Source organism: Nuphar pumila, chromosome 3 (assembly GCF_984573655.1).
Source record: "Nuphar pumila chromosome 3, dmNupPumi1.hap1.1, whole genome shotgun sequence".
NCBI lineage: Eukaryota > Viridiplantae > Streptophyta > Magnoliopsida > Nymphaeales > Nymphaeaceae > Nuphar > Nuphar pumila.
In genome coordinates, this window is record NC_143251.1 from 15,203,886 (window position 1) to 15,275,974 (window position 72,089).

At 36.2% G+C, this 72,089-nt stretch overlaps 2 protein-coding genes across 2 annotated transcripts; both read left to right on the top strand.

The window, feature by feature from the left end:
• The first annotated feature begins 7,603 nt into the window (after window positions 1-7,603).
• SUT4 (sucrose transporter 4) lies at window positions 7,604-29,221 on the top strand. The gene is made up of 5 exons (XM_090000588.1): window positions 7,604-8,099; window positions 27,301-28,058; window positions 28,162-28,225; window positions 28,325-28,368; window positions 28,962-29,221. The coding sequence occupies exons 1-5, from the start codon at window positions 7,604-7,606 to the stop codon at window positions 29,121-29,123; spliced, it is 1,524 nt and encodes a 507-aa protein (XP_089856714.1). The 3' UTR covers window positions 29,124-29,221.
• A 7,940-nt stretch (window positions 29,222-37,161) lies between these two features.
• Window positions 37,162-39,220, top strand: LOC149842098 (protein DETOXIFICATION 48-like). Its single transcript, XM_090001282.1, has 2 exons — window positions 37,162-37,352; window positions 37,646-39,220. The coding sequence occupies exons 1-2, from the start codon at window positions 37,209-37,211 to the stop codon at window positions 39,173-39,175; spliced, it is 1,674 nt and encodes a 557-aa protein (XP_089857408.1). The 5' UTR covers window positions 37,162-37,208; the 3' UTR covers window positions 39,176-39,220.
• Window positions 39,221-72,089: the final 32,869 nt, after the last annotated feature.

The window sequence follows — 72,089 nt, forward strand, 5'->3', positions numbered from 1 at the left end:
TTCAACAATCTGTGGTAAATGAGATGGACAATAAAACCTGTATCCTTTTGATCTCTCTAGATAACCAATGAAATATCCAGTGGTTGTTCTTGGATCAAAGGCTTTAATGTGGAGTTTATATAACTTAGCCTCTGCAAAACATTCCCATATGTGTATATAAGACAGTGATGGTTTTTTACCTATCCACAACTCATAGAAAGTTTTAGGCACAGATTTCGTAGGGACCTTATTCAAAATATGCACAACAGTCCTTAAGGCTTCACCCTACAACTTCATGGGAAGTGTTGAATAATTCAACATGGCACTGACCATTTCTTTAAGCGTATGATTTCTCCTTTCAACTACATCATTCTGGTAGACACCACCAGACATGGTATATTGAGGCACAATGCCTCTATTTGAGAAATCGTGTTAATGGTTCTTCCCTTTACTCCATCTCAGTAAACCTACTATAATATTCGTCACCTCTATCAGACCTGACTATCTTAATAACTTTATCAGTTTGTTTCTCTATTTCTTTCTTAAATTCCTTAAACATTTAAAAAACATCAAATTTTTCGTAAATCAAGTAGAGATACATATATCATGAATAGTCATCAATAAAAGTGACAAGATATTTTTCGCCTGTGTAATAGGGGATAAAAGGTCCACATATATCCGTATGGACTATCTCTAATATCTCTCTATTACGTTTGACATTCTTTTTATATGTGTTTATATGCTTAACCTTTATAAAATCAACACACGGGTCATTGTCGGTAAAATCTAGAGATTTCAAGATCCCTTTATTTACAAGTCTCTCTATTCTCTTTTCAAAGATATGACCCAACCTTCGATGCCAAAGCATGCAAGATTTATCATTAATCATGCTACGTTTATTCTAAACCAATGCGTATTAAGAAGTCAAAGACTCTTGAGTTTGGATCTTCATATTTAATTTGTACAAACCATCATAAACTAATGCAGAACGAATTTCAATAGAATTCCTGTAAATGAATAACTTAGAATTTTTAAATTTAAAGCAATATCTAAATTTATCCAATCTTGAAATTGAAATTAACTTTCTATTATATGATGAAACATTAAAGTCATCATGAAGATCCAAATCTGCGCCTGTATCTAAAGTGATCATGCAGGTCCCAACACCCTAGACATGCGAACACTTCTTGTTCCCCAAATAGATGCTCTTCTCATGCATTATTGGTTTCCTTCTGTTCAGGAATAACTGTAGACAGTTGAAAATATGAATAGTAGCACCAGAGTCAATCCGCCAACTATTTTCAGGAATTTGTAATAAATTACATTAATGAGAAATAAATGATAAATTACCTTTTTTTTCTAACCATTTCTTGTACTTTATGCAATCTACCTTCCCGTGTCCCTTCTTTTTGCAAAAAAAAACACTTTTTTGGGAGCAGAATCGGGTTGCCTGCTCTGAGATGACTTATCGCCTGCTGACTTCTTCCTAACAAGTTTCTTAAATGCATTCTTCTTTGGTCCTACCTTGAAGCCATGAGAAGCCATATATGTATTTTGCACCTTCTCTCCTTTCAATCTCTCTTCCTCTTTAACACACTTGGACATGAGTTCATTGAATGTCTATTCATCATTATGTGTATTGTAAGAGATTTTGAAAGGTCCATACTCTAAACGTAAGGACGTCAGAATCAAATGCACTAAAAATGAGTAAAAAATGGTTAGCATTATGTCATTTAGCTGAGACACTATGTTCCTCATTTCCAAAATGTGTTGGCGAATACTACCCTCTTCAGGATATTTCATAGTTATAAGCTTTGACATTAGGGTACTGGCTCTGGCCTTTTTTGAACTCACAAATTGTGCTTCAATAACACTCCAAAATTCTCTCATTGTCCTGCATTGTGTGATAGCACTACGAATATTCTTAGCCACCTTAGATTGTAAAAGCAACAGGCTAAGTCTATTCGAGCGCTCACACTTCTCAAAAGCACTCTTTTGTTCAGCAGTGCTTTGATCTGTCAGGGCAGCAGACTCATCCATTCTTAAGGCTAAATCCATATCCATATACCCTAATGTGAAAATGACAGTTTCTTTTCAATCACTAAAATTAGATCCATCAAAAAAAGGTATAGAACTTGAGTCATTTAAAATCACAAAACTAAAAACTGCATGACAAAAAACATGTATATAAAAAAAGTATATACGAGACAAACTTGATGAAAACAATAATAAATAAAAGGCCCTAAATATGCTTATTTTCAGGCGAGTGTAGGGGGTCATCGAAGTCCTACTTTGGTAAGAGCTCCGACATACGTAATCACTACGCCTACCGACCACAGTTAGTAAAACTAAGGCTCATGTGAAGCTAGACCATCAACACATGGTACCTTTGGATACACATGTGTGATTATCTCAATACATTTTCCTTATTCTACCATACCTAAATTCTAAACATGATAAAACTACCTTTGAGTTGTTTATCGTTTCATAAATCTAAGTACAACAGTAATATTGGCTAAAACTATATGATAGAACAAATTTTTTGACAATATACGTGTATTTAGTCACTTTGGTGATATGAATTCACTAAGTCATCCAACTATCCTCGATTCTAATATTACACATTCATTTATGCATGCATAATTACAAATAAAATGCATGAACAATAACAAAAGCCGAGCTTAAATGGGTAAAACTTGGGGTTTACAAGCAGGAACCGATCTGAAAATACTTTGAACCGGTTTGAAACAATCCCGAACCGGATATCCAAGGGTTCGAACCGGTTTTAAACCTTATGAACTGGTGTCAAGTATGAACAAAAGTTCATAAAACCTTATAACCGTATACTAAAATCCCCGTATCTTCTTATATTTACGAAAATAAGATCTTAGCATCTCAGAACCGGTGAAAAACTGGAAGGAACCGGTCAAAAATGGTTTTGAATTGGTCTCAGAAAATGACCGAATCAGTCACAGATCCGGTTCAGTTCAAATAGTGCCTGGACCCTTACTGGATCCGGGTCTGACCCGATACTAACTAGATCTGGGTCTGACCGGGCATGATCTGGATCTGGGTCTAACCCTGTATAATCTGGATCCAGGTCTAACCTGGTACTAACCGGATCCGGGTTTGACCCGGTACAAGCCGGATCCGAGTATGACCTGATACAAAATCAGATCCGGGTTATTCCTGATCCAATCATAACTCGGGTCAGACCCAGTTATTCTGGATTAGACCCATACCCATAACCATTATGGGTCCGGGTCTGATCCAAGGAAAATGACCGACTCGATCCACTCTGAATGGGTTTGGATCGGGACTGTCATCGGGTCAAAAATATCGGACTCGATCCAGTTCCACTGATAAAAACAAAAACAGAAACCCGAGTGTTTCTGTTTACAAAAATGGTGAAACCAAAAGAGGGTTTACCCACCAGGCCTGCCGGCGACCCTCAAGGAGCCCGACCGGTGACACTTCTCCGACAAGATCCCGACGACGATATCTCCCACCTCTCTCGACGGTAGAGGGGAACAGAAAAAAATGTGTGATTGGTAGCGACCCACATCGCCGGTCTGCTCATGGTGGAAATAGCATCGACCCCGACGGCCTCCGACGATGACTTCTCCCACCTCGCCCGACGGTAGAGGGGAAGCCAAGAAAAAAAAAGAGGGCTCGCCGCCCTAGATGCCGCATGACGCTAGACGAACCATGGTGCCGGTGAAACGGCTGACGAAGGCTGCCTCTTCTTAATGACGCACCCATGATGTCCTGCAGACGTCAACGAGAAAGCCCCACTGCCTAACGACAGATAGAACAAAGAATGGGAAAAGGGGGGTTTTAAAACCCTTGTTGTTGCACGTCACCGGACGGATGTTGGCGATCCGACAAAAACAACTCCCCCACCCTTCGACAGTTCGAGGCAACCTCGACGTCGGTCGTCCTCCCTGCAACCCAACGGCGCAAGTAAAATCCCAACTCTATTTTTTTGTGCCCGATTGTCGCTGCCTGCTGCCAACGTCGCCCCACGATGACTCTGCTCCATCGATGACTGAGAACCGATGAACTGTATCGCCTTGCGGTGATGGGCTGCCAGAAAACACTGTTGCCCCATGGTGACAGTCACTAAAAAAATGCCAACGGGCCCACGCAGCGAAAAAGTATGGTGTGGGCCCATAACCCAATGTTGGGATCCAAGCTGCGCAGGCTACTTCAGCAGTCGGTGAGCAGGATCCCTCTTTTTCTCTTTAGTCAAAAAATTCAGAAATAGGTAATTTCTTTCTTAACCTTTTTCTGTGTTTTTCTTTAAATACGGGTTTTTTTATTTATACCCATTTTTATAGTGTAAATCTTTATTAGGGAACAATTACTATTGTTCCCTTCTAAAACCGTGAAGGTTATTCGATAGGGACACTTTCATGGGAGTCCTTTAATTGGGGTAACGCATGTGGGTGACTCCAACAAAAGTTTGATCAAAGTAACGTTGATCTAACAAAGTAAAGTTGGTTAGTCTTTAACTAGCTCGAGTAAGTAGGGTTAACACTTGCAACAGTCACCGTAACCCAAGAGTTTGAATGATAGCAAAATTTGTATAAATCGACTCTTTCATAACAAATAATTGTATTGATCAAGCTTCGCATAAACAAAATTGTTAATACTGACTGTGGGAAAGGAAGATATACCAACATTACTATAACCTCTGGTGAGCAAGCTGCAGAGGTCGTGGTTATTTCATGCTATTAGTAATGATAGGGTGTACCAACGTGGGCTCTGCTTGTCCGGCAGGAACAGTAGTGCACGTCACCTTGTGTTGGGACGTTGTAAGTTAGAATCTCAATGGTATGGTTGTCATGTAGGGGTCTACCTAACCCCAACTTGCCTATACAAAAAAAAAGTAATGATAAGGTGCTTCGGGAGCACCTACATTCACCTTGTAAACACAATAAATTTTCAAATTCTTGTGCTTTTGGTTGATCAAAACCTTATGGATAATGATCAACATGTTTTTTTAGTGGAAGTCAAGTTTTAGATTATGTGATTGTGATATACATAAGATCTTAAAAAATCAACAGTCCACAATATGCCAAAACTTCATGCCCTAGAAAATCTTATTTTTACATGCTATGTTGCATGCATTTAATTATGAGGTATGCTTCAGAGGATGCAACCTCTAAATATGATTATGTTTTTTAGTGGAAATCAAGTTTTAGATTATGTGATTGTGATATACATATATGTTTCTTAAGATCTTCAAAAATCAATAGTCCACAATGTGCCCAAACTTCATGACCTAGAAAATCTTATTTTTACATGCTATGTTGCATGCATCTATGAGGTATGTTTGACAGGATGCAACCTCCACATCCACATGGTTTCTCTTACATGGGTGTTGGTGCTCGGGGAGCGCCCTATCATTAGTAATATACATATAAAGCAATCAACGGGGCCTCTGCCGGTTGTCTGGTAGGAGCAGTGAATGCATGTCACTTTGTGTTGGGAAGTTGTACGTTCAAATCCCAATGGTATGGTTGTATAACCGGTGGGGGTATGCCCAACCCAGCTTGCTTATAAAAAGAATATACATATAAAGTAAAAAAAAAACAATTAATTTTTTAAATAAGTGTACCCTTTATTGATTTTTTTTTAAATTCAAGAGAAATATGTGAGAAATATAAGAAAAACATGTTTATCTAAGGGGATGTTTGGAAGAGAGAAAAACTATCATAGGAAAATAAAGTTTTTGATACAAGTTTTTATAAAAAAAAGTTTTCCACTTGTTTGTGTAGCATGAAAAAAAAACATAGTGGAAATATATGAAAAAATGAGAGAGAGGAGGAGGGTGATAGGTGGTTGTGAGATGGGTGGTGGGGAGAGTAAAACTAAATTTTCTCTTGGTAGGAAACATTCCTCCACCTCCACCCCCAATATCAAAAAGTGTATTTTTTATAAAAACTCTCTCAGCGAAAAACTCTCTTGTTTGGAACCGTCCTTTCCAAACAAGAGAAACTTTTTCGTTGAGAGAGTTTTTCTAAAAGGCACATTTGAAAGCGAGAAAGATGTAGGAAAAGTGATGCAAAATAATATGAATTTTCTGATCATTCCAAATCAGAGAGACTTTTTCGCTAAGAGAGTTTTTCTAAAAAATACAATTTTTTATAAGAAACATTCATCCACGAAGGAGGTGGAAGAATGTTTCCTACTAAAATAATCTATTTTTACACTCTCCACCACCCATCTCACCATCACCACCACCATCCATCTCACCACACCCTCCTCCTCTTTTCTCTCATTTTTTTTTCATATTTTCCCAATCTATTTTTCTCATGTTACACAAACAAGGAAAAACTTTTTTTTGAAAACTTCTCATATAAAAACTCTCATAGGCAAAAAATTATTTTCCTATAAGAGTTTTTCTCTCTTTCAAACGTGCTCAAAAAATATACTTTTTTTATAGAAAATATTTTCCTAGAAGGGTGAAAGAATGTTTCATACCAAGAGAAAATTTATTTTTAAACTCCCCACCACTCATCTCACCATCATCCATCTCACCTCCGGCAAACACAGACTATTGTCCCACTCTGTTTTTCTTATATTACACAAACCAGCAAAAATTTTTCTTTTGAAAAACTTCAATTATAAAAAACTCTGCAAAACTTTCTTTTCCTATAAAATTTTTTCTCACTTCCAAAAGTGCCCTAAAGAAAAGAAAAGTGAGTTTCTTATATAAAACAAGTTTCTCATCTGACATAAAAAAGATTTTTCACTCCATAAAAAAGAGTGTCCCATGCATTTTTCATGAGTTTTTTTTTAAGATATTGGAAAAGTTAGATTTTTAGCTTCACAAAAAAGTTTTCCAAGAAACAAGTTGGTCACATGTAAGTAAAGTTTATGATAATTTGCTCCGAAGGAGTCAGTGTAGTGGGTTGGGCCATGTCTGTTAGAAGAACGGTTAAGGTTTGATTCCGTGGGCGACACCTCCTTGCGCAAGTGGACACCCAATATAAGCTTTGGGGGCATTCTAACTTTAGAGTTTTAGGCTTTTGGGACGACGTCTATAAGTATGATAGGATGAGCCAGCACGACTATATCTTCATTCTCATCTAGTTTTCAAGTCTTCCAAGAAAAAAATCTTAACTAAGTTTGGTATATATGATACCTGCCAACTTTGGATGAACATCTTGATATAGATCAGATGAGTGGTAGATTCCCAATCCGCACCGTCACCCACCAACAGGAAAGAAAACCCGCCCCATGACCCAAACCGACCGCCCAGTCTCAGACGATAGCAGCAGAGCCAGACAAACGCCAATCGCCAATCGCCAATCGCCAATCGCCATGCAAACGACGAAACTGCCCTCCATTAATTGAAACATTGATGAGTTCCCAGGCACGCTTTCCGATAGCTACCGTTCGTCAGCTGAAAGAAAAGGCAGAGAATAAAGCAAAAGCAAAAGAAAAAACCAGGTGCCGTGCAACAGAATCCTCCTGGCACTCTCACGCGCTCGAAATAAACAGCCCCTCCCTCGCTCTATCATCGCCCAGCCCTTCCCTTCCCTTCCTCCCTCCCTTCCGCAGGACGACTACACCATCGGAGAAGTTGAACCAGTGAAGGAAAGAAGACGACGAGATGACGATATCCTCGTCATCTTTCAAAGGAGGAGGGATAGAGGAAGGGAGGACCAGGAGGGATCGGGTGCCGCTGAGGCGGCTCTTCCGGGTGGGTTCGGTGGCCTGCGGGGTCCAGTTCGGGTGGGCGCTGCAGCTGTCGCTGCTGACCCCTTACGTCCAGGAGCTCGGCATCCCCCATGCCTGGGTCAGCCTCGTCTGGCTCTGCGGCCCCATCTCCGGCGTGGTGGTCCAGCCCCTCGCCGGCTACCTCAGCGATCGCTGCGCGAGCCCCTGGGGCCGCCGCCGCCCCTTCATCGTCGCCGGCGCCCTCGCCATTGCCCTCGCCGTCCTCATCATCGGCTTCTCCTCCGATATCGGCTCCCTGCTCGGCGATCCCCCGAGCCCCGGGCCCCGGCCGCGCGCTGTCGCCGTCTTCGTGCTGGGGTTTTGGCTCCTCGACCTCGCCAACAACTTGATCCAGAGTCCCTGCAGAGCTCTCCTTGCGGACTTCACCGGCAAGTTTTCTCCTCACCGGAAAAATTTTTACTCGTATATTTGCACCTTTTGATTTCTTCACTGATTTTCTTTGAACTGTGAATTCTGTTACTGTTAGTGGGGGGTTTGTGATGCGGACCCTTTCTCTGTTGTTGCCCTCATGGACAGTGACCATTCTTTATTCGTTTTGTTTTTCTAATTACGATAATATTCTTATCTCTTCGGACACCTGCACGCGTTCTGCACTTGTAAGAGGGGTAAAATGGGAAATACAATGGAGAAAGGGATGGTTTTGGTATTTTTTTTTGTTCTTCTTCTCTATACTGGTTTTCTTCTCTTGCAGCTTCGTTGATAGGACCAGAGACCAATTTTGGCGTATTGGACTTCGACCCGGATCCAAAGGTTCCAGCCATATCCTAGATCCGGATCCATCTCCTGCAGTAACGAACCAATATGACCCTGGTCGGGTTGTTTTATGCTCCACTTGCTGTTGTGGCTGCTACTAGTACTACTAAATAATAATAATAATAATAATAATAATAATAATAATAGTAATAGTCATAATCTTACTACTTTTTAAAGATATTAGGGGCAGCGTTGCACAAAATTGTACTGCTGTTTTAAAATCTTTTTAAAATTGACGCTGCATCTTTTTAAACTTTGTGGCTTAGATGTCTTTTCTCCATTATACCAAAATTTATGCTCTCTCTCTCATGAGGTGTCCTTTTTTTTGTAATTTCTTTTATTTGCTTTCTAATTCGGATACCAATTTTTAAGGTCTTCTTATTATAGATCTTCACGTATCTATTCTTCTTATACATAGCGCATTCGACTTGCCATCTTAAATTTTTTCTCTCTCTCAATGTGTCGTCTATTTCTTTTATTATGTATATAGGGAAATGAAAACCTACATAATGGGCACGTTGCTAAATGAAACATGCTATTGGATTTTGGTGTTTTTTCGAAATTCTGACTGTACAGATGTTATCTATATGTTTGTTTTTAGAGGAATCACTTCTTGGATCTTTTGATTACTATGCATGGATAGGTTTTTATAAGGTTTCAAAAATCAACTGCCTACAATTTTCATAAATGTTTGAGGCTCCAAATACCAATTTTTTCATCCAAAATGCATGATCCAAGTATCGGTTTCTTGTAAATCAATTATGCTGAACACATCTATGGGGTCAGAATTTTGAAAAAAACATCAGAAATCCATTAGCATGTTTCATTTAGCACAGTGCCCATTTTATAGGTTTCCAGTTCCATTATATATATATATATATATATATATATATAAGAGAGAGAGAGAGAGAGAGAGCTGCTCACATGTTACATGCTAAATGATACAGGCTAAATGGGTTTTTCTGCCCTTTCAGTGTTTTTTTTTGCAGTTCCAACCCCATAAATGTGTTGGGCATGATCGATTTACTAGGAATCCACACCTGGATCATGTGTTTTCGATGAAAAAAATAATATTTGGAGCCTTGAAAATTTACAAAGGTTTTGGACAGTTGATTTTTTGAACCTTATAAAACCCCATCCATGTGTTGGAAACGAACACTTCAAGATCTGATCCTTATAAAATCAAGTACATAGATCACATCTGTATGGTCAGAATTTATAAATAAAATGAAAAAAGACTGAAAACCCCATTTAGCACGCTCATTTAGCACCTAATGTGTGAGCAACTACCTATATATATATATATAAGAGAGAGAGAGAGAGAGAGAGAGAGAGAGAGAGAGAGAGAGAGAGAGAGAGAGAGAACTGAACATATTAGGCCCCATTTTCGTTCTGCCCCATAGTTTTGAATTATTTATGATAAATCTGAACTGTTAGATGTGTTTAGCATGCTCAATTTAGTGGGAATCGACTCTTGGATCATGTTTTTTCAACGAAAAAACATGATTTTATGAGCCGGGAAAAACTGGTACCTTCATAGCCATTGATTTTGGATCATTGGAAAAACCTGTGTACGGGTCAGATTCCGGTGATCCATAAGCCCGTTCCCACTAAACAAAACCTATAGATCACATCTATGGTGTTAGATGTGAGGAAAAAACCCCAAAATGACATTTTTTAAGAGGGCAGAACGGGGCAAAACGAGAAGTTGGGCAGTTATATATATATATATATATATATATATATATATATATATATATATATATATATATATATATATATATATATATATATATATATATATATATAGTGAAGGAAGGCTTGTGGATTGAGTAGCTTGCTGGAGCCTTTGCGGAACTGCTATGTTCCCATGTGAATTGCAAATTTTATGATTTATCTACTTGAATAACTTTACATCTCAATATTGTTTTATAGTTTTAGGTTGTTTCTTTAAAATTTGTTATATGATGTACATGGTTGTGAATTAAAAAAATTTAAAAAATTGATGTACTCACACTAATGTTTTGGATGAAAGCTAAGAACAAGTCAAGTATTGGACATGCTAGCTGTTTTTTTTTTACTTATTGCTGTCCGCATATCTCTTGTTTTTCAACCCGTTCATAAGAACGGGCCGTTTTCTAGTGTATATGGTTAGGCCTCTCGTGGGACTTTTGACTCGGATCTAAATTCCAGTTGGAACATCCATCAGCAGGTTGATAAATGATATGGACCATAGTCACAATGATTGCAATATTTTGAAATATCACAATTTTATCAGGTATAACCGTATAGTAGGGTGTAGCTGATTGCAGCTGATTGCACTAATCCATGCCTGCAGCCATCATACGGGGCTTTTGAGGAGTTTTTTTTCATGTTTTTTCTTAAATCTGATCATACAAATGTGTTCTACATTGTTATTTTATAGGAATTGATTCTTGGATCATCTGATTCCATCACATGGGTAGGTTTTCATAAGGTTTGAAAATCAATGGTTTAAAATTTTCATAAGTATTCAAGGCTTAAAAACTCAATTTTTTTAATAAAAAACATGATCCAAGTATCATTTCCTAACAAATCAACCATGTTGAACATATCTGCAGGGTCAGATATGCGGAAAACACCCAGAAAATATCAGTTTGCTTGCCATAGGCACCTGCTCCCAGTCCTTATCAGGTAATCTTGAAAACCAATAAAATTTCATATATTCAAAATATTGCTATTATTCTGATACTATCCTGATATTTAACACATTTTAATTTTTTATTGAGAACTCCTACATTTTTATATATTTTCTTATCTTTTTAAATCATATATAGGTCATTATTTTCTTGATATTTTTTGAAAAAATGACATTTTAATTTATTGTGAGAATTTCTCTTGCAAAAAAAATCCCAATAATTGCATAGTGTCATTGATCTGGATGGCCCTGTAACTAATTAATGTTCTTAATAATGAAACAAAAATCTCATAGTAGCCTGCCAACATTGGTTCCGGTATCCAGCCAACCTAAGGTGTTATTTATCCTTGGATTTGGTGTAGTAAATCTCAGTGCGCTTAGTAAGGGAACTAAAATCCCTGCTATATCTTAATGGTGTAGGCTGATATAAGTGTCCATTAATAGATTCTTAAGTGCTATATGACTGTATTTGCTTATCCACTGAATTGAGCCATCTGAACCACACTAGAGGAAGCAAATAGAACAATTAATATCATCTTAGGAAGCCAAAATAAGGCAAATAGACCAATTAGAATCTTAATGCATGATTATGGAAGTTACATAAGGTGTAAATTGCATGTAATGCAATGGAGACCTTCAACAAAAGCACAAATGCTCACAACAAGTGTCTATTAAAGACACATTAACCACAACCCACAAAAGGGCACAAATGAGAAGGCTCAAGAGTAAAATAATAATCTTTATTTAATTCACATAAAATGCTTAAAAAGCATTGATACAATGAGAGGGGAATCACCCCTATTTATACACATGAGAGGGAGGAAGAAATGGGCCTTGAAGAGGCTCAAATAGAGTCGTTGGAGCTAGTTCAATGACTCTATTTTGTAGCCATTGGACTAGCTCCAACGGCTCTTAAACTAGTCAACAACAAAGTGTTGACTAGTTTGAGTATAGTTCAAAATGAATTAGACAAATTAAAAGAGAAAAATAAAATAAAATAAAAATAAATAAATATACATATTATTTATATATGTATATAATACGTGTATATACATTGGTATATACACGTAGTGTATATATATATATACACTTTTTAACACTCTCCCTCAAACTTACGGTACAATGATCAAAAGTTTGTCTAAGAGGAAATGAAATCTAAGAGCGACGAGAGGTTTGGTGAAGAAATCTGCTAATTGGTATCTGATGTAACGTAAGGCAGATTAATAATCCCATGTAGATACTCCTCTCTGACGTAGTGACAATCCATTTCGATATGTTTGGTGTGTTCATGAAATGTTCGGTTGCTAGCTATGTAGATCACACTCTTGTTGTCACAGCACATGCATAATGCATTTGTCACTTCAACTCATGTCATCCAACAATCTTTTAAGTCAGACTACCTCCATCGTTGTGATGGCCATGACTCAATATTCAGCTTCGATTGACGAAAGAGAAACTTTCTGCTGCTTCTTGCACCACCACGAAATCAAGGACTCACCTAAGAAAACACAAAAACCAGTGGTTGAGTGCCTGTTATTGGGATCACCTCCCAAGTCAACATTAGTATAAGCAATTCAATCTAATGAAGATGAAGGAGATAAGAAGAGGCATCGTAAAAGAAAAGACTTAATGTCAGTGTTTTAAAACTCGTCGAGTCAACTCGTTGACTCGGCTCGGCCCTCCAGCGAGTCAACCCGGCAAGGCAAACTCGGGTTGCCAAAACCCGGGCTTGACTCGGCCTAACTCGGGTGAGTTCTGGGATGTTTGAAATTTGATTTTTTGGGTATTTCAAAATAAAAAAAATTGTTTCTTGCATCAATAGGAAATAATTAATTGGCATGTATAATTTGATCAGTTGTCTTGAGAATTTCTTCTTTGATGGATTTTCTCACACATAGTATGTAACCCATACTTTCTCTCAAATATCTTTCTATTTTTCAAATTACTGAAATGGCTATAATGTTAATTTATTTTTTATGACTGAATAGGATCATGACTTTGAAAATAACTTGTCTATGTGTAGTTTGCAGTGTACACTACATGAGCAAGTTTTATGTGCTTGTTATGACTGTGATTCTTGAGCTTATAGTATGGCTGAATTTCTCTTACAAAGCACATTGGATATCCTTCATAGTTTCATCTAAAAAACTATAAGCCTCGGCCCCTCATTCTGCTGTTTAATATTGTCTTTTATTAGATGATTTCCTTGTGAGTCTATTCTGCATAATCAGATACTGTGGCCAATTTTTTCTGGCAGTCATCCTAGTGCAGCTTAAAAGTATAATTCTATATTGTACATGGTTACTTTTGATATGTGGGCATGTTTCATAAAGCACAAGTCCAATATTTTCTGAGCCAGGATCAAACTCTGATTTTGAAGTGGATTGGGCCTACAAAAGGTAGAACCTGGTGAACTAGCCATTACAACATTTATGAGTTGGTCAGGTCTCATCAACTTCAGTACAGACCAAGCATTGACAATTTTAAAAAGTCCCAACTACAGACATATTTTGCTTAACATGAGCCCCTGTATATGAGTTTATCATCTCTTGTTTACTGAAAAACATGGTTTGAGACAAATTATATATTATTTTCTTTTAAAATCAAAAGTTAACAAAACCCAGTCCGAGTTACCGAGTTGACCCGTCGAGTCACGAGTCAATAAAGAACGAGTCGAGTCTCGAGTCACGGGTTTTTAAACCTTGCTTAATGTATCTAATAATACGTAAAACTGCTCTAATGTGAAAAGAAGTGGGAGCGTGCTGAAATTGACTAGCTGTGTGTACAACGTGTGTTATGTCAGGTCTAATAATTGAAAGGTAGGAAAGTGCTCTAATAAGCCGTCTGTAATGAGTGAGATCTTCAAGAGGTTCTTCATCATCAATTCGCATTTTGGTGTTGACTGTTAAAATATATGTATATATATACTTATATATATAGTATATTTTTTACTTTTATTTTCTGTTATTGTTAAGGTTATTTTGGCATTTTCTCCTTGTAATAGAATTTGTCCTCTAGGGATAGTCATTTATTTTTTATTTTATTCTTGGCCCTTTTCCAAAAGACCAAGGGATCTTTGGGCATTCTCCCAAATAGTCGTTGGTGCTCCCCAACAGTCATTTTTATGACCGTTGTGAGCTCCCAACGACTCCTTGGGAGCTCCTAATAGCCTCTCTTAGTGGTTGTTTTGTGTATAAATGAGGGTTGAACCTAGAGTTACCGGAACCACCCTTATAGTAGGGGAAGCACACTTCCCCGATACGCACTTTGAAAGCGCGAAACGTCGCGCTTCCGGAATGTGTGGGGAAGCACCTTCTTTTTTTGGGAAGCACACTTCCCTTTTATGGGAAGCACGCTTCCCCCTCGCTTCCCTCTTTTTTCCATTTTATTTTTTATTTTTATTTTTCTTCTTTTTTCGCTTCCCCCTCGCTTTCTAGGTCGCTTCCGATTAGCTTCCGAGACGGTTCGTGACTCGCTTCTGAGTAGTCCCACACTTCCCGCTTGCTAAATTTTTGAAAGTGCCTCGCTTCTGCTTCCTGCTTCCCGTATCGCTTCCTCCTCCCGCTTCCTCGACTGGCAACCATGGTTGAACCCCTCTTGTATAAATAATGCTTCTCTTAAACATTTATGCTTAATAAAGATGAATATTTTTTTACATTTTATGTTTTTCTATTTAGTTTCTTAATATTTTATATAACTTAGTGTTTGTGTTGTTTCCCTTTGATGGCTATTGTTTTGTCCTATAGTGGTCTTGTACTTGTGCACATTGTGTTGCGATCTTGTAAGCTCATGGCATTGGTTTGTGCTTATTCCCTTTTGTGATCATAATCTTGTAAAGCCCTTAGTGACATTGTTTTTGTATTTTTTGCTATTTCATTTCATGGTATAAGGGCCAAGAAATTCTTCTTGGCATTTTGCCTCTTTTAGGTCTTTAGATTCTTTGGTTCGAGTTTGTGCTTCGTGAAGGATTCATGATTGTTGTGTGACTTGGATTCAAGGGAAATATAGATCCGGTATGTATGTTGTATGTATGTTATATCTTTAAGTATTTCTTGTGTTATCTATTCCATATATTATGCATTCTTTATTATTAAATATATATATATATATATAAATTTGTTATTATTATTAAAACAAAAAAAATCTCTTTAAATGATTTTTTTTAATCATCGTTGGACTTGTTTTTTATTAAATATCCTATAAGACTTATTTGTTTATTTTTTAGAAATTAGATATATGTATATTTTGAAATCATGTTTGAATCTTAATTTTTCAAAACTTGCTTTATTTGATATATATGTATGCAATCGTGTATGCTTGAACATGTATTGTTAGCATTTAGATGCTTTATTTGAACAATTCATGATTATAAATGTCAAATCATGTTCATATTGTTGAACTTGGTTTTATTCTTTTTTAAATTGTTATATATTTCAAAATAATGATGTGTATATTTTACAAGTATAATTTTATGAAATTTTGCGTGAACTTGTGTTTAATATTTCTCTTTACTCTTGGTATATTAAAAGTAGTATATGAAGTGTTAAAAATTATGATCTAGCTTATAAAATAAATTTTATTGATATTTAATCCTTATACACTTATGATTGCCTTACATGATAAATAAGATTGTTTGATCGTGCACAAGGTATTGAGCATAATTTCTTATGGGAAGTCATTCACTTTAATAAATTGTTGATCATTTTATGGGTCTTTTGTGAGACAATAGTTATGATATTAGGTGTTTATATTGTTGATCATTTTTGTGATACTTATGATTATGTTATTAGTCTCATGGCATTATTTTGCATGCTTTGCATGTGATTTAAATATTGTGTCGCATACTTTGTTTTAAATAAAATATTAAGGTGAGAATCATGAGAAAATTATGTGTTTTTATAGGAGTTACATGTGTTTCTCTCGTGGTTCACTTTAGTACTTGTCCATTATTGATTGACGTGTTTGTCCACTTAGATCTTTGGTGGACATGTGTCTTCTTAATTAAAGACTCTTGGTGATTGCATACTTGTTATTTATAAAATATAAATTTTTATATTGAGCCCTTAGTGCCTTAAATCTATCACTTGCATATATGCTTAAATTTGTTCCTATGCATGTCTTTTGTATAAGATATGTGGCTTTAAGTTATTTAGATTATTGCATATACATAAGTTCTTTTGATCTCTTTGTAAGAATCTATGATTAATTGTACTTGTGTATGCACTTGGTTTTTTTTATGGTTAATTGAGAATCTCTATATATGTTTTGGTCCTCTTTAATGGTATTGATTGTCTAATATTAGACTTGTAATCTAGATTGAGCTATCTCTATATAACTTGCTTATATTAACAATGCTTATGATTGCATGTGCATATAATTGCACTACATTTAGTCCAAGTTTTTCATCTACCGTTATTGAATTTGATTTAAAACTTTGTTTTTTTAAATCGGTTCTTATATTTGAACTCACTTTTTGGAAAATGATTTCTGTGAGTATTTATTGTCTTCTTATGGCATTTGTTATGTCTTTCACAAAATTTTATATGATGCATCATTTCTCTTGGCCTTGTTAATTTTTATTAAGAGATGTTGGGATGAGTTGTGTGCACCTCGTTTTATGCCAGTTTAGATTGTCAACTTATGATTTGACTCTAATTGACAATTGTTTGATCTTTGGATCTGAGTGTGTTGTATCACTCATTTGTTATATGACCATTGTTATTATGAATGATTATAGCTCCATTTATTTGTGATGGGTATCTATTTTTGAAACCATGGTATTTCGAAAGATGGTTAAAATTGATAATTTTATTAATAACATTAGTTTGTTTTCATTACAAGCTCTCTTACCTTTTATGTTTCCTCCTATTATACCTCTTATCTAGGTGTCATTATATGTAGACAAAAGATGTTTGTTCACACCTTCGTGTGTGTTTTTAGCCCATTGTTGGCATTGTGATTATACTATTGATCTAGTCGCTAATACACTTGATTTTTTAGTGTCATTATATGTAGATAAAAGATGTTTATTCACACCTTCATGTGTGAATTTTAGCCCATTGTTGACATTATACTCTTGATCTAGTCGCTGATACACTTGATTTTTTAGTGTCATTATATGTAAACAAGAGATGTTTATTTACACCTTCGTATGTGATTTTAGCCCGTCGTTGGCATTATACTCTTGATCTAATCATTGATACACTTGGTTTTTTAGTATCATTATATGTAGACAAGAGTTGTTTATTCACACCTTCATGTATGATTTTAACCCATTGTGGACATTATGCTCTTGTTCTAGTCGTCGATACACTTTTATTTAAGTGTCATTATATGTAGGCAAGAGATGTTTATACACATCTTCGTGTGTTTCTTTGACCCTTTAGTGGCATGATGATTTTGCTCTTGTTCTAGCTGTTGATATGCTTGATGTTTGAGGTTTGGAGGCCTAGTGAGGTGATTGCTTTTGGTGGTCAAACTATTGTTGATATTTACAAAATATCTCTTCTTGATATTTATGATAATTTAAATCTCTTCATATTTTTCGCAAATTAGTATTGATTTGCAATTATCGTTTTCTTTGTTATGTGGGTTTTTTAAATCTCTCTTTGAAATTGTTAATCTTTTACAACTCATTTTTCCTTGTACGAAAGATGTTTATGGATAAAAATTTTAAGCATTTTTTGCATACTTATGATGTTTAACAAAATCTTATTCTTTATATTGTGACCCTTCTTGCGTGTGCCCCTTTGTGGGTGTTGAGAGTGTGTTTCTTACTAAAACACTTGTGAGTTGTCCACTTGATATTGGTAGACACTTTTGTTCGTAATTGAAGGATATTTGATTCTTTAAATTAGAATCATGCATTTTATGTGCATTTTATTGATAAAAATAGTTGTTTTTATTGTTGTCTTATGTGCATTAAATATGCTTTAATTGCATGTTGGATATATGTGTTTCATATTGATTATCTTGTTCATATTGTTGCATGCATAAATTTAATTAACTCCTCTTTTATTGAGGGGCTTTTTTTAGCGTTATACTTTATATGCATGTTGTTTTAGTATAAATTGTTGATTTGGTTTAGTTAAAGAGTTTTTCTAAAAAGTTGAAATATTATTAATACATCATTGTTTATCTCTTCTTGATAATTGATATGTTTTTTAGTGATAAGTTCCCTTATGATCAATCCTTATGTGTTCTTGAAAAATATGTTGATTTTGAGTCTATGATTGTCTAAATTCGATTTCATAAAAAAAATTCTTTTGAGGAATGCTCCTCCTATCTTTCTTAATGGTTATCTAATATCTCTAAAAATTATCAGTACTTTGCTTAAATTTTTTTTCCTTGAGTGTTATTCTTGTTCAAAATATATATATTTGTTTTGAAACTTCATAACTATTTGGTTAGAATACCTTCTTTTTATTGTTGGGACCTTTGTTTTATTTTATCTATGGGTTCTTAAATATGCGATGGATTGAGAAATGAATATCTTTGTTCCATCATAAAGATGGAGATAGCTGATGAAGGCGATTGGGGATTATCACAAATAAAAGACATTTGAAGCTTTGTATTTGCAAAACACTAATATGTCATAAAGATGGAGATTTCTGTTGGAGACATTTGAAGACTTAGACCCTTTCCATTGAATCTTTGTTGTATTTCCAAACTTTCGGTATATCACACCATAAGTTTGAGGAGGGGTGTTAAAATATATGTATATGTACTTATATATATAGTGTATTTTTTACTCTTTTTTATTTTTTGTTATTGTTAGGAGTAATTTGGTCTTTTTTTCTTGTAATAGAATCTGTCCTCTAGGGACAATCTTTTATTTTTTATTTATTTTATTTTATTTTATTCTTGGTCATTTTCCCAAAAGACCAAGGGCTCTTTGGGCATTCTCCCAAATAGTCATTGGTGCTCCCCAACAATCATTTTTATGACCGTTGGGAGCTAAATGACCGTTGAAAGCTCCCAACGACTCCTTGGGAGCTCCTAATAGCCTCTCTTAGTGGTTGTTTTGTATATAAATAGGGATTAAATCTCTCTTGTATGGATAAAGCTTCTCTTAAACATTTATGCTCAATAAAGATGAATATTTTTTACATTTTGTGTTTTTCTATTTAGTTAATTTTTTATTGCACTTAGTGCTTGTGTTGTTGCCCCTTGACGGCTATTGTTTTGTCCTATAGTGGACTTGTGCTTGTGCAGATTGTGTTGTGCTCTTGTAGGCCTTTAATGGCATTGGTTTGTGCTTATTTACTTTTGTGATCGTAATCTTGTAAAGCCCTTAGTGACATTGTTTTTTTATTTTCCACCTACTCTTTTATCATTTGTGATTTCGGACTTGCAAACAATATCAAAAGCAAATTTAGATTGAGATTATTTGTCTTTTAAGTGGCTTGTGTATTGTCCCTTGGTGGACTAGTGTTTGTGCACATTTGTTTGGATCTTATAAGCCCTTAGTGGCCTTGTTTTTGTGTTTCTCTTTGTTTCATTACATGGTATAAGAACCATAGGCTCTTGAGATTGTGTGATACTTCTCTAAAGTTCGTGGTTGTGGCAAAGAAGGGATCCTCCTCAAGCATTTGAAGATGGGCAATAAAGAACCCATGATGGTGATCATTAATTGATTCAAACTTCCTAGTATGGGCTGCCGCTATGGAAAACCATCTTAAGGGCAAAAAGCTTTGGAGGTACATGAGCGCTACGTGTGAGCCACAACTCATACTCATAAAGAGAGACGAAGATCAATCAAAGCCCTTGATGATGAAGAAAGAGAGAGAGCTCTCAGATAATATCATATCAAGATAGAGGATTGGGAAGCCGAGAACACTCAAATCCTAATCTTACTAAATAGCATGAAACTAAATATAACCGCCAATATTTTGAAGTTCAATTAGGTTTGTGATACATGAATCTTTTTCAAGAATATGTTTGTGCAAAAAGACTTAGTATGATAATACTTCCTTAAACAGAAGATCCGAACCACAAAACAAGAAGATAAGAGTGCGAGATATTACTATGAAACTCTTTCTCCTCCTTGGAATGAGTTGACCTTGCTTGAACCTAAATGGGAAGGCCCGACAATCAAAACGAGGCAAAACCAATTAAAGGAACAACTTTTTACATTTCTATTTGGGTTGAGACCCGAGATTGAGCAAGTTAGGTCCTCTATCTTGCATAAGACCATTACGTCTCTTAGTGAGGTCCTTGCCGAGGTGTACCAAGTTGAGACTCGACTTAGCATGACCAAGGTTGCCAGACTAGGAAGCAGAAGCGAGAAACGATACGGAAAGCGAAAGTGAAAAGCAATGCATTTAAAGATATATAGGAAGCGGGAAGCGAGAAGCGAGAAATAAAAATAAGAAATATAACAACTGAATGAGAATCAAAATGAAACACTAATAAAAACTAAAATAAAAGTGACTTCTTAAATTTCATGATTTTTTAGTGTAAGAATTAAACGTTTAACAAAATCTAAAAATGTTGACTACTATCAATTAGAGAAAACACATGGAAGTGAGTGAGAAGCGTGAGGAAACACATAAAAAACATGAAAAGTAGAGTAAGAATATATAAGAATTAAGAAGAATAGATGAAGCATGTGGAGAATATAGTAGAAGCATGGGAGAAGTGAGATTCTCATCAAGTTTCAGAAGCTAGGAGTATCGCGCTTACAAAACGAGTTTCCAGGAAGCGGGCTTCCCACCTATCTAAGAAGCTTTCGGTAACTTTGGGCATGACCAAAGGGAGTGAGTAAGTTCTTGCCGTGTCAAGACCCGACAACAACATCAAAATATATAAGCTTCCTCACTTTAGAATAAACAACAATGGTGAAGGGAGAAGAGTGATATGTCACTTTTGTAATGAATCGAGACATATTAAACCAAAATATTCCAAGCTTAAGAAGGTGGCTACCATTGAAGAGTCATCCAAAAAAGGTGATGAGGCAAATAAGAAAGGAGGAGACCTTAAGGATAATATCAACCAATTAACAAATGTACTTCATGTTAAAGTGTATATATATATATATATTCTTAAATATAAAATAATATATATAATGCCCAATAGGGGCATTTTGGTCATTTCACATGTAACTAGGTTAGTTTAATAGGAATAGGTTAGTTAGTTAGTTTTTTTATATTTTTAATAAATATAATTTTATTAGCCATTAGGGGCTCTATGGGAATTACCCATAGAGCCGTTGGGATTGCTCCCAACAACTATAAATATAGTCGTTGGGGCTCCCAACGTCTCTATGGGAGCTCTCAAGGCTCTCTCTTCTTTGAGTTGTTGTGTATAAATAGGGACATATTGTCCCCATTTATTTTATACTTCGAGGTAGGCATTTCATTAATAAAATCCTCTATTTTTTTACATTTGTTACAAGCCCTAGTTGGCTTCTTATGTTGTCCGCACATAGCATTGTGCTTTTGTATGCCCTTAGTTGGCTTATATTTATCTTCCACTCATTTCATTATACTTCAACAATTTCTTAAGTCATCCTCCACTCATACTTCCCCCGCCGTCATCTCCACATCCTCTCCTCTCAGTACATGTTCTTGGATACTTTATTTCAGTGCCTCCTTTCACATGATTCCTTTAGAATTCCTCTTATCTGGATACACTAAACCCTTTTATAATTTATGTGTTTCTATCGCCGATGGAACTAATTTAGAAATCAAAAGCATTGGTACTTTCAAAATATTTCAAAAGATTTTCAAGTTCCTAAGGTTAGAGTTGTTCCAAAACTCAATTAATTTTTTTTTTGTAGCTCAAATTTTGGATTGTAAGTATGAGGTCTGCTTCTCATCTAAGAAGTGTTGGGTGCATGATCGCTAGTCAGGAAAGCTGATTGAAGAAGGCCATAAGACGGGATATCTCTGCTAAATAGATTTTCTTCATATTCTCAAAGAATCATTTTGTAATTTTGTTAAGGAAAAAGATATTGATTTTATGACACAAAAGATTAAGCCATCAAAATGTATCTAAATTTTCTCTTTTTTTATTTTTGAAAGACTTGTATTAAAAAATAATTCATATGTAATTATTCTATTCTTGGGAAAATAAAATCCATTCCATTTGGCTCTAAAACCTTTGTCTTATAAAAAATCATTTGAACTTGTGCATTCGGATGTACGAGGACCGGCTCTCATCGTATCGAAAGGACTTTTATATTATGTTGTTTTTATTGATGATTATACTAGATATACTTAGATTTATTTTTTTAGGCTAAAATCCGAAGTGTTTTCATGTTTTAAAGAATTTCACAAGCTTGTGAAAAATTATTTTCAAACTAATATTAATACTTTTCGACCTCACTCAAGGGGAAAATATTTATCTAATGATTACAAAAATTATTTGAAAGAAAATAACATTTCACAACAAAGATCTTATCAAAATACTCCTCAACAAAATGGTTTGGCCCAAAGAAAACGATGTCATATCATTGAAACCACAAAAATTTTATTTATTTAAAAAATATTCCAAAAAAAATTTGGGTCGAAGGTGCACTAACCACATTATATCTTATAAACCGAATGCCCTCATCCTCTTTGCAAAATGTCTCCAATTGAAAAACTCTACCAAACCACTCCCGATTTAAGTAGATTAAGAGTTGTTGGATGTAAATATTTTGTATTTATTAAAAAGGAGATAAATTATCCCTTAAAGCCATTGAATGTGTGTTTCTTGGTTATGCAAAAAATCAAAAAGGGTATAGATGCTATTATTTGAAAAATGACAAATTGTATATTTCAAGAAATGTAAATTTTCTTGAAAATAAAAATGGTTTTAATATGAACTGCTTCTGCTTATTGTATAACAAATGTGCTGCTTAAATTGTTAAAATTCCTGAATTTATTTAAAGGAGAAATATATCAAAATTGATTTTATTAAGCAGCAGTTTATGTGCGTTTTTAAGAGGGAGTAAGTTGTGCCTATAACTCGCAGTGTGTGCATATATGTGTGTGTGTGTGTTTATATAGTTGGGTCAAATATATAGAACCCAAACCCGACCGCATTATTTTTCATGAATCCCATATTTGCATTATTCTATTCATGGTCTGGCCTTATCTTAATCTGCCGTGTCAACCGGTCAGATCATGGTCAGGTTGGGTCAACTTGAACCCACACATATAGATAGTGGGCATGTTGGGGTTCAGGTTCTACTCATGATGACCTGACTTCATCTGCCAGCTTGACTTAATTCTAGATGAGAAAACTATGAGGGTTCTGTGAAGTGTGAGTGCCATGTCCAAGTTCATGAACTCCTGTGTCTCTACTCTAAGATATGCTTGGCCTTCATGAACTTGGTCACTAATCTCGAGTTTTGCTGGGCAAGGATCACAACCTCACATGATTAATCCTTGTGAGTGCAACCAAAAGTTATGTTTTTTGCCTCTAATAGCAAAAGTTTAACATACCTCCAATGGACAATGACAAGATCCTATGATCAGACATGCATTCCTTCATCGCCCCACTCTGTGTGTGTGTGTGTGTGTGTGTGTGTGAGAGAGAGAGAGAGAGAGAGAGAGAGAGAGAGAGAGAGAGAGAGAGAGAGATGAAAACAGACTAGTGGGAGGGTGAGGGTTTTGTATGAGAGATTAGTTTAACCTTTCATCTTCCTTTCTCTTTTTTGTTTAATGTGATAATTTAAAAGATTTATGAAAAACTAAGGCAACTGCTTCCAATGACTAAAAAGGATAACTGTTTTCAATTTCCACCGTCATGCATTAACTACAAGCCAATCACAAGCCTTCTTCTGTAAATGCCTCATGCATTAACTACAAGCCAATCACAAGCCTTCTTCTGTAAATGCCGATTTATTAAAATCTCGCCCTTCTTTCACCAGTAACGACACCACTTACCCAAAATAGTCTTTGATAAAATTTGAGGATAGTTTAATCAATTCATATATAGGACCTTTCTAGCGGCACCAACAAAAGATCATTGGTGTGTTGGTATTGCCTTCCACTTTCAAAGGTGAAGGCTGATTTCAAATCTCGTTGGTGGCATTTACCATTTTTTGTTGAAGATCACTTGATATACAAGGTATATATATATATATATATATATATATATATATATATATATATATATATATATATATATATATATATATATATATATATATATATATGCAATCGGGTACCTGACCTGATACGCATAATATTTCTCATATCCGAGTCTTTACAAACTCTAATAGGGTCGGGTACTCGACCCAATGCTTTTTCAAATTTCCTATACTCAGACCTGAACCCGACCGGGTTCTAATTCAAAATCCCAAACCCAGTCATTTGTTATTCGGGTTTATAGTTTTCTTGCCAAACCCGAAAATACGGGTCTGGACCAGGCAGGTACCCGACATTGGATCCATCACATTGACAGCCTTAGGTCTGACGTGGTGTGCTAGGTCCAGCCGATGCTGTTTATAAGTGTTAATCTATTTGGATCTTTCACTATTGAATCAGTGCCAATTCACACACACATGTACCCGTTGCTTTTGATTGCACATCTATCAACCCTCAATCAGCACTACATTAATTATTTGAAGGCATCCCTGCACAGGGGCTTTTCACAGTCAGTGATATCAGTGCCTATACTAGGGCCCTAGGGGGATGGATCTGAAAGGGCAACTCAGTGAATGGGACTAATAAATAAACTGCTAATGACTGTTAAAACAATATGCTGATGTCATACTTGTCATTATGATTCCGACATGTATTTCAGTCTGCTCATTGAGTTGTTAAATTTACTGGTGTTAAATAATGAATATTTTCTGCAAAAATTTCAGTCTGAATTGGCAGAACTTTGTGTCCACTACGATATGAGTTTGTGAAAATGATGACAGAATCACACATACTTTGTGGAATGGAGAAATTTCATGCACAATTTTTCTCAAATAATTCACTTATGCTAATTTGCTATAGTTTTATAGGGTGCAGAACAGTTCTGCTTTAGATATGAGGTAATTTTCTTCATGTAATGAATTCTTAAATGACAATTTTTCCTGACCAAGTGGATAAAATCATAGTACTCTTTCTATTTACTGTAGCTTGTGTGATATAAAACTTAGCTGCTGACAAGAGAGTTTGGATTTTGTAAACTTAAAAGGAATATTTAGTCAATAACATACATGTCAGCTACGCGTCGCCCATATATCTATATCATATCAACAGTCAACTGCTATTAAAATATGGAAAAATAACTAAAAATAAGCTACTAAACTAATTAGGTACAACTTCCTCTCTTTTTTGAATCTCTCTGAGCCCAATAATAACAATGCATGATAACTTTCATGACTGATCCACACCTTATTCCCTAAAATTCATGTACACTGCAAAGTCACACAAAAAGTTACTGCTTTATCATTTAGGTGTTTTGGGGTTGTTGAATTTCGCCCATTTATGTTGCTATAGACGAAGGAGCATTGTATTGTATCACAAAGTATTTATTTTTAACAGGATTATTGCACTCTATAGACACTAGTTTCTGCAAAAGACCAAGTCTCAAGCATAAATTAGATATACTAGTTTCCAAGAACAAGAACTAGTTGAGCATCACAGTCAAATAAGGTAACCTTAGGAAAATAATACAGCCATTCCCTTAAAATGCAAAAAGAAAAACATAGAAAATAGGTGGAAATGGAAGGATTTGCTGAGAGGGAATCCATTAATCTCAATGGGAAAAATATGCTTTGGAAATAGGGAGAAATGCAAGACTCAAAAGAACAAAAAAGCAAAAAGAGGAAAAAATGACAAAATATTACTTGCTATAGAAAAAAGTAGAAAAATGGCATATTATGATTTTTTTTTCAAGTTCTACTACCTTCTCAACTAATCCCTGAAAAAATCCTCTTCCTAACCCACATCATTTGAAACAGAAAATATTGAAGAAAGGGAAGAAAAGGTGTAAGCTGCAGTTTTTACTCCATTAAGATATTCTGATCTATCAGAATACCTCAGTTTAGTTTTCAGACATCAGCCAGATTTTGGAGTGAAACAACAATAAAGTACACTTTATTTGTGATGTATTTCTGATACTGTTTCCATCCTTCATAATGCACAAATGACAAGCATGCCAAATGTCAAGTCTTAAGAACAGCTCTTGAACATTATTTTTGTATGCTAGCATAATTATTGGCAGAAGAAATAAACATCACAGGTTATATTAATGTTTAGAAGTTCTAAAAGTCAATGTCAATGGAGTACAGATTTCATTTTTGGCAACCTGCAAATCTTTTTTATGGTTTAAAATTTCAGACCCGAGTGTTCTCTTTCAACAGATTCCACACTCTGTCGGGAAGTCGGTTGTTCTCATATCAAAGAATCGATAAAGATTCCATAAGAAATTTAGCAAATTATTTCTTTCCAAATTGCTATCGGCCTATTCGTCCTAACTTTTCCTTTCTTTTTCCTGAAGATTATTTTGGATGTATTCCTTTATCATAGCATAGATGGCTGTGCCCCGTCATACTTTTGGAGGGGGAAAAGTTTAATCCAATTTAGTCTGATAGGATGTTCCATCCTTATCGGGACTTTTTGGCATGAGGGTCAGCTTCCTGCATGGCCTCTCAACAGTTGAGAACGACCTTTTGAATTTTGTTTTCTCAGTAGTGCTGTATAAAATTGGCCACTTTCAAACCACTTGCAGCTGGTGCCAACCTGTTCAACCAACACACAACATACAGAGTTTTTGTTAACCAGTATTACTTTCTTTAAAAGAAAAGCAGCTTACTTTTGAGAAAGGAATAAACTACTGAGTGCCCTAGAAAGATTGAGCTATGACTGAATTGTTTGATACAAGTCCACTGTATATCGTAATCAATGCCTATTGGCCATGAAAAAATTACTAATCAAAACAGAGAACTAGATTTAATGTAGATTTCCAATTATGGGGAGTTAATCTGTGATTGGTTGAATGAGATTGATGGATTGTTAGAGTGGCACCATGTCGGCTGAGGGTTCTGATACCTGTCAGGGGCTTACCCCACCTTGTCTAACGAAAAGAAGAAAATATGGATAGATTGTGGTCTTGATTGAGTTAGCCTGCTTCATCTTTTCCATTTTCCATTTACATATATAATTTGATGGAAACTTCACTATTGATCATATATCCTTCTGTGATTCTAGGGAAGGATCCAAGGAGAGCTCGCAGGGCTAACGCTTACTACTCTCTGTTCATGGCTGTGGGTAACATACTTGGCTTCGCCACTGGATCATACAGTGCGTGGTTCAAAATGTTGCCCTTCACCTTGACTCCAGCATGTGGCATCAACTGTGCCAATCTAAAATCTGCTTTTTTTCTTGGCCTTGTACTTCTAGCCTTCACTACATGCTTGACCCTCACAGCAGCTGCTGAAGCACCCCTCTACATTGGCAACAAGATTGCAGAAGGTGCAGTCCAGCAGTCCTTTGATCAAGAAGAAGTCAAAGAACCTTTACTTTGTGAAATACTTGGTTCTTTAAGATATCTATCAAGACCGATGTTGTCAATTATGCTTGTAACTGGATTAATGTGGCTTGGCTGGTTTCCCTTTCTGCTCTTTGATACTGATTGGATGGGTCGTGAGGTTTATAAAGGTGTTCCATCTGGATATGTTGTAGTTCACAACTATTATTATGTTGGGGTCCGCATGGGGACATTTGGATTGCTGCTTAATTCTGTAGTACTTGGCTTGACCTCGCTTGTAGTGGAGAGAGTATGCCGAAAGTGGGGGACTGCCTTCATCTGGGGAGTTTCGAATCTTCTCATGTCTTTCTGCTTTTGCGTAATGCTTTTGATTTCATTCATTGTGAGCAAAATGCAGTTTCAAGAGTCGGGTCTTCCTCCCAAGGGGATTGTCATTGCTGCATTGAGTGTTTTTTCTCTGTTGGGATTACCACTGGCTGTAGGTTTTACCTTTCCTCTTCATTATGATTTTAATTGTTTCTTTACGTCAAGTTATGTGAAGGTCTGGTTCTAATCATCACGTTATCCTTATCTTTTTGCAGATAACTTACAGTGTTCCTTATGCGATGATATCCACTCACACAGAATCCTTAGAAATCGGCCAAGGTAGGGTATTGACTGGAATTTTTTATGCTATCCACTTGTCCACTTATTGGTTGGTTTATATGTGTGTATAAGATATTGATGCTATCTGTTTGGCTACAGGACTGGCCATGGGAATATTGAATTTATCCGTAGTAATTCCTCAGGTAAGATGCTGGTCTTCTCATGGTGCTCTGTTACCTCTTAAATATGATGTTTCTTCCAAAATTCATAATTGAGTATCTTAAGGGTCGAGTCATCAGGTTTTTGTTGCAAACATCCTGTGTTACCACATTACTTATGTTTCGTTAATAAAACTGAAATAAACAGATATAGGGTAAGTTAATTTGGGTGTAACGAGTCATATGTATTGTTTGCATCTGCAGAACTAGGCATAATAAGTCGTATTTGGCTGATTTTGGTAAAAGCTAATCAAAAGGAACTAGTCTGAACTTAGCACTCATTTCATTCTATTATCTTTGTTTCTTCTCTTAATTGACTTTCAGGGGTCATGTTAATCCTTTGCGTACTAATAATGCTTCGAAGCAGAAGAGCCCAAACTGAGGGTGTTTATAGGAAGTCAGGAGCCAGTCCCATCCATTATTTTCTTGTGAAAAGTTTTGTTCCCTACCCCATTGTTGACAAAAATGGAATCATGTAGCATATTATTTAATTCCAAAGTACCGATCCTGCATTATTTATTATTTTTTGTGGTGCCCCCAGATGGAGGTTGAGCTGACTTGTGTGTTGTTGTGAGTAGATGATAGTGTCCTTGTTGAGTGGGCCATGGGATCAGCTGTTTGGAGGTGGCAATGCTCCTTCTCTCCTTGTAGGATCTGTTGCAGCTTTTGCCAGCGGGCTCATCGCTATCCTCTATCTTCCACAATGCACTGCAGCAGAAAAGTCCAGAGGCCGCCCATAACTCATATTATCTCTTCACTATACAAACGCAGACATCACAGAAAGCAAAGCTTCAAATGTATAGAACAAAACAAGAATTGTGAATGTTTTTATTTATTTGTGGTAATGAAGCCGCAATTTCTGTTTCACCCATTTGCTTACCTTTTTTAAACCCAGGCATCTTTACAAGATAGTCAGTCTTCCACTGAATGGAATCTCAATCAGTATTATCTTGCATAATAAGTCCCATGTGATTGTGTTTTTTTGGTCAGTATTCTCGATGATACGCTCCTCATCATGTTATGTCATGGGGCCCGACCTTGTGAAATGGCAAAAATGACCCTATGCCTCGAAACAAAAGTTGAATGAGTCCTATGTAGGACAAGGTACATGGGTTAAGGGGACAAGGTACATGGGTTAAGGGTGTTTCCATTGTTTGAGGTAGCTAGAAGCCAATGTATTTCTGGAGCTTTCTGAATTTTGGTTGCAATCTCAATGCGGGAAACTGGCATTTTCTCTTGTAAAGACGAAGGTGATCATCACAGTGGCCACAAAAATATCAGGAGAGAGAGAGAGAGAGAGAGAGAGAGAGAGAGAGAGAGAGAGAGAGAGAGGAAAATATAAGAATAATCATCACATGCACATGCCAAACGAAGTTCAATTTTTTTGTTTCTATGCTACTGTGTGCAAAACAAAACTGTCAGGTTGTTTGTGGGTTTTCTGATTGTTGTTCAATTGTTGAAATTAACGTTATTTCATCCTTAACACATTGATTATGTGAACGCCCAAAAAGCAGAAGGTTAGAACTATCTCCAGTCCGCAGTGGAATACGGGACTGCACTGGTCATGACTTGATCATGTGAACAATGCTATGATTACGTGCATTACGCTAAGCATTGTCGAAAGTGACCACACTCACATCAAAACCACGACAGTCATTCGATGGTTAATGCTATTATTTCTGGAGTCTTAAAATGATGACTTTATTCGCTTAACAAGAAAGACGTGAAAACTCTTTTATGCATCTAACTTAAGCTAAGCAATACAATCTTTCCCTAGATTATCAATGCATCTGCATCAAAAGAACCTTGAAATATCTTAAAAGTTGAATTGCAAGACTCCAAAAAAAATAATCTCCATCAAGATTCAAGCATTATAAAGAAAATTTAATACACTCAATGAAAGTGAATTCATTCAAAAGTTCTTTTCAAGGGCTGTTGGGATCATAAACTAAATTAGGAGCTATAAGACAAAATTGAGAGAAAAAATAATTGAAAATTTTTGAGTAGTTTTTTGATAAAATATGATATGTTGTAGCTGCTATAGAAGAATAAAATGACCTAGCAATCTTATCATTACAAGAATTGATGGAATCTCTCGAAACACATGAGAAACAAATCTCAAGGTCTGAATTTGAAACTTTTGAGCATGCACTCCAAACAAAGCTCAATATCAATGAAGAAAAAGATAGCTCTAATAAAAATCTCAATTTGCAAGAGAGAAAAAACCAAAGATTTGTTAAAGGTCAGGACAAAGGAAAAAGGCTATTCTAATTAGCCTAGGCACTTTAAGCAATATGAAAAGTATTGCCATGTGTGAAAAAAACCTAGACATAAATCCAAGAACTCTCAATTCAGATGCACAAAATGTTGAGTTTCAAACCACTCTCAAAAGGATTGTTGGTTTCAAGAAAAAAATGCAGTCAACTTTTCAAAAATTGAAGAAGAGAAAGGCCAAATGTTTTTCTCTTGTATGAATGTTGAATAAGAGTTATATGATATATGGTATGTAGATAGCAGGTGCAACAACCACATAACTGAAAATTGAAAATGCATTGTCAAACTAGATGAAATTGCCACTTTTAAAGTAAGGGTGAATGATGATAAATCTCAAAATGATGAAGACAAGAGAGTTATAGTTGTCAAAACTAAATATGATAAGACTAAACTCATCCATAATGTCTCTTATGTCTTTGGTTTATATCAAAATATGTTAATCATTGGTCAGCATAAAAGATATTAAGTTTATTTTAATAATGACCATTGCACTATAGTTGATAACAATAATAACAAATAATAGCTAATGTAAAAATGTCCGCAAACAAGTTTTTTCTTTGACTATGACTTCATGTGAAGGACAAACCTTGAAAGCTGAAAATTTAGACAAATTAAATCTTTGACATTTAAAATTTAGTCATTTAAATTATCAAAGCCTGAAATTGTTAAAGCAAAAATATATAGTGATTGAGCTCTGTCATATCAATAGAGAAAAGAAAATATATGAAGGATGTATATGTAAAAAAATTCATAGATTACCGTTTTCATACTCATCTTGAAAAGCAAAGCGCCCATTCAAGCTAGTTCATGCTAACATTTGTGGACCAACTCAAACTAAATTTAATGATAGGAGATATTTTTTACTTTTTGTGGACAATTATAATAGAATGACGTGGCTTTTTTGCAAAAATTACATCAAGAGGCAGCTAAGTAAACACTACAACAAAATGGTGTTATAGAGTGCAAGAACCACATTATTGTCGGAATAACAAAAAGTATGCTAAAAGAAAAGAATCTCTCAAACAACTTTTGGGTAGAAGTCTTAAACACTCGTGCATATGTGCATATTCTGAATAGAGCTCCCACAAAGTTCTTTCACAATAAAACTTCTTTTGAGGCTTGGTACAAGCACAAACCAAAGCTGAACTATTTTAAAGTCTTTGGTTGTGTTGCTTATAGTAAAATTATTTTTCAAAATACAGAAGAATTTAACAAAAAATAAGAAAATTTCATATCTATTGACTATAATAATACTTCCAAAGTCTATCGCCTCTTTAATCCAAATACAAAAGAGTTGGTGAACTCGAGAGATGTGATATTTGATGAAGAAAGTGAATGAAGTTGAGAAACAAGCTCAATGTAGTGACCAAAAGGTGAGAAGGATTCAATTTCAATAAGCTCTCCTGCAAGTAAAGAATATGTCAACTTAAGCGACTTGAAATTTGTGTCTTCTCTAAGAAAGGTCATATCTCTTGGAGATATCTATGATTCATGTGATTTTGCATTACTTTCTTGTAAGGCAAAAAACTATGAAGAGGTTATTCAAGATGAAATATGAAAAACTACCATGAATGAGGAAATACCTGCAATAAGAAAAATCATACATAGGAGTTGATAGATAGGCCAAAAAAAAGATGTAGTTGACCTAAAATGAATTTTTAAAACAAAGTTTAATGAAGATTAACTTGATTCAAAAGCATAAATTTTGTCTTATAGCAAAGAGCTACTCTAAAAATTTTGGAGTAGACTTTAACGAGACCTTTGCTTCAATTGTGAGAACGAAAACTATACAAATTATGCTAGTCATTGCAGTTGAGTTAAAATTTTAAGTGTATTAATTAGATGTGAAATCTGCCTTCCTAAATGAAGAGCACAAGAAATATGTTTATGTTGAACCTCTCATATTTGAGAGAAAAAGAAATAAAGAAAAAGTTTACCTGCTAAAAAAGATTTTGTATGGCTCAAAACAAGCACCACAAGCTTGAAACATAAAAATAGATCAATATTTTCAAAAGAATGGTTTTCAAAGAAGTCAATGTGAACCCTCTCTATATGTGAAAAGAGTTGGAAAATATTTTTTGATCATGTGCTTATATGTGGATGATTTGATCTATGCTGACGAAGGATTATGAGATGACAAATCTGGAAATTATGAAATATTTTCTTAAAATCTAAGTCAAACAAAAAGATGGAAATTTTTTTCATTTCTCAAGAAAAATATCTTAAAGATTTGGTGAAAAGAATCAACATGACAAATTGCAAGAAAATGAGAATCCCAATGGCTGTAAACGAGAAGTTATAAAAAAATTATGGTGCCAAAAAGGTGGATGTGGCGATGCGTCTAGGCCTAGTTGAGTCATTGATCCACCTTACTAATACAATACTGGATATTGTAAATATTGCTAGTCTTGTATCAAGGTTCACGAGTGAACCAAATAAATTTCATCTTTCAATGGCAAAATAAATTTTGAAGTATTTGTAGGGTACAAAAAGTTTTGGAATCAAGTATGTTGCAGAGAACAACTTAAAATTGATTGGTTATACCGATAGTGATTGGATATGATCGATCGATGATAGAAACACACCTTAGGTTGTCTTTTGCCTAAAAACAAAAATGTTCTCTTGATCTTCAAAGAAGTTTCTTGTGCCTAAACAAAGCATATCATTGATGCAACAAGTGAAGTAGTATGGCTAAGAAGAATTCTTTTGAACTTGCAGCAAAAGCACAGAGAACCAATCATCATCAATTGCGACAACAAGTCTACCATAGCTATGGCAAATAATCTAGTCTTTCACAGTCAATCTAAACACATTGAGATTCGTCACAATTTCATCAAAGAATTGGCCGTGAAAGAAGAGATTTTGCTAGAGTTAGTACCAAACAATAAACAAATTACATATATGTTCAGCACCCCATTGCCTACAGATAACTTTAAAATTTTCAAATTCATTTTAGGAATTGCAAACTAAGGGGGTTGTTAAATCCGTAATTTGTAATAGGACCAGAATCCAAAACAATTTTCCTATTTTCATTTAAGTCGGCCACCCCATTTGCCAAAGAGAGAGAAGTCGGCAATTGGGGGCCCTCTTGTGTTTATCCGTATGCCAAAAATGGTGAGGTGTTGTTTAGTTCTCAATAGGGGTCCCTTGAATATTGTTCTCCGTACAAAAAATAGCATGGGATGTCCCTGTCTCCTCAGTCCATTGGGTCCTATATCAACCCCCAACCCCCTTGTAGAGTTTGTGTAAGTATGCCCACTTGAATTCCTTCTTCACATCTTTTTCTCTTTCTTCCCTTATTAGTGGTACCTAGTTCTGGTTTGGCACCTTACATGAATCATGCTAGTGTCAAGATTCCAACAGGTTATGCAAGGGTCCTCTTTAACTCGAACACAAGCTAGCTTAGAAGTCTTCAAACTAGACGGAAACACGGTCTCTCTCTCTCAAGTCAAAACCAATAGGATCTGGTTTTGACATGTCTATTTGATGCATGGCCATCACTTTTTTCTTTTATACTTTTTTAATGGATTCATATTCCACACACTTACAAAAGTTGGAAATGACTGTGGGCATTCAGACACTCTCCCCATTTCATGATTCTAATTCCTCACAAGTGCACAAAATCATGATCCAAAAACCTTCCGGTCCCTCACAAATATAGAATAGCCGTCCGTGGAGAGGCATAGTTCCCTTTCTTCTACGGTTACGATCTGTTCCACATGCGTATATGCTAATCACCATATATATATATATATGCTAATCATGCTTTCCATTCACCCAATTTCTGCAATTCGCAACTTGGTTTCTGTCATCCAGATCATCTTTGGAATAAATTCGCCACCATTTCTCCACTAGTAAATATTAACATCTGATTCTCCACCGCCCCCGCCCCCCATTGACTTCAATATCCAAAAAGCACAACTCCCACAATTTCTATTTTCACTGTTTAGAAAATCTCATGCATTTCCTTCTATTATTATTGTTATTGTTACCATTATTAATCCAAAAAACTGTTTTCTCGTCACATTCAATCAGGTCCGTCACAGTGCACCAAACCCCACTAGCACGTGTCTCCAGACTGGTTACACTGTCGCCAAACACTCACACCTCTCACCTTGCACGTGCGTTCTGACTGGGTGTGACCATTAAATTAGCTACTGGTTGCTGTTGCAGAACAGGGGGAATACTGCGAAAGAAAAAAAAAAAAAAGCAAAATTTCTGAAAATGTGTTTACTGAACATCAGGTCTGAGATGTCAATAAAGGTCAGAAATAAGAAAAATATTTTGCAGACCGCCTTGGAGAGAGAAAGAAAGTGGTAGAGAGAGAGAAAGAGAGCTTTGGTAGTGCGTCCTGTTTCACTTACGGTAAGCTTGTTTGTGAGAAACGGATATCGGCAGGGAGCCAGTACAATTAGATGGCTGGAATCAGAGCACGTATGAGTGTCTGGATGTCTCCCTCAAACCGGCTGCCGGTTGGCCACAGTACCGCCCCACCCTTTCGTCTCACAATAAATACACTCTGAGGCCACCGTGGTCCCGGCAGCCTCACATCCCATTTCCCGAAAATTACTATCTTGATTCCTAAAACCCAACACAATCCTCCAATGAGAAGAAGGATGAGCCTGTCAAATAGGCCCAATAAAACCCATTAAAAAATGTTAAAAGGGACACGTACAGATTTATTGATACTCTTTTGGAATACACCCAAGAGAAACCTCTCAAAAATTCTGTAAAATTTACAGAAATTACAGGAAATTTTATCTTTTAGAATACCCAACAAGAAATCATTAAAGCACCCATCTGAAAATTGAAAAAGAATTGGCCTATCGGTTTAACTGAGAGATAAAGGTCGTCGGGGAGAAGGGAAACCATCTAGTTTTTCGTTCCTTCTTTTCCATTTTTTTTTGTCAATTATTCTGTTTTTTGTCAATGATTAGTTTCAAACCATACACACAGAAATGAAGCCATCAAGACAGAAGAAATATAAACACGAAAGAAATTCAGAAACACAATGATATTATTCCTTTATATTCATGATCTGCTATGTATTTAAAACTTTTATATTCAGTAAGAAAATTATTAATCTTTATCTGAAACAATACCCACAATGGAAAGCATGGTTTTCTCTTCAATGTGCAGAAAGAAACTCCCAAAACAGAAGAAAGACAGCTTGGATCCGTTCAAGTTCCAAGCAGTTCAGGAAAAAAACAGATGCTTTGAGTTGTCAAGTTAATTCATAAACAGAACACTTTCTTGAGCTGCTGTTTTTCTAAATCCAGCATTTATAAGAATAAAAAAAGGGTATAAATTTAACCAGCCTTCAGCACCAGAGAAAACTTCATGAGGAAAAGAGGATAGAGAGAAAGGAAAGGCTTGGTGATCAGTCCAGATGTGGAACCCTCTGGTAAAAAAATCTGGAATTCTTCAACAATATATTGAACAAAAAAAGAGAAGCGTATTTCATGATCTACTGGGAGAGATTTTTTTTTTATATAGAGGATGAAATAGCAAATTCTTTAGCAGCTCAGTTTTTCGAAACAAAACTCAGAAAGCAATATAAAATTTTCTTTTCTGAAAATTATCAGTTACAGAAACAAAACGTCACTAATGAAAAAGGAATCACCATAAAAACAAGAACTTGACAAAAACACGCAAGGTGGTCAATTTAGAGATATTAACAAAAGCGTATGAAATGCCTAATTTCATCAAATCAACAGCTTTTGAAAAGCTCAGAGATTGAATGATAGAGAATAATATTTCATGATTGAACAACAAGAAAAAAGGCCTTCCTCAGAATTATTCTAACACATACCGAATAAAATCATGATGACAAAAACCAGCTAAAGAGCAACCAGAATATTGGCTTCCTTCCATCCATTCTTGAAACCCCATTGACAAAACAAAAAAAAAACTTCAAAAAGTCTAGCAGCACGAAACTCCCTCAATCAATAAAGCAAGGGGATAAAAGGTTGGGTGAAATCCCATCTCGTGATCCTTTTGAAGCCCAATTGAAATACAAAAGGGAACCAAACTCCAAAAAAAAAACAATAAAAGAGGAAATATAGGGATCAGGAGAAACTTTTTGAGTTGCGAAAATTACAGGTATTAACCACAAAAGGCCACATCTTTGGCACCCCTCCAATACATCTTAAAGAAAAAGCAGTAAAAAAGACACGTATTAAAGAGCAGTAAAGGGCACCCACCTTCACAAAAAACCTAGTTTCTGACGGTTAAAACCTCATGTTATAACTTATGACGCCCCTCACAACACTAGAAGAAAAGATATTTTAACGCATTAAACCCCTCGTTCACTAGTTTCACATGCCTAAGCGAAATATACTACTACAACTCTCTCTCTCCAAAGTAAACACTTTTGTGTAGGGAGCTCTTTTTACGACACTTGTAATCCAAAAGGGGGTGGGGGTGGGGGTGGGGGTGGGGGTGGGCAAGCTCCCCTAATATAAACCCCCTTGGGTCACCCTTTCTCTCTATAGGACCGCAATCTCCTCTTCCCTCTTCTTTGAATCCAAACCAAAAACGTTAAAAACAGAATGTGCAGGCCACCATCCCCTTCGCCTTCCACCTATCTTCTCTCCGACAAGCCCCACAACCACCACCTCCCCATCAAAGCCACGTCTACTCTCCACGACGTTGACGACGACCGCGCTCTCCACAGATGGCCTTCTCCCTCCGAGGTAAAAAGAAGGCCACTCCCTCCCTTCTTACCTAACCTCTCTATCTCACCACCAAAACAACCAACTCTCTCTCTCTCTCTCTCTCTCAAGTAGTACTATTACCACAATACACATTACACGCAGGCGCGCTTGCGGGTATACGCAAGTGCACGCTGACACGCACACTCTCACACCCGTGTCTAAAAATGAACGAACAGTTTGCTTTTGGTGGAAATTTAGACGATAAGTACAGCTGCAGATGAGTGGTGTCTGTCATGGTGATAGTGATGAAAGTAAGTGTGGTGTTGTTGCAGGTGGTGGAAGAGGTGAGGTGCATCAGCAGGATCTCGGGGCCGACGCTGCTAACGGGCCTGCTTCTCTACTCCCGGGCGATGATCTCCATGCTGTTCTTGGGCTACCTCGGGGAGCTGGAGCTGGCGGGCGGCTCGCTGGCCATCGGCTTCGCCAACATAACAGGGTACTCGGTGCTGTCTGGGCTGGCGATGGGGATGGAGCCCATCTGCGGCCAGGCCTTCGGCGCCCAGCAGTGCCAGCTCCTCGGCCTCACCCTGCAGCGCACTGTAATCGTCCTCCTCTCCTCGTCTCTTCCCATTTCGTTGCTCTGGCTCAACATGCACCGCCTCCTCCTCTGGTGTGGCCAGGACCCGGCCATCTCCGCCACTGCCTACACGTTCACCCTCTTCTCCCTCCCCGACCTCGTCTCCCTCTCGTTCCTCCACCCTCTCCGCATATACCTCCGCGCCCAGAACGTCACACTCCCGGTGACGCTCTGCTCCGCCCTCGCCATCGCCCTCCACATCCCGGCCAACTTCCTCCTCGTCGTCTACCTCAAGATGGGCGTCACCGGCGTCGCCGTCGCCTCCGCCTGGACTAATGTCAACATGGTGGTTTTCGTCCTTGCGTATGTCCATCTCTCCGGCGTGTACCGCCGGTCGTGGGTGGCGCCCGGCCGGCAATGCCTCCGGGGATGGGTGGGGCTCCTCCAACTCGCCGTGCCGACCTGCGTATCGGTCTGCCTTGAGTGGTGGTGGTACGAGCTCATGGTTGTGCTCTGCGGGCTGCTGGCCGACCCGAAGGCGACGGTGGCGTCGATGGGGATACTCATCCAGACGACCTCGCTCGTCTACGTCTTCCCCTCGGCGCTCAGCCTCGGGGTGTCGACCCGGGTGGGGAACGAGCTCGGGGCGAACCGGCCGGGGAGGGCGCGGATCTCCGGCGCCGTGTCGATGGGCGCCGCCGGCGCGCTGGGGCTGTGCGCCATGAGCTTTGCAGTGTCGATGAGGCACCGGTGGGGGCGGCTCTTCACGTCGGACCCGGAGATCCTGCGGCTGACAGCGGCGGCGATGCCCATTGTGGGGCTGTGCGAGCTCGGGAACTGCCCGCAGACCACCGGCTGCGGTGTGCTGCGCGGCACTGCCCGGCCCAGCGTCGGCGCCAACATCAACCTCGGTTCCTTCTACTTCGTAGGGATGCCGGTGGCTCTCCTGCTTGGGTTCGTCGGCGGCGTCGGATTCCGCGGCCTCTGGCTCGGCCTGCTCGCCGCTCAGGCCACCTGCGCCGCCGCCATGATGTGGGTGCTCCTCAGGACCGACTGGGTGCTGCAGGCAGAGAGAGCAAGGGAATTAACGACGGGCACCGGTTCTTCTTCTTCTCCTGCTTCTGGTGGGAACACTAGTAATAAAGACGGCGGCGGCGATGGCGGTGGTGGTGGTGGTGGGAGAGGTGGGGTGGTGGTGGTGGTGGTTGGCATGGATGAAGATGGTGGGTGTAGAGTGGGTGACTCTGACAAGGATGAATCTGAGCCGTTGATGAGCCGTGTTTGATGGGTAGAAGCACGTTCATTTCTTGTACCCTTTTCCTTATGCTCTTTCTTTCCTTCACTTTGTTGTAAATTACTATTGATTGACAACTGAAAGAGCTGATCTCATCTAATTGGAGATGTATTTTTATAATTTTATCTGCTTCAGATATTCTATATGAGTCACTAGAATATGAAAATTGAAAATATGAATTTTCATGAACTTTTTATTTTTTTCTCTTGAATCTAATCACACGGATGAAATCTACATGCATGGTTTCATGAGAACACGCTCTTGAACCATCCCATTTTGATGCATATATATGAGATTTTTTTAAGGCTTTAAAATCAATGGCTCATATTTTTCATAAATATTCAAGCATTCAAAAATCATATTTTTTCATCCAAAGTACACTATCCAATGATTAATTCTTAGCAAATTCATCATGCCAAGCACATCCACACTGTTGGATTTGCAAAAAAATGTTAGAAATGCCCTTATTTTCGGTTCTCATATTCTAGTGATTCTCTCTCTCTCTCTCTATATATATATATATATTAATAAAATAAAAAACTAAATGAATAGAAATTATTTTTTTCTTCAAAAATTTCTAATTTGTTTAGATCAAATATTACCGATGTGATGTACATGGTTTGTTTGTAGGAAACTTTTGTTTTGAATCATGTGATTATGATCAATTACCCACAATGTGTCAACATTTCATAACTCAAAAGATCATATTTTTAAACGAGAAAAGCACGATCCAAGGCTAGATCTTTAGAAAACAAACCATGTGGAACACATCTATATTTTTAAATTCAGTAGATATAACTTGCACTTATGATTTCATGCTGATTAGTTGCTGAAAAGGCAAGCTCAACCTATTTACCGGATATATATTTGCTATTGTTGAATATTTTTTATGCTCAATAAAGATGAATAAGTTTATTTTCTATAAACGTAATACTTGATTAATTTCCCCTGTATGTATATATATATATATATATATATATATATATATATATATATATATATATATATATATATATATATATATATAGAGAGAGAGAGAGAGAGAGAGAGAGAGAGAGAGAGAGAGAGAGAGAGAGAGAGAGGTTCAGTTATCCGGTTTTACGAAGAATCACTGTTTCTTTTTAAATTTTATTTTTTGTTTCCTTCCATCTTGGGCAACTCAAATAAATTTATTTCTATAAATGGTGAACATTATCAAATTCCCCTAATACATAGTATGTCAGGGTAGAGAGAGAGAGAGAGAGAGAGAGAGAGAGAGAGAGAGAGAGAGAGAGAGAGAGAGAGAGAGAGAGAGAGAGGTGTTCAGTTGTCTGTTTTATGAGGAATCACTGTTTTTTTATTTTATTTTTTGTTTATATCCATCTTGGCCACTCAAATAAATTTATTTCTGTAAATGGAAACCTTTATCGAATTCCCAATGAAGTTTTCCGGAGCGGGACATGATAAATGTTCGGTCCCTTTTTGCATATTTCCTCTTCTAATGTGAGTGGTTTCTTTTAGAGATCCAAATTGGCAAAGTTGCAACCAAACATGTTCGTAAATAAATTAGGCAGTTTGCTTACCAAATAGGTCGTGGTAATAGTAAAAACCAGACAAACAAATAGGAGCAGTTCACATAAATTTTCATCGTTACCAAAAATAGAAACTACCATTTGTACTCTTTCATCTGTTGACAAAAAGATTAAAAAGCTGAAGGGTAACAGGGGAATACCCTTCTTCCATTTACTTCCAAATTTTTGTGACTAGGATTCTGCTGCTCTGTAAAAAGCTGTTAATCTGGTCACTTGGGACTGAACTTTGCTTCTTTTTTGGTGCAGTATTGTAGAAGGAAAACAGTAAGCATATGGGAAGGAAGATGTGTAATAGGAGGGAGGGTTGTGAGGTTTAAAGGGTGCTGCTTCAACTGAAGAAGCAAATCATGCTATTATTGACTGTGTCGACTTCTGAGATGACAAATGTAGAGCAGTCACCTAAGAGTAGTACTTGTACTGCAGAGACACTTCCCTTTTCCACTCCTTTCTATGTCCACAGTGACCAAACCAAACAGAGCAGACAAACAAGGTCTTGTTTACTCTTACCTGAGTCATGCTACCTTTCTTTTCTTTTTTTTTTATGTTAGACATGCTACCTTTCTTATTGTGATGATTATGTATCAATTATTCATTGTCTTTTAGTTACTCTCAACCGCAATTTCAAATTATTTTATTTATAGATAATCACCTTTTTTCAATGAAAACCCAAATCGTTTTATTGGGGAAAATCTCTTTTAGAGGCCAGCCTTTTACCCATAATGTCAAAAATGAGTTTCACATTTCTCAATTTCTTGATATGCGCCTCTGTTTGTTTGAAAAATGCCCAACCAAGGCCTACCTTCATTACCATATATTATTAACTCAGGCTAAATCATAAGTTAAATTACAATAATAACCTTCATGATCAAATGTTCAAAATATTTATCCTTTTTTTCTTACACGGATAAATGAGTAATTTTCAAATTTCAAAAGACAATTCAGGAAACCCAAAAAATACCACCTTTTTTCAAGATGATGGTTGTTAACCTGTGACGGTTTTCAGGAAATCTATGGCTTGTAACCGGTATTTTAGAAAAGTGAAGTTCATTCTTGAGAGTGAAAAGAGCAGGTGCAATATGATTGCACAAATATTTGTGCATTAAGCACCTGATCACCCTCCATCTTGGGGACAGAGCTTGTCAGTTGTGGGGCCCAAGGCCTGATGGAGGGCAATCAGGTGCTTAATGCACAAATTTTAAGCAATGTGATTGCACCCGATCCTGACACTGATTGAGACGAGGGAAAAAGGGTTGGTATTAAATGCATTTTCCTTATTATTTCTATTGTTATTGGCATTATTATCATAATTATAAAAGTAATTTAGACCTCCTCAAACAAGTGTTCATAACGGGCGTCTCGGCCTTAATCCATAAATGAACCAACCGCTGGTTCTGAAAAGTAGGACCGAATTAAAAAAAGGTACCCTGCTTCTCAGATATTTACAGGAGGATGCTCAATATTTCAGCTTTTACATTCAAGTGATTCTTTTCTTGACCCATTTAAAACCTGTTTAAAGAAAGAAATTATATTTGCCGTTCGTAAATAAGATCAACCCTCCTTTTGTGAAACAAACACAAATTGAAGGCATCATAATCAATTTGTTTGACAAAATGATTGTCAACTAGATGATTTTTGGATCTAGTGGGCGCTTGAAACAATAAAGCCAATAATGTGGATATCTTTTTGTGTCACGACAAAGCTATCTATCTTATTTATTCTTACTTCATCAATATATATATATATATATATATATATATATATATATATATATATATATATATATATATATATATATATAATGCATCAAATTATATAAATTTATTGAGCTGAAAATCATACATTTTAGTTTTTTTTTAAAAATTAAATCTGATGAATATGGTCTACAATGTTTGTTTAGTGAGAAATGAGTTTTAAATCACATGATTGTGACACATAAGCAGGTTTTTTAAAGGTTTAAAAAATGAACACAAAAATATGGCTGTGGACATGTCATCTTCATCAAAGATTTTTTTTTGCTTGAGTAATGACATGGCATCTATGAACATATATATTTATATACACACACATGACACACACACTGGGATCGGTGAGTCTCCGACTGACCCCATTCCGGGTTTGACGGGTCAATACTTATTAGATCAAGTCGTGATCCAACCAGATCCTTACCAATTTCATTATTTTGGTCACCTTGACCCGAACTCAGCCCACAAAGCAAACCCAAACTGTAAAATTTTTCCTGAGTTTTATAAATGAATAATAAGAAAATTCTTTTATAGGTTGTATGCCTATTTATTTGATGTATTTCATGCACATTTGCTTATTTATCGCTAACAAGGGTAAAATTGTTATTTCAAAACTATTTCAGATATTTAAAAATTAATTATATTACTTTTTAATCAAAAACATTTTTTTTAAGAGGTTTGTAATATATTGGTGTGATATCATTGAATTTTGGAATTTACTAAATGAATTTAGCAGGTTAAAATCTTAATTTTTAACTAAGAGGCATTTTAGTTATTTTAATTAATTACTATTTGAAATATTAAATTATAATTAAAACTATTTATTTTAGTGAGTTACGACTCATGAAAGTGTTCTCAAAGTGTTTTCAGCCTAACTAGATGTATTTTTGTGGTTTTCAGAAAAAATTCTATCAAAGGGTATTTTGATCATAAAATAATTTATGCATAATATTTTAATCAAAATAAATTAATATTTTTTAAAATACCAAAACAGTGGATTATTTAGAATTTGTATAGCTATTTTGTGTGAGTATGATGAAAAAATTAATTTTGGAAAAGATTAGGGATTTTAGAATGGACCCGAAGTCCATTTGGGTTTAACCCAAACGGGCCGATCTAAATTAAGGTTTTTGGGTTTTGGATGATTAAATAAAATTATAAGTAATTTTTAATTTGAACTTCAAGTAATAATTAAATATCAATAACATTTAATAGTTATTTTAAATATGGGTTTTAATCTAGGAATCAATTTAGAGTGTAGGCTTTTTGGATCCAAACTGTAAGGACCCGATTTGAATAGGCACCTTAAGGAGATAGGTGGAGCCCACTAGGGCACCCCAACCGTAGTCTTATCCTTTTTTCTCTTAAGAGGGGTCGACACCCCCTCTTCCTCCATATTCTCATTTTGGGTTTTGGAAAACCCCATCTCTTCTTTCCTTATCCTAGTCGGGCTACCTTGAGATTCATGCTATTGGTTCATCTAGGGATTTGCATCAGCCACAACTGCTCTAGCTTGAAGGTTAGTACCATCACCTTTACCTTATTCTTCTCCTTTTTACCCATTCTTTTGGGTTTATTCTCCTAGCTATTTTTCCTACATTAGGATTTTCTTGGTTTTTGTGCCAAGTTCAACCTTGGGAACTATGTCCTGGCCGAATTGAGCCATCACACAACCCCTTTGGCGTGTAGAGGTATGCAATCTCTCTCCTCTATCATCTCCTTTGATTCTTTCATTTTTTAGCATTTTTCTCTAAATTGATTGCTCTAAATGAGAATCCTTCGATTTTTTTGCATGTTTCCCAGCCTTGGGAACCATGCCTCGCAGTTTGACGCCACCTCTGTTAGCGGCTTCAGCGTGGAGCTCATTGCATCTACTTCCTTCTTTGATTTTCATCTTCATACTGATTTTCCCAAGGAAAACAGTTTTCGATTGATATTTGAGTGCCTCAAGATTTGTACCAGCATTTGAGATGCCTAGGACTACGTGCAGACAGAGGAGAATCCTCTACTACAGTAGACCAATTCAGCCTTGGTCGATTTGGTGTTGTTCAGAGTCTGTTAGAGTGAAAATCGCCCAACCTGATTGGAGTATGGGGTTATTTTTGTTAAGGATTCGCTTCACAACGTTCCATCAATTTTTCGTGTAGTGTTGTAGCGATTTCCGTTAGTGAGAGAATGCCCAGATGAATCCTTTGTTGTGTTTCTACTTGGCATTGCACACACACGCCAAGTGTTTGGTGAATTCCCAAAGCAACAATTCGTTGTAGTCTTCGCAAAACCCCATAGATTTTTGGGTTTTGCCATATCAAATCTTCGATCTTCAAGTGTAGGATCCTTAAACTAATCTTGTAAAATGCTTAATTAAGTTGTTTGGTTGCAATCTAGTATGTTTTGTGTGTCATGTTAGCATAAGCATAGCGTAGGTGTCATGTTAGCGAATTAGATTTTTGAGATGCCTAATTTGTGGATTATACCATGATTTGATTATTTAATGTACATGATTAAATTAGTTGATTTAAGCTTGTTCTTAAATAAAAAATTTAGTTATAGCTTATGAATTGTGCCATACGCTAAGTGTTTGGTAAAATGCCTAAGTGAGATTAACTTTTATATTTAAATGTGGTTTCGAACAAAACTTTTAAAAGGTTTTCAAAAGTGAAATATGCATGTTTAAAACTCTGTTTTGAAGTGGTTTATATACACTTTGCAATCATGTTATTATTATGTTGAGTGGCGTCATAAAAATGTATTTGAGAGCATGCGAATGTGTGTAGTTAACCATGTTAACACATACATCCACAAGTGTGGTTTTCGCACGTGCACATGCATTGTTTGTATTCGCAAATGAAAAGTGCTTATAAGCACTTACCCATTCAGTTCTAATAGCATACATGTTTAGAAATATATGTTTTGCAATGTGTGAATTATCATGCAACTATAAAATAAAATGATACTTAAATGCTAAGTATCACTTGCGGCTAGAAAGGTAATACACATAAAATGCAAAGTAATGTGTAAACTAAGTAAATACCCGTGGTAAGTGTTTATGATGCAAATGCATCACGATAAAGGATATATGGATATTATGATTGTTATTATTGTAGTTCGAAGATCATGCAGAGCATGATTTGAATGCATGAGAATAAAAAGTGTTCTTTTGTTCTGATTCAGAAGATCATGCTTAACATGATTTTAGATAATATGAGAATAAAAGTGTTCTTTTGCTCAGAAGATCATGCTAACATGATTTTAGATAATATGAGAATAAAAGTGTTCTTTTGTTGTGGTTTAGGAGATCATGCTTGACATGATTTTAGATAACGAAATATGAAATACTTTTTGCAGGTACATGTGTGCATATGCATGATTGAATTGAATATTGCATGATTTATATGACTGCATGGTTAAAATTAAATGTTGTGTGGATATTTCATGTTATATATGCCATGTGTGCAATGAATGCATCATGCTTGAATTGAATGATTCATGCATAGGGGCATGAATAGATCTTGACATATACCATGCATCAAAAAATACTTATTTGAGTCATGCATATGGCATGGACTGTTGAATAATTCATGAGGGCTATCCTATGAGATAATGGCATTGGAATGTGACCTATGACTTAATAATAAAGATAACTCTGAAACTATAGGTTTAATTGAAGTGCCGGTGAAATTAGGCTCTCAGAGATGGCGAGGTTCGTCCTGATCTCAAAGATCAAAGAGATAGTTGAGTTCATCCAAATCTCTTGTCTTTCTCGATGAGAGAAAAGTGGTACAAACCTCATGAGGTAATTAAGAGTTGGCGGACTATGTGTGCCCCATCCCCCATCCCATTGAGGTATAGGAAACATGCCTACTTGAGGGATCCATAGGGTAGGGCTAAAAGCTCTGTAGAGTAAGGGAAAATGTTCTCTTTTGTTTTTAGCTCAGGTGGCATACGTGGACATATGCTGGTATGAGGACTCGGTGTCCATCTCTCAATCGTTGCATTACAGGATTGATCGCTTGGGATAGACCCAGTTAAGCTATAAGAGAAAAACTAAAATACAATAGTAAACTCATATTATTGTTTCTAGGTGGCTATACCTTCTTTTATACCAGAAAGGTCTAAATAATCAAGAGAAACAATGCACTAGATTTTTAGAATCAATGCAATCATGTACATAAACATATAGATATAGACATATAGAGTTTGCTAATGTTTACATGTCATTGCATACGAATTTACATGTGAATGAGAAAGACATGTTTAAGGTTTTGTGGTTAACCTGTTGCTTCAAGTCACAAACTTGATAGTTTGCACGAAAGGTGTTTGTGTGTGTGAGACACATGAGAAAGGTCGAGTTAGGTCCTATTTCGTATATGTGATTTAAATGTAAGAATGCATTGAATGCCCTAAGAATGAACATGATGATTTGATAAATGTAAGAATGCATATCATATTCATGAGTTTGACCTGTATATGCTCTTTTTTTTAAAAAAAAGGTAAATATTTATGTTTTTATGGACTGTTATTTCTTATTTACTTGAAAAGCATGTGCGTATCAAGTATGCTAGAATGGTCAAATGAGAGTTAGACATGTTTATCATATGCAATCCTTTAGAAGCATATTCTATGTTTGAGAGAGACTCTATTAACCTGACTTGTTTGAAAAGCAAGTGCAGTGTTTTACGCTGGATATGGCCAAATAGGATGTTGACCTAATTATATTGTGAAATTATGCGTGATCTGCTTACGTACTATTCATTTATGTTAATGGATGAATGCCATGGGTGTGAATGAATGAATGGACGAATGTCATGGATATGAATGTATGCAATGTGAATACATGTTATAGTTGTGAATTCCCTTGAACCTCATTTTATAAATGATGAGAATCACACAATGGTTACATCATTACAAACTTAATTTATAAACTTCAAGTTTGGTTGTTGGTTTCCTACGAGCACATTGTTAATGCCCTATACTATTACAAATATTATCCTGGAGGATTGAGAGGATGGGTTGCTATGCACTTGGAGACACCACTCTTACTTACTACGATCCTTAAAAGATGTAGACATTTTGGTTTTAATAAACTTGTAAACATTTAAACTTTGTCATTCTGGATCTTTACTTTTGAGGACTTGTAAATATTATATGTGGGTGATCATGCCTAGGAGGTGACCTCTCTGGCGAGGCATGTATGGCTACATCTGATCTCAATGGGTAGCTATTGGAACATGTGTATTGTTTACAAGTAATATAATCAATTGATTATATGTGGGTATGTCATGATATCAATGGGTAACTATAATTGATAATATTACCCTTGATGTTTGCAGAATTTTGGCATGATCAGCCACCAAGACCAGCCCTACGTCGTAAAGGATGTGTGACCGAGAGAGTCGATACTTACAGGGCTAAGCTGGACCTCCTTGAGTTTGCGGGCCACCTTGACGCCAATGCTTTCTTAGATTGGAAGATGGCGATGAATGTGTACTTCTCTTCTCAGCATGTTCCATATCACCGACAAATAGAGATTGGTGTGACCTACCTATGAGGACTAGCGTTGTTGTGGTGGACCGATCTACGTTAGGTTCGTGAGTGCCAAGGTCTTGGGCCCATAGAGGCATGTGGTGAGATGTTGCAAGCCATGACAGCCAAGGTCTTGGGCTCATAGAGGTGTGGTGAGATATTAGAGGCTATGAAGGCAAAGTTTGTCTCACTTAATTACTCTTAGCAGACATATCGTCGGTGCCTCTTGCTTCGTTAGGGTTCAAGGTCAATGGCTAATTACACGGTATAATTTTATCACCTAGTAAATATGCATATATTGAGTGAAAGTCATAATTTGCAAAATAATTTTTTTTGTAAATCATGTTTTTTGGGACATGATTGTAATTGTTGTGTTTGTTAAATTTTATTTTTGGCATCTAAAACTTTTACATTCTTATTTTAATTAAAAAAAAATTGCCTAATGGCCTTGTCTCATGCATTTTCAAATAGATTTAACCATAAGGAATGACTTTTGCATTGTTTATTATACACAGTTATGCTTTTGATCTAACAATTTGGATGTATAAATCTTTTCTTAATTATATGTTGGTGTAATCTAAATTATTCATTTTCTTCTTATTTAAACTATTTTTAAATAATTAAATTTATGATAGTTGAAAAACTTAGTAAGTCAGGATACTAAAAATAACTTATAAACTTTACAAAATTCAAATACTACAAGTAATATTATCAATTGATTATGACATAACCACATATAATTACAATTAAGTGTAGAATTTTATTACTTTATTTTATCAGAAACAATTATAGTTCCTTTTTATTTTTATTTGAAAAATCACAGTAAGAGTCACTATAATATAAGAATTGAAAATATGACAACCAATGTGTGAACTATGATTTTCATAATTTTTTTATTCTTTTCTCTTGAATCTAACCGTACGGATGTGATCTATATGCTTGGTTCTATAAGAACATGTTCTTGAATTATTCGATTTTGATGCATAAATGAGTTTTTTAAGGCTTTAAAATCAATGGCTCGTAATTTCAAAAATATTCAAGCATCCAAGAGTCATATTTTTTCATAAAAAATACATGATCTAGTAGTTGATTCCTAGCAAATTCAACATGCCAAGTACATGCATATAATTGGATTTGCAAAAAAAAATGTTGAAAATGCTCATATTTCTAGTTCTCAAATTATAGTTCTCATATTTTAGTTTTCATATTATAGTGACTCGTATAATAAGAGAAGTTATACACTTTTATACATGAACCATATGATATGTTAATTTAAATATGCAATTAAAATCTTCATGATAAAATCAATGTTTTAAATTAGTATATAAGATCATAAATAATCAATTCAAATATCTAAAACATATTTAGATTAATCAAATTATAACTAAACTATACTTACAATTAAAAATAAACATGCAATTATAATCAAGAATCATCAACATTATTTTAGTTAAGATCATAAATAAGATGAAGCTTATTAAATAAGAACCGAATCCGCCAAAACAAAAAACATTTGATATTTATGCAATTTCGAACATGAAAAAGAAAGAACTTGCTTTTACTTAATAAGACAAAATTTAGAGAATTAAATAAGCTTTCTAAAACATAAAAAATAACCGAGTTCTTATACACAATTGTGAAGTTATGGCTTTCACAATAAGCCTATGTCAGGTTATAATCTAACCCAAATATATGTTTAGGATCCAAACACGAATTTAAATAAATAATATACATAAATTTATAATAACATCAAGAAGGGAGAAAGAGAAAGTATACATTTCACAATCAAAACTCTCAATTATATGTTGATTGAAAAAGAAAAAAAAAAATAAAACACAAAGCTAAATCAACTTACTTTAGCTTAAACCACCATCAAAAGATAATCAAGCTTAAGCGTTTGTGCCCATCCTAAGTTTAAAAGCATACTGAGTAGGGCAGAATTGGAGTTTCTTCTTTGCTACATGACACAAGACTACCCAAAAGAATTTCTTCATTGCTCCACCCTATGGTGAGATATTGTATTTATAGAGTATGGAGACTACACTCTTTTATTTAAAAAAAATCTCACTTGATAAATAAGTATAGAGAGAGTTTAAGTGTATATTTTAGTCAAATACTAGGTTTGCAAACTCTTCTAGGATGTGGCATGGGAAAACTAAAATCTTCCCAATTATAGATGATTTTTTTCAGCTATATTGGAAAAAGTTTCTCTATATACAGAGTTGGAGAAAATTTGCGGGTAAAATTTTGGAAAATTTTAAAATATGACTCACACTCCAAAAGTTTTCAGTGTTTGCAAATTCCCACCAAAGCTTTCATATTGTTTAATCAATTGTTCTCACCATAAAGTGTCCTTTGGTTGTACTTAGGTTAATAACATTAACTCACTCATGTTCTAAAGTTACCATTTTATTCCTTTACAGGTAATCTGAGCTTATGATGTAGAATCTTTTTTTAATTATTAAAATTACTAGTTTACCCCAAACTAGAAGTCTAAACGAGTAAGTTTGCCTGTGGATGCACCAATTCTAGAACTGTCAATGGATCAGGTTTGTGTTAAATGTCTGACCCGACCCGAACCTGTAATTCCTTACTTGGTCTAATTCATGGCTACTAATGGCGACATTGTCAGCACTTTTCTGGTGGGCTCCACACAACTTGCACAGGGGACAGTTCGATCGGATCAAGGAACGGTTGGGATGTTAGAGCATTTCTTCACTGTGATTTAGCAGCACCGTACAAGATCTTGCAATAGAGCTTGGATTTTACTTTTTTTTTTCCTAAAAAAAAGAGATACTCGTAAAGTCAAACCAACACAAGTCACTCTACCAACTTGTACGGTTATGTTTTAATGCTTTTCTGAAGTGCAAGAATATTTTTCGCTGTAAGAATTGATAAGTAGATGGTCGTGCAAGTCGGTTGAGAGATGCTTATTGTTTTATGATTACTTTAAACACTAATAATAAAAGTGTCAAGGTGGAAGTCAACATGGTTCCAAAAGCCTAATCAATTTGTTGCTCCGGGTTGGCAGCCCTCATACATAAATAATCAAAAGTGCATTTTTTGTTAATTAGATCTCTCTCTCTCTCTCTCTCTCTATATATATATATATATATATATATATATATATATATATATATATATATATATATATATATATATATATATATATATATATATATATATATATATATATAAGAGTAATGCACACGTTCTCTCCCTATTTTTGTTCTGCCCGGTTAGGCCCCTTCAAAAAACATAGTTTTTGTTATTTTTTTCTCATATCCATATGTTTTGTTTAGTGAGAACCAGCTTTTGAATCACCGGATATACTGGTTTTTTTATGATCCAAAATCAATGGCTATGAAGGCATCAATTTTTTCTGGCTCATAATAATACATTTTTTTGTGGAAAAAACATGATCCAATAATTGATTCCCATTAAATCTAGCATGTGAAACACATCTAACGGTTCAAAACTGTTATAAAACACTTCAAACTATGGAGCCTAATAGGGGCAGACCAAGAAAAGAGGGCCTAATATGTTCAGTCCTCTCTCTCTCTCTCTCTCTCTCTCTCTATATATATATATATATATATATATATATATATATATATATATATATATATATATATAAAAGGAGAGGCTGCCACAACTTATGCGGTTTTTGAAGAGTACTTTTCCTTTTTTTCTCGAATTTGACCGATATGTTCTACATACTTAATTTTATAAGAATTGACTCTTGTATCATCAGATTAGGTTTTTATAAGGTTTGAAAATTGATGGTGTAAAATTTTATAAATATCATAAGTATCTAAAACTTAAAAAATCCTATTTTTTATTAAAAAACACAATGCAAGTAACATTTCACAAGGTTGGATTTGTGAAAAACATCTCAAAACCCCCTATTTACCCGTTGTAGGTTGTGGTAGCCACAAAACAGAGTATATGTATATATATATATATATATATATATATATATATATATATATGAAAAATGGTAGCTACTTACTGCCAGCCTACCACCAGTGAATAGTTGTTTCGAGTTGTTTTTAGCAAATCTGATCCTGTAGTTATGTTAGACATGGTTGATTTGCTAGAAAATTATAATTGAATAATGTTTTTTATAAAAAATATTTTTTTAAGCATTCAATACTTTTAAAATTTATAGATCTTTGACTTTTAAATCTTATAAAAATCTACCTGATTGTTGGAATTAGACGATCAAAGAGTTGATTCTTATAAAATTAAGCATGTAGATCACATAGGTATAGTCAGATTTAAAAACATAAAAAATCCTTTCAAAGCCCGATGAGTCGATGGTAAGTAGCTTCCACCAGCTATATATATATATATATATATAATTCTTTAACTTATTTCACATAGGCACGCCATATAAGGTCTCATGATCAGGGAACATGACACAGACAATACGAGCTCACATGACTTGCTAGGTCACATTGTTAATTTATAGATAGTGCAAGAAAAACTGCCAATTTGCTATCGATCGATTAGAAGCTCAGTCGGTTCACCTATGCCCGTGTGACTTTCTTTACCTGCCAGTGAGTAGACCCAGCTTCAGTCTCAGCAGCGAAAGACGTACACTGTTTCGAACTTGTGACGTCCCTTCAGCCTGGTGACATATTACCAGCTGCCTCATAGCCAATCAACTGAGCCTTTGTGGGCTGGCGTTACCATGACACATACGAACGATTATTTTATAATATTTGAACGGTTTTTTAGTAGTTTTAAACAATAGTGTCACTAATAAATTTGTGTCATTGTATTTTAGTACCACTGCAGGGGTCGTCGGCAAGGCCAGCAGGGTGGTTGTGAGAGCATTGAGATGAAGATGCCGAGTCAAACACTGCTGGTGCATGGGTTTGTTTGTAGCTTTTAGAGGTGGGCCACCTAAGGCAGAGTGTGGTTGCATGGGGCTCTACCTGTGGTTTTTCTCGCTTAGGCAAGGGTTCCTCATCATAAAAAATCATTGATTTGTGTTTTCGTGTCGTGTCCTGCGTTGTTATCGAATCCCTTTCCACGTGGCATTGCTCTAATGGTTTCTTAATCCACCAATAGCTAAATTACATTATTAATATTTTAAAAATAAAGATGAAAAAACGCGTGCTCATTTTACACATGTTGTCATCTCTTAATTGATCGTGACAGGCACAACACCGACTTAGCTATTATTAATCTATTGCTCACTCACATACCATTGGTGGAGAATCTTAGTGAGAGAAAGCATGAAGGCGGGGGTAGTCATTGCAACCAACGCAAACCAAAAAATATACATGGCACGTGTCTCATCCTTACAACCCCCCATCTCACTATGTGAGCCAATATATTCATGCCACGTGGCATGAATGACCACACGTGTCGTACGTACAGCAACTGGATAGAAAGGATACCATGAAACATAAGAATGGTATTTTAATGGACCGCCCCATTTTGGGAGCTTGAAATGATGCTAATGAAAAATTAAAAAGTGATAATAAAAAAATAAATGAAAAGGAGAGAAAAAAGTGAGAACCACCCCTCCCATCTTCTTTCTTTTTTGGGGTGATGGACCCTTTCCTATAAGGCACTAGCAAGCAGAGGGAAGGGCATTTTGAAGGACTGCTCTAAGGACACGTCTCTCAACAAGTCCCCTTGATTTCCCTTTCCACTCCCTTGCTTTAATAAAAAAAACTTTAAAAATAATAGTGGGCAAAGGAGCATAAACCTAATTTTATTGTTGTCCTTGTAAAAGGGGAAAAGACCAAAGTTCTCTTTTGTGCAATGGATCCCCTAGGATTACCTTACCTAGCTTCATTCAAGTTTATCAAGTCGGATGGTAGACCTATGGTGCACACATGTATGTGTACTTGTTAGAGCAATTGTGGTTTTCATTGTGCCACAAACTTTTTGAGCTCTTTTCTTCTTGAGGGTGAACAGGATTTGGCCCACTTTGCGCACAACTCCTAACATGTTAGGTCAGTTTTCTTAAACCCCAAGTTAGGCCAAAAAAGCAATAAAAATAAACTTAAAATAGGATAAATTCATATAAATAGCAAATTTATGCTTAGCCGCTTTAGTTTTAAAAGATTTAAGATAAATGTTTACCCTTTGTAGAAATTGCTCAAATGACTGCCAGAGTTATTATTATTATTATTATTTTATTTTTACACAGAGAAACTGCCTCAAACGCATAGACCTATGATGTACTCACGGTCTATGTCTATGTCCATGCCGGCGTAAAACTATGAGGGCTTACCCCTCAACCCCATGAAGTCGCCAAGCTTCGGCTTACGCATGGGGTGACGCTCATGGGATTTGAACCTAGACTGCCTGTCAAACGGTCTAGGCCCCATCCCTCAACGCCAAACCCCTTGGGTCTATTATTATTATTATTTTAGTGACAAGGAATCGGGCTAGAAATAGGGGTTTCTTAATGGCCCACCTCCTAAATAGTAAACCACGAATGAGTGCCCTAGCTCATGAAGAACACCGGCAAGGCAAGCCACCAGTATGACCCTAGGGGAAGACAGCCTGACTTGCTTTTTATATCACCTAATTGCAGTCAACTCTTTAAAATGACACGTTTAACTTTTCTCTTTACTCTTTATTGTCACTTTTCTAGCTCTTCATTTTTTTAGATAAATTAAGGGCAAATGAAATAGATTATTTGATAGGAATCATGTTTTGGAACAATTTTCTGAACATAACAATTGTGAACTGTCAACTTTAAAGATCTTAAAAACCTACATGTATGCCATAATCACATGATCCAAAACATGTTTTTCACTAAATAATAACTGTACATCATATCTATAAGGTCTTATCAACAAAAAAACTCAAAAAATTATAAAAAAAATGAAGCTTCAATTAGGTACTCCGAGAGCACCCTATCATTACTAAAATAATTTCAGTGTATTAACAAAAATAAAACAAGTTTTTATCTTAAATATTTGAAACATGAGGCTCATAAATGTAAATTCACAATACATTTTTATGTAAATTATCCCTTAAAATATGTTGCATTTGCTTTTATCTTTCGGTTGTGCATGGAAATTATATTTTCTATTTCCTCTTCTTCTAGACAAACAGTAGGCCCATGGGAATGAAAAAAAAGATAACCTTGTTTGAATATGCACTTGAACATGGTTGGTGTAGGAAAAAAGAACATGATGAATGAACTCATGGCTAGTGGTAGACCGGTTAGGAAAAAGTTTTAAAATATAACTAAATTGTAAAGTTTTGGTGATTTATTGTTTCTCACTAAAAGTGCTTTGAAAATGTTTAGTCTCATATCTAAGAGAGAAAAGTTTTACTGGTAGTTTAAATAGAGGGTTTGTTCTCTATTCTTTACTTTGGTAATCCTTGTGTCTTAAGGTAGCTTGCAAACATTGTTGCATATCGTGCAGAAAAGAATGTGTTGTTCACATACACGCGTGTGTGCATGTGCACAAAGGCACTTGAGGTGCAATGTAACATTTTGATGGTGCACTTCGCTCACAGCGGTACGAGGTGCATATGAGGTACAAAGATCTATTTTGACTTTTTTGGTTTTCGAGTTGACTAACTTTTCGAAAGGCTTTAAAATGCATTTATATAGAGATTATGGTGCATTGTGCCTGTTGGACGATTTTAAAGGCATTTAATCAACAATCAAAGGTAGGTGTCAATTCAAGAACTTTTTTCATCCTAATTTCAAATTGTCAGGTTTTATGGCCATTAATCTCATTTATCGCAAAACGTTTTGGCCTTTCTAAAAGTCTATAAATCTCTTCATTTTTCGTCTTTTGAGGCATCTCGAATTTCTGACTCTCCAATTTTTCTCCTTTCTTTCTTCTCGATTTGGTTTGCAGAGTTCAAGTGTAGGAGAGGTCATCTGTTCTTGAGAAGCAGTAACTCTCTTGAGGTTCAAGCCCAGTTGTATCCTAAGAACTCAGTCGTAACAAACCCCTTTTCGCATTTTCAGAATTTTCGAAGTGAGGCGATTGAAGTTTTAAGGATAGCAATCTTAAGGACGTGTCTCTAAGCCTGAGATCTCCATTTCCTTAAATCCTATTTTTATCATAGGATTACAGTAACAAGACCACCACCCATGTTAGTGGTTCAAACACAAAAGGAGTCAGTTGAGTCAACATTGGCTGTGTATGGCACAATGTCAACATAACAGAGCCACGGTCTCATACGTGCATGCATGAATAACTTGTTCGTGGCATAACATAGGAAATTATGCAAGTGTAAGTGTAGGGATGTCTATGAACTGGATTTTTTTTCGATACCTGACTGAATTAGATTTTGTTTAATTGCATTTGGTGAGCCAAAACCACATGGGATTAAAATTGGATGTGGGTATGGTTTTGATTTTTGCTACCGAATCCAACAAATATATCTAACGGATATCCAAATCCGACAAATATATCTAATGGATATCCAAATCTGTTTACCAGTAAAAAAAGGCAGACCTAGTATGAGATTTTGGCCATCCGAACCTGAATCTTAATTTGCATCCGTCTAGCCAACATTCGATCAGTCCTATATGGTATTTGACACATCCCATCCAAATCTGAACCGTTTACATCCCTATGTAAAGGCTAGCATTATGGGCATGTAGTTGCATATGAAAAACCTCATGTATAACCAGAATGGTTGGTCTCAAGTTATGACATGCAAACACTCCATTTTGGTATCGTGTCCTTGGTTACATTGATTAGACACGCTATGACACGTGTGGATGTTATCATATTACCTTTTTAATAGTTTTTCGTAGAATTACAATAGAATGTATTTTATGTATTACAAATAAAAAATATTTTTACTGATTAAAATAAATCTCATAAGTGAATTTTCGAAGACAAAGAATTCATATTTTTTTGTGACAAAATCAGGGTCCTATATTTAAACACGTACATGTCCGGTCATACCCTTGTCTTTCTGGCTCAGGTCTCAACAAAGCTAAGTGAAGTCCTTGGTGGGCAAGGGAGACCTGAGTCTTTTACGGCAGTGAACTTGGTGAGTGAGGCCATTTTTTCTCAGTAATCCGGGAAAAAAAAACTTTCTTCAGAATTTAAATATATTCTTATCGTATCATTAGAAAAGGCAATCAACTTGGAAAGACAAAAGAGAAGGAAAAGAAAAGAAGAATTGTGCACGGCAGAACCCACACCACAAAAGAGAAGGATTTCTTTGACCACCCCATGAAGTCAAAACATTTAAGAAGATCACTAGAATCATCCCCACAATTGAGAATTTTCAAACTCAAAAAGAATTTGGCATTTCAGTCCCATACGCCAGTTCCTGTTCACCAAGATTTCAAGAAAACTATCTACAGATACTAGTTTTCCTAATCAGTAAAAGCAATATATATATATATATATATATATATATATATATCGCATATTCCTATAGATGGGACCTATCAATAATGTGCACCTCCCTTTCATTCCACATGAAAAAGTAACAAAAAGAATTTGGCTTTGGACACTTACTGTATAATTTTTCAGAATACAAAAGGGAATTGTTCATCTCATCCATTTAGGCTTTGCCATTGGTGCTCACTATATAAAAGGGAAGTGGGGTGTTCACTTTTCATTACTTTGCCATTGGTGCTCAATGTTATCATGATACTTAAATAAATACCACAATTCAAACGGAGTGCTGCCTAAGAACATTGGATAGCCTCACAACTTAAAGAGAGAGAGCGACTTTCTTTGTCATGAGTAAAGAGGCTCAAATGCTTATTGGTTGATAGAAAGAAAGGTTGTTGTCCAGTTGTCAGCCTAAGACCAGGGCACTATTCAAGGATTTTTGAGTGTTGTGTTTGATACCAACAACCATGAGGGGATTCCAATCATAATAAACAAGATCTTAGCTTCATTAAACACATGCTAACTCCCCCAAGAAGAAACTAGGATGCCTATTGGATCCTTCCACTTTAGAACTATTGTTTGGTGGCCATTGAATAGATTGACATCTCACTTGATTCAAAGAAAGCAACAGTATTGTATTTAATAATGATAGAGAAAAGATCAGAACTTATCTGGTAAAGCATAAAAGGGGAGGGTGTTGTGTGTTCTCCCCCGAAGATGCATTGTTTGCTACAATGCATGTTCGGGGTCCGAAGGAGCGCTATGTATATAAGCATGTGGGGCTCGTATTCCCATGTGTGTCGGCATTACTTAGCATCAAAGTTTGGTGCAGTTGAAAAGACTTAATTACCCTTTCTTGCTATTCTCGTCATGAAACGACGGTTCGAGAAAATGACAAAAATATCCTTCATTCAAAAAAAGAGAAACAACGATTTGAGAAAAGGACAAAAATATCCTTCATCCAGAAAGTCGAGTATGATGTTAACTTTTCGAAGTCCAAACATTCCGTTTTCGCCCTAAGCAGTAAACTTTTGCACCATCTGTTATAATAAGAGCTCCCTTTGATGACACAAACTTTGTCGTCGTCGTCTGCTGCCACTGGAGTAGCAACTTTTGTCGTCGTCTCGAGTCGAGGTTTCCGCCTTGGTTTTTAGCTTGTGTTACAACACATTGCCACCTTTTTATTCCTGTCTTGTGTTACAAAACATTTCTGGGATCGCGATCGACTAGTTTGATCATTGGTGGGCATCATAGGGGCATTTGTCGGCCATCTCTTTTTATAGTCTTCTCTTCTTTTTCGTTGTCGTTAGGCATTATGGAAGAAAGCAATGATGCACAAACATTCTAACAAGTGCCATTAAGGCATCGTGAGTACCTTTCCATGTCATCATGCTATCGTTGAAGAATGTATGTCGTCGTGAGTGCCATTAAAGCATTGTTTTGTTATTGCAGGTGGATCTTGTCCTTTCGATGGTTGGAAACTTAATGATATTTGTAAGACGCTGAGACTTGTTGACAAGAATGCTTGTTTACAGATGTGAGGAAGGGCCTCTATCCCATCTGATATCCTCCATTCACTCAGTATATGCAATGTATCACAAATCGCAGTTGTAGTAACATACTACCGATTTGTGACATATTGTTTTGTTTGTTAATATCGATTTGTAAGCTATTATGCTGAATTTTCGTATCGATTTATAATATATTTTATGATATGTATACCGATTTGTAAGATATTATGTGTTTTGTAGTGTCGATTTATAAGCTATTATACTGAATTACCGTGTCGATTTGTAATATATTATGTGATATGTATATCGATTTGTAAGATATTATGTGTTTTCTAGTATCAATTTGTAAGATATTTGTAGAAAGACTTTTAAAACATGTGCATGTAGAAATACATTTTTACATGCTTGTGGTCGCGATTTTCATATTTAAATCGCTGCTCATTTAGCGATTTCTATTGAAATCGCTTCACAACATCATAGATATAATGAAATTGCTATCGTCAACACACATATACGATAAATCATTTCTTTTATTAGCATGGTAAGTAACAACTCGATGCATAGTATAAGCAAATAACAAATCGTTGTTGCTTTTATATTGTGATTCATTCAATCATTTCTTTGACTTGCTTAACCTTATCAGTATCTGTTGTTATATGCATCTTGAATAAATCATAGTAAACATATGCGCTTGCTAACGCAAATTGATATCTTGCTTATAACAGTGCTGAGCTTATCATCTGGTTGTAATGAAGATGATCTATCTCAATCATTTGAAAGATATGGAGAAGTGAACATATGTACTAATGACGCACCTGAAGAAGTGAACATGTGCACTAATGATGCACATGATAACAAGGGTGCACGCATTGGATTCACTCTTGACTTAAATGTTCCAGCAGAAGAAATATAATTCGATAATGAGGTAGATGATCGTGACAGTACACTTGATAAAGGTGCAGACACTAGGAATGTGCATGATAGTACACCTGACTATGTTCCCATAGAAGAAATGCAGTTTAATAATGAGGATGCTGCATATAAATTTTACAATGATTATGCCTTAAAATTTGACTTCAGTGTTAGAAGGTATTCTTGGTCAAAAAATGCACAGGGTGTCATGGTGAGAAAGACATATGTTTGTTCTAAGGAAGGTTGGAAGAATTCAAGTAGAAATCCAACAAGGAGCATGCCAGAATCAAGATGTGGATGTCCAACGAGAATGATGTTAAGAAGACTTCTGAATGGAAAATATGTAGTTCGTATTTTAATCAGTGATCATAACCATGATTTATCTGCTTCATTTATGACTCCTATGTTAAGGTCACATCATAAAGTAACTGAAGTGCATGTTGCAATTGCTGAAATAGCTGATAGTGTCAGCATTGCACCAAGAAAGACATACAATTAATTTATGCACATAGATGATAGTCGCGAGAATGTGTCATTTGCACCTATGGATCTAAGAAACCACTTGAGAAGGAAGAGGACAAATAACATAAAGAATGGAGAAATATGTTTTTTAGTTGATTACTTACAGAAGAAATCAAACATTGACCCTAGTTTCTTTAGTGCAATGCAACTGGATGAAGATGGATATGTTGTGAATATGTTTTGGGCAGATTCAAAGTCAAGAATAGATTATGAATGCTTCAATGATTTGCTTGTTTTTTATACGACAGTGAAGATTAATACTGAACAATGACCATTTACGCAGTTTGTCAGAGTGAACCATCACTCACAAAGTTGTATATTAGGTGGCACTTTTTTGTATAACCAGACCAAGAAAAACTTTGAGTAGTTGTTTAGAGTATTTACATAGACAATGAATGAAAAGCAACCTGCAGTTGTACTTACATATGATGATCACGCAATTGCGACTGCAGTATCTCATGTGTGGTCAGATGCACATCATCGCCTATGTTTGTGGCATATCTTTTAAAATGCAGCAAAGAACATAGGACATATATTTAATCAGAATACAGGGTTTGACAAAAAGTTTATAAGGTGTGTACTTAAGAACGTAAATGAGGTCACTTTTATGTCTGATTGGGAGGAAATGATTCAGATATATGACCTTGAAGACTGTCTGTGGTTACAAAATTTATATGCAGAAGAAGAGAAGTGGGCATTGGCATATAGAAGACAATACTTTTGTGCAAGTATGATAAGCACACAAAGGGCTGAATCTATACATGCCACACTGAAGAAAATCTTGTATTCATGTTTAACAATGTTTCGCTTCATAGAATAATATGAATTATTTGTAGATGGTCTTAGACAGAATGAGCTTGAACAAGATGTGAAATGCTTCAATACATGCCTTGTAACTTTAGGCATAAAAATATTAATGCGACCTGAAGATCTGTATACACTAACTGTATTTGAATGGATTAAAAAAGAGGTTATATAGGTCATGAATTGTAATATAGAAGGATGCATGCAAATCGAGAATATGCATAAATATCATATTTTATGTGAGGGCAAAGAACATAAAAAAAGGCAAGAAGCACATGTCACATACAATATTGACAACAAAACAGTTGAATATGCGTGCAAAAAGTATTAATTCAAAGGTATTTTATGTCGTCATGCATTAAAGACACTTAATCAATAGAAGATACAAGAAATATCTGAGTCATATTTAATGCGAAGATGAAAGAGACAAACAAAGATTGAACTGTTGGATACAGATAATGTCAGTCAATCTGGTGTTAATGAGAAGTGTCACATAGTCTTCCGTTACCAACAATTGTGTAGGTCATTTTTGTATGTTGTAGATTTGACATTGAAAAGTGAAGAAACCTATATATGCATGCGAAAAGTGTCAAGGGAGTTACTTAAAAATGTACAGTTAATTAACCATCAGTCTGTTATAGCTCATGAAGACCAGTCTAAGAAAGTGGGAGCGAACAACAGAGGTGAAAATCATGCTTCCCTTGACACTCATGAGAAGTTGCGTCGAAGCGTAAATATCATCTTCAATAAGTCAGGAGTGAACGTTGTATATTATGATGAAAAAATTCTCCAAGCAAAGGGTATCAAAAGAAAATCTGCCTCTGATCGTAGTCGTCAGAGGACAAATGGTGCACTAGAATTGGTTGACAAGAAAATATCTAAGAAACAACCAACCTCTAAGCAAAAGCAACCAAGCCCTTCGCATGAACAGGTATGTAAGACATTATATTGCTTCCCATGTAAATTACATTACGTGAAGCTTATCAATATTTAACTTGTATAATTTCCAACATGCAGCAATACCCTACAGGCATAATTTCCAACGTTGTAACCTTCAATCCTCCCGACCAGTTTTTCCGGAATGATAGCTTCAGTTTTATAAGTATTTTGGTATGTAATCAATGTTGGGAGGATGTTTGCATTTCTTGTAAAACTTAATGTAGTGTCTTATATTATTATGTTTCATGATAGGCTCAGATCAATTCGAAAGTGAGCTATGAAACACAAGAATCACGTGTGAAATTTGTTTAAGCCTTACCATAAAGTTAGTTGCCATACCTCTTTGCATGACCCAATTTCCACATTGTCGGATTTGTTAAGAGTTTAACAAAACAGAAGGTGAATATGCTTATACAATGGATGGTCTTATTAAGAAAGAGTTTTTGGATGAAGCCATTTTCATGAATCGTGAGCCATAAAAATAGAATTGTTAATATTTTTGTGGAACATCGTTCATGAAAATGGCTTCATCCAAAAAGCTATGGAACAAAGGAATTGCATGTGAACTCTGTTTAATAATGTATCTTTCACATATTTAAATCCTTGTAATATGTATCATTCACATATATAAATCATAGTTAGTGAAAATCGGGTATTGTATGTGAACTCAGTGCTTATACAATTAGTGAAAATCGTTGTCTCATCTAGCCTTCACATAAATAAATCGTTATATATAAACTATATCGTCCATATTGTATGGGAGGGCCTCTACAACATACAATATTGTCCAAGAATAATTCGTTCACAAACAAAGCCACACAATGTACATACTTAGTAAAAAACAAATCGAGAATAATTTGACGATACAAATCGATGTAACTTTATAAATACAAATCGATTTCGTTCACAAAGACTAACAAAGATATATCATTGTCGCGGTAACTTCATAAATACAAATCGATTTTGTTCACAAAGACTAACAAAGATATATCGTTGTCACAATAACTTTAAAACTACAAATCGATGTGATTTACAACCATAATCATTTATGAAAAAACCAAGTCTTTTTTATATGACCATAATGGTTTAGCTTAGATAAAATACATGACCATCATCATCATCAAAAAAATAGATATCATCACCGGTAGGTAATTAACGGGATGTCAAATTGTATAAAAAAAATAGATATGTCTTTGTTTGTCTATGTGAACGATATTGATATGTAATATAATGATTTACTCATAACATTTTGCAATTGTTACTTAATTCGATTTGTACTTTACTAAGTTTAAATATTGTGTTGATTGTTGTACACGTGCGTAAAACCCTGCAAAATGTAAAACCCTAATATAGATCTATATATAAAACCCTATCTGACCTGACCCGACTCGTTGTCCAGGTCTAAAACCCTAATCTATTTAAACTCTCTTCCTCTTTATTTTTTGCGGTAGCACAACTTCTTCTTCTTCTTTTTTCTCCTCTGCCTTCTTCTTCTTCCTTGTATTTTTCTTTCTTCTTTGTTCTTCTGTGTTCCTTTTACTTGTGCTTGATAGATGGGGTTTGATGCTCATAACGTAGTGGTTTCATATCATGAGAAAAGACTTGTATAATCTTCGATGATGATTATGGTGGTTATCTGCATGATAGACAGGGGGTGATGTAGATGTCCATCTATTCTCGAACCAGAACAATTAGAAAATAAAGTAAGATCAAAAAAATAAATAAAGAAGTTGTGCAACTCTTGGTCAGCTCTTTCAAATAAACATGTAGTAGACCGGCCTTCCCATTTATTACGGAAAGAAAAAACTTTCATCGATGTGGAATTGCTTCCACTAGAAATACATTGACTCCAGTCGTCCATTGACATTCTTAGAAGGGTTGTGCATTTTTTCCTTGCGTTATAGTTTGAATCTCGTAATAGGATAGCACTTCCATGGCACTTAAAGCAAGTAATTTGCGCCACATCTTGTAAGGTCATGGTGATCTCAAAAGAATCAAACTGGAATGTGTTCGTCTAATGATTTCACTTATTTACCAGGTGGGTGATGGTGTTTCAGCACATTTCAAAATAATGCTGGTCAAGAAGGTCACCAAAGTGCATATTTCGTAATCGATCCTTCTGATATTCACTCAGTCGTTCATACCACGACAGAACTACAGGCCACTGACACTGCCCTCCAAGCTTTTCATCTAGTGCTCTATTTCTCTTTTGACCTCTTTGTAACACAAAACAACATGTTATTCATATCAATTATAAATTAGTCCTATTTGTACTTCTACACCTCGTTGTACACAGTAATCGCTATAAATAATAATTGTTGTGCATACACTATCATAGTAATTGCTATAACAGTAACCGCTATACATAGTAATACTTATCACAGTAAATTGTTCACAGTAATCGCTATCGCAATAATCGTTATACATAGTAATCGCTATCACAGTAAATCGTGACAGACGTGATTGATTTACGTACCTTGGTCACACTTTTCTTCTGTTCATCCTCTCCCTCCATCCTCTGCCTTTCTTGTTGCTCCGTCGCCTTCCACTGCTTTTCTACTTTTTCTGTCTTTAGCTCAATTGCCTTCCTTCTCTGCTTTTCAATTTCTTTCTTCCTTTCCCTTTCCTTCTCTTACTCCTGCTTTTTCCTGTCTCTTTCCTTCTCTTCCTCGTCTTGCTTCTTTCCTTCTCTTTCCTTATCTTCCTCGTCCTCCTCCTTCATTTGCCTTTCATTCTCTTAATCATCCTCCTTCTCCTTCATTTGTCTTTCCTTCTCTTCCTCGTCCTCCTCCTTCCTTTGATTTTCCTTCTCTTCCTCATCCTGATGCTTCTTCCTTTGCCTTTCATCTTTCATCTTTATCATTTGCCTTTCCTTCTCTTCATTCTCCCTCTTCTTCTTCAATTGCCTTTCCCTCTCCTCTTTCTCCTCCTCCTTATTCTTTTTTTGTCTTTTCCTCTCCTTCGCCTCCTTCTTCATTTGCCTTATCCTTCTTTGCTTTTCAAAATATTCCTGCTTTACCAGTTGCCTTTCCTTCTCTTCCTCCTCCTCCTCCTTATTCTTTTTTTGTCTTTCATTCTCCTCCTCCTCCTTCTTCTTTTGTCTTTCCCTCTCCTCTGCCTTCTTCCTTTGGCTTTGCTTTTTGTTCTCCTCCTCTTTCTTCCTTTGCTTTTTTTTCTCTTCGTCATCTTTCTTCTTTTTCTTCATCTTTAGTTCTTCCTCATTCTTCCTTTGCTATTCAGCCTCAATATCTGATGGATAATCCTCTGCATAATACAATTTCAACGCTTTGTCTCTGTCTTTATCATTCTCAATCTTTATTATACTTTGGTACCTTTCATAATGTTCATATAGATGGGACTGATGGATAACTTCTCTAATATTCATCTCATAGAACGAAGGGGGATTTCTTGTCTGACGAGCTTTAGACATTGCTAACCTGCACAATACATAAATTTAACCGCATCATTATATGTTATAATTGACTCCCCAAATATATAATAATACAAATTATCTCATTCGTTACACAATCACCAACATTACAAATCATCATAATATTTGGCTTTATAAGTAAACATCATTGTAAGATTTAACAAACTTAAGTATAAATCGAGGTAACTTCATAAATACACATCGCTAGTCCTTTAAATATATAAATCGTTGTTGCTTCAAACTTATAAATCATTGTATAAATTGCAACCTTCATAAGTACATATCATTGTAACATTTGGCTTCATACGTATACATTATTGTATAATTTATCAAACTTAAGTACAAATCATGGTAGTTTCATTAAATCGTTATTGTTTCAAATGTATAAATCGTTGCCGCATCGAACGAACAAATCGTTGTAGAAATTTAGCCTTCATAAGTACACATCATTGAAATGTTTGGCCTTTATAAGAACAAATCGTGCTAACTGTTTTTCGATACCCAGAAGGTGGATAGGTACAAATCGATTTGTTTCAGTATGAAAACAGGTGTTATTTAGCATGAATAGTAAAACTAGTTGTAAGATTCAGCATTCATATTTACAAATCAATTTGTTTGCATAATGAAACCTTGGTAATTCGATAATGGAGGAGAAACACCCAGAAGGTCAACGCAGTTGATGGTGGCAACGATGCTTCCACTGCACAGACGATGACAAAGGATGCTCTGATGGCAGCAGACGACGAAAAAGGGTGCTCTAGCGGCAATAGACGATGGTAAAGGATGCTCTGGCGGCAGCAGACGATGGCAAAGAAGGGTCTGGTGGGTCCGGTGGCAGCAGACAACGGCAAAGTTTGCGTCGTCAAAGGGAGCTCCTGTTACAACAGATGATGCAAAAGTTTACTGCTTACGACAAAAACAGAACATTTGAACTTTAAAGAGTTAACATCATTCTCGAATCGGCGTTTCACTTTTCTAGATGGAGGATCTTGAATCGTCGTTTCTCTTTTTTTGAATGAAGGACATTTTTGTCATCTTCCCGAACCATCATTTCATGGCAAGAATGGCGGGAAAGGGTACTTATGTCTTTGCAATCACACCAGATTACGATGCTAAGTGACATCGACACACACGGGGATACGAGCCCCACGATCTTATATACGTGGCACTCATTGGGACCCCCAAACACGCACTGTGGCTAACGGCCATCTTCGGGGGGGGGCATATAACCTGCTTCGATATATTAGGGCTGGTAAATGAACCAAGCTCTAGCTATTCAAAATCCGTTCGTCAGCTTGCCACAAGCTGAACCCAAGCTCGTACAAGCAAAGCTTTACGAGCTGAACATGAGCAGGCTCGTTTAATTTAAAAAAATTAAGTGTTTTAAAATTTAGTAATACATATATAAGAGTAATGGGTGGGTGGTAAACTCATTTGGTGCTAAACCACATGCTAAATGGATTTTTCAAGCTTTTTTATTTTTTTTTTAAATTCTGATACTTGATTTTATAGGGATCAACTCTTGAAGCGTTTGATTTCAACACATGGGTGGGTTTTTATAAAGTTTGAAAAATCAACGGTCCAAAATCTTTATAAATTTTTTAGGCTCCAAACATCATTTTTTTATTGAAAACACATGATCCAGGTATGGATTCTTAGTAAATCGAGCATGCCCAATACATTTATAGGGCCGGAACAGCGTAAAAAGCACCCGAGAAGCCCAAACAATCCATTTAGCACACGGTTTAGCACCAAATGGGTTTAGCACGAACCCATTTTCGACATATATAATATGTAATATATATTACATATAATATATATGACATTAAAACATATATAATATATAATAGTATACTATATATAAAAAGATAACACACACACACACACACACACACACATATATATATATATATATTAATGTACTGAGACAAGCCAAGCTTCCTTGTTCATACTCCATTCAGCTATCATTTCAAGCTAGCTTGTATCTCGGCTCGCCGTGCCGAACCTTTTCTAAACTAATCGGAGCTGAACAATGAGCGGCCCATCTCATTTCCTAGCCCTAGTAATGATGCAGGAACAGGAATAACCACAAACCTAGTTTACTATAACACTCATCAAGGGTTTAGATGAAAAACAAAATGAGATCCCCAAAAACTTTGATGCATTAGCGAAGCATTTACGTGACCTAATCAAATAGTAAGTAAATGAACCGAGCGACTTGTAACCATTTCAGTTTGGCAGGATAACAAGCTGTTTGGGCTGATAAAATAAGCTGTCAGACAGATATGAACTCGTTTATGTTTAACAAACCAAGCTTGAGCAACTCATACTGAAAAGGCAAGCTCAACCTATTTACCGGATATATATTTGCTGTTGTCTGCTGTATGTACAATCTAGTTGGAAAATCATAGGTGCAAGTTGTATCCACTGAATCTGACCTCATAGATGTGTTCAGTGTATTTTGTTTACTATGGATCACACTTTGGATCATCTTGTTTAGATGTGAATACATGATATTTTGGGTCATAAAATTCTGGTACATTGTCAGCAGTTGATTTTTGAAGCCCTTGAAAACCACTTGCATATTGCAAAAGCACGATCCAAAACTTATTTTCTACCAAGGAAACTATGTACATCATATTTATAAGGTTAGATTAAAAAAATAATATGTTTTACTAGATTGGATGTACAAACAACTGTAATTTATGTCCTTTTTACAGCTATAATGCCTAACAGAATTTACCCAACAGGTAAAAAACTTGCAAGCATCATTTCAACAACAAAAAAATGCAAGCAAATAATCCTATAACTTCTCTCTCTCAAAAAAAAGGCAAATAATCCTATACCATGACCCGAAGCCATCCATGGTATGAGCAGAACATGCTCAAGGAGAGGAACCACACCTTGTTGCCTCTAGAATTTCTCAGAAAGCACATCGCGGATAATTGGTCTTCTTTCTTGGGGACATAATCAGAAACAGTTTACTTCATGTATTCTTGGCAACACCACAGTAGATAACTGACCCTCCTGCTCAAGGGTGGGTGGCCTGTCCACAAAATTCCAAGTCCCATTAAAGACTGAAAATATGACATGACTTCAGCCAACCATGACTCCATGCACACTCCACTAACAACTGCAAAGACCCACGAAATCGCAAAATTCTCAGTCAGCTTCTGTTAGTGAATTGTCAAAAAAATTGTGATTAATTGTCAATTTATTAAATAACTCATGATTAATTGTGTCTAATTGGTGAATAGAATTGGATCTAGTTTTTTTTTTATGATGAGGAACCCTCGCAGAAGCAAGGGAAACCCCGTGTGGGGTCCCACGAACACCCTGCCTTACAAATTGGATCTAGTTTAAGCTTTATGTATTAACTTCTTATTCATTTGTAATGTTATTTTTTCTTAAATTCATATTTAGAAACAATACAGATAAACAACATTGGGACCCCTCAATTAATTTTCCAAAACATAAAATTAAATGAAAATTGACTAGAACAAAATCTTTCTTACGCAAGATACTTAAATAATGGCAACCCATGAACCTGCTAAAGAACAAATCCGCATTTATTGCAGCAGCATTTTTTTTTAAAAAAAAGCAAGCTAGAGTTAGGCAGAATCAAGACCAAGTACACAAGACAAGCTAGCGTTAGGCAGAATCTGGGAAGCACTCTGGTTTATCTTTCTAAGTTCGATCTTGACCAATTACATTGAGGTTGGCTAATTTATGAGCTATAAGATAAATCTTTATCAACTAAATGGATCACTATTCTCTGATACATTTGGTTAATGATGATCACTTTGTCCCTTCGAAAGTCTCAAGAACAACGAGGTTATGAGGCTTTAGTTTACTTAATATGTCTAACCAGCAAGCTCATTCGGGTAAAGACATTGCCTCTGTTCCTCACCATCCACCCAAGATACAAAAGAGACCCTTTGTGATCTCTTATACTGCAGCCTGCTTGCCAATTCTGCTGGCACAAACTGTAGACATTAAATTATGTCCGTCCTTCAGCTGGTCGAAACCACCTTCCTGCATGCAACCGGTTCACAAATTCTTAGAACAGTATGTCACAATGACCATTTAGAATAGCGACCTTGGAGAAATATGATTTTGTTGCAAAAGTTCCAAACTTCCGCACAATTATTTGAAAGGCCAGAAGGCATGCATCATTAACATGCTTAAAATGGATGTTTAGCCTCTCTCTCAAGTTCAACACCGAGTTGGAGTTTAGGGATCTTCCATCCGCCAAAGCAGTGGACAATTTTCCTCCAAACTGTAGCCACAGTGTCACAGTTGATGATAATAATAGTTACCCCTTCTTGGTGCACATTTCAACTAATCCCTGGCACAAGCAACTTCTGTCCTGAGAAAATATCTATCCCTAGCATTCTGATTTCATTCACTTTAGAAGGCCAAGCCATCGCCCTCTATTCCAGCGCCTAGAGGCCATTTTCCAGTTTTAATCTCTCTCTCTCTCTCTCTCTCTCTCAAAAGCGTTTGTTCCTTGCTAGTTGGATCCGGCAGGAAAACCCTGACCTTGTCGCTATTTGTGAGACCAAGATGGTGGAGGTTCCTCGCTCGGTAGTTTCTGAGATTTGGCGTGGCGAGGTTTCTTTCTTCAAGCCATCGTTGCTCTTTGCGGGCAGTATCCTTGTTCTTGGGAGCCCGTCTCTCGTAGTCTACCAGCTTGAGATGAAGGCACGTTCTCACTATTCATCGTCTTTCCTCTTCCTGCTAAGCCGGTGCCAGCAGTGGTAACCATGGTGTACGATCTGCACCACCAGAGCTGTCAAGAGGACTTTTGGGCGGACCTGAATAGGCTCCTTCAGTCGTTCGAGGACCAGCACCTCATCATGGGCGATTTCAACTGCCTGTTGTCGTCCTCCGACTCGAGTAATCCTATCTCCTGCTCAACTTCTATGATTGGGTTCCAAAATTTCATTCAATCGAACCAGCTGTATTTTGTTCTGCATTGTGGCGAAGCTTTCTCTTGGTTCAGTCGTCGCTCTCGCCCATGCTACCACCTGCTTGACCATGTGCTCGTCTTTCCGGATCTGCTGGCCTCGCTAAATGACTTCTCGTGTTGTCTTCTCCCTCCATCTGTCTCTAACCATAGTCGGTTGGTTATCTGATGGGGTCATAGATTTTCTCGTCACATCAATTTCTATTTTGAGCAATGGTGGATCAGGGAGCCAGACTTTGAGTCTGTAGTTCGGCTATCTTGGTGTGGCTCGTGCACCGCAGCTAAGGCGGCTACTCGTTGTGTGGCTAAGTGTCGCCGCTTGTCTCGAGCAATTAAAATGTGGCTTATCTCGAGGCATATCAGCAAATTTCAGCATCTAGAGGATTGGGAGCGCGAGCTGTAGTCGATCCATAAGTCTCTCTCATATTTGGCCTCCCTGTCGAACTTTGATATTGCTAGCCTAAAAGCTAGATCCGCAGAGCTAACTCTGCTATTACGATCGTGGTGCCTAAAACAGAAGATTCGCTGGAGGCAGCGGTCTCGTACTATTTGGCTTAAAGCGGGTGACGAAAATACACGTTTTTTACATTTTGTTGCCTCTCATAGGCATTGGAGGCAGGCCATTCCTTCCATCTACATTGAAGGTGTCTACCATTCTGAGGATCAGGTTCTCCCAGCAGTGACCGATTTCTTCATCAAGCTTTATGCCGGTAATACTTTGGCTGGTGGGTCGATGGGTACAAACTTCATTCGTTGCATCGACCATGCGTTATCCAAGTCTTTGCAGGTGTCCTTTTCTGAAGCGGAAATCTTTGCGACAATAACATCTTTGTCTGGTTGGAAAGCCTCAGGTTTTGATGGTTATATTGTGGACTTCTATCACACCTTTTGGTTGTGCGTTAAGGGTGATATTCTTAGTATGTTCGTTGAGTTCCACCGCAACGATCGGTTACCGTCTATCTATCACCTGGCTAGTGTATCTCTTATTCCTAAAGACGTTATGTTGGTGGACACAGCGTTGTACTGACCCATCTCTGTCTTAGAGAGAATCTACCAAATCATCGTCAAGGTATTGGCTACCAGGATGCGCTCTGTCGCTAATCAGATTTTTTCAAATACTCAATTTGCCTTCATTCCCCATAGACGGTTGAAACATTCGTTTATTCTGGCCATAGAGGTGGTTCACTCTCTCAAGTCCAGCGGGAGACTATTCTTTACTCTTAAGCTTAACTTCCACAAAGCTTATGACTCGGTGCACTAGCCTTTCATCTTTCACATGTTGGAGAACTTTGGATTTGGTCGACGCTTCTCTAATTGGGTGTGTGAGTTGGTCACTAATGCACAATCCCAAATTCAGATTAACGAGGTCCGTGATAAGCAGTTCAAGCTTGGGCGTGGTATTCGGCAAGGATGCCCCTTGTCTCCTCTGCTTTTTAACGTCATTTCTGAAGGCATTGTGGTCTTGTTCAAGAGGGCCATGGGCTGTGGTTTTATTAAACCAATCGAAATTCAGGAGTTCCAGAGCCATAATCTTACTTACGCCGATGACATTATTGTTTTCGACATTGGCTCCATCCAACAAATGTTAAGAGTCAAGCTCATCATCCTCTTTTTCCTATCGAT

What these genes read in the sequence shown, in the direction of transcription:
- LOC149842098 (XM_090001282.1), top strand. Translation starts at nt 37,209, where the DNA reads ATGTGCAGGCCACCATCCCCTTCGCCTTCCACCTATCTTCTCTCCGAC. An exon ending in GATGGCCTTCTCCCTCCGAG is followed by an intron (nt 37,353 to 37,645) that starts GTAAAAAGAAGG and finishes GTGTTGTTGCAG; the next exon opens with GTGGTGGAAGAGGTGAGGTG.
- SUT4 (XM_090000588.1), top strand. Translation starts at nt 7,604, where the DNA reads ATGACGATATCCTCGTCATCTTTCAAAGGAGGAGGGATAGAGGAAGGG. An exon ending in ATCCTTAGAAATCGGCCAAG is followed by an intron (nt 28,226 to 28,324) that starts GTAGGGTATTGA and finishes GTTTGGCTACAG; the next exon opens with GACTGGCCATGGGAATATTG. An exon ending in TATCCGTAGTAATTCCTCAG is followed by an intron (nt 28,369 to 28,961) that starts GTAAGATGCTGG and finishes TGTTGTGAGTAG; the next exon opens with ATGATAGTGTCCTTGTTGAG.